We start from the raw sequence: 71,311 nt of genomic DNA, 5'->3' as shown, positions 1-71,311 counted from the left end.
CCATCACATTATGATTCACACTGATTTTACTAGACTGTGTTCCGTATAAAATTTGCCATCACATTATGATTTACACTGATTTTACTAGACTGTGTTCTGTCACTATAAAATGTGCCATCACATTATGGTTTACACTGATTTTACTAGACTGTGTTCTGTTACTATAAAACATGCCATCACATTATGGTTTACACTGATTTTACTAGACTGTTCTGTCGCTATAAAATGTGCCATCACATTATGGTTTACACTGATTTTACTAGACTGTGTTCTGTCACTATAAAATGTGCCATCACAGGCCAGAAATGGATGGCTGCCTCCATGTGTCCTTGGGAAAGGCACTCAATTCCCATTCCTCATTATGATACAGCCATTGTGTTTAAAGTGCTGTTAAAACCAATTAATTTTTTTTATCTTTGTTATCCTTATTCCCATGGTGCCATGGGTGGCATTCACTTGGTTCCAAGGTAGGAAAGTCATTACAGGCTGTGAACCTATTTCATCCCCTTCAGCAGGGGCAGATAAAGATGAGAGGGCCATCAATCTCCTAGACATTCTCATTCTCCTAGAAAGTCAATTAGTGAAGCCGGTAACACCACCTCCCCCAATGAAGGACTTAAAAATTAGGTAAACTTCATCTCCAAGTAACCCTCAGTAGTGGGAACAGTATCATGATGTTGTTTCTATATTGGAGGGCTCACCAAAGGACCAGGTGTTGGAGAAGGATGAAGTCTTAGATGTTTGACAAGGTGCTAAAATGAAGTTTATTGTTCTCTTCCTTGTATCCTAAACCTTTGGGCACTGAGGACATAAAATTCTGTCTAGTCTGTAGAGACTGTCTCGAGTTAGTATTACATCCTGACCATCTGCTACTAGTGCATTCTGCTAAGGCCAGGTAGCTCACACAGAAGTTTTTCAGGGAGTGCAAGTTTGCCAGGCAGAAGAAGGAGCTCTGTCCCCTATTTTAATCTAAGTGTCAACAAATGGTTTTCACATCCAGCTATAATGTTCAATTGACTGCTTCGCCCCTTTAGCCACATGCATACACACTGGACATGGGGCATCCTAAGTGCTGATACTGGTGGGGACTTGGGCATACCTCCCAGTTAAGATCTTTAAGACTTTGGAGCTAATAGCTCACCCTCTTCTAGCATGCCAACCTCTTTTCAGTGACCTCCTTCATTCAGTGAGGAGTGATGAATCTGCAAGAGGTGATGATAAAAACCTCAAGGCATGCCCTTGGCATTGTCAGGGACACTGCTTTCAAGGCATGCCCTTTCTATGCCCTAGGCATTGTCAGTGGAGTTCTCCACCTTGTCAAGGAGGTATGTTTCTCTATCCCACCAGTGTCAAAAAACTTTGTTAAAAAATGTCTCAGTGAACTTGATACCAAGAAAGCTACAGGACTTGATCAGATTGGTCCACGACTCATTAAATCTTCTGCCTTTGCTATTGTAGATAGCATAACATTCATAATTAATTTAAGTATTGCAACCTCATCTGTCCCCAAAATATGGAAAACTGCAAAAATAACTCCTATTCACAAATCTGGTTCTAAGGATGATGCTGATAACTACCGACCAATTTCAATACTACCAAACTTGTCAAAATTGATTGAAAAACATGTCCATGACTCATTCATGTCATATTTAACCAAACACTTGCTGTTACACCCTAATCAATCAGGCTTTAGACAGAACCATTCCTGTGAGACTGCCTTGATCTCCCTAACTGATAAATGGCTTCAAGCACTTGACCAAGGTAGAATAATAGGAACTGTATTTGTAGATTTCAGGAAAGCTTTTGACATGGTGGATCATGAAATCCTTTTGAAGAAACTGAAAATCTACCAGTGTGATGAAAGAACAATTAGATGGTTTACTTTATACTTAAATGCGAGAACACAACATGTTTACATAAATAATGTTCTGTCTGAACCTGAAACAATTAGATATGGAGTACCACAAGGCTCAATTCTAGGTCCACTACTATTCATTTTATTTATTAATGACCTACCACTTTTACTAAGAGACTCAATATCATCTACAGATCTCTATGCAGATGACACAACATTGTCAGACATCCAAAACACAAAGCATGAGCTCGAAATTTCTTTACAGAATGCACTAAACAAACTTGAAAACTGGTGCACATGTAATGGCATGGTGGTAAATACTGGTAAAACTAAAATATTACTTATCTCAACACGGCAAAGAAGGACAAATCTTGATAGTGATGAACTATGTCTGACATGGAAGGATACAAATCTGCAAATAGTCTGTCATGATAGGCTACTTGGTGTTCTGGTAGATAATAACCTATCATGGACTGAACATATCAAACATACCAGTAAAAAAGTCAATTCAAGTTTATGGCTTCTCAGTAGGATAAGACATTTTCTCCCTGAAAGGCACAGGAAACTATTTTATAACAGTTACATACAACCCTATTTGGACTACTGTAGTACAGTATGGGGTAATTCAAATGATAAAAACATAGCAAAGCTGGCACATCTTCAAAAAAGAGCATTTGGGCTAATATCAATCCAGAAAGAAAGCAAGGAAAGTTTAGCTGGTAGGTTAAAAATATTACCTATTAAAGACCGATTCTGTGTGAGAAAAGCCAAATTAATGTACAGGATATCTCAGAATAGTGCTCCTGAATATTTACAATCACTATTCCAGTATAGGCTACCTGGTAATACTCCCCACCTGCGATCCATGTCTACCAAACAGTATAAAATTCCCAAACCAAATAAGGAGTTATTTAAAAAAAAGTTTCCAATACTGTGGAACTCTGCTCTGGAATAGTATTCCAGCTGAGATTAGAAATGCCCACTCTATTTCCTTCTTCCAAACCCAATATATCCAGTGGCTTCAGAGATGCAGCTTAAATAAATAAATTCCTTTGTATGAGGGCCTCAAGGTAGATTAGTTTTTAGCTAATTGTGTTACCCTCTTTAAATAAGGTCATTATTATTATTTATTAAGGACACTGTAAGAGGTGATGATAAAAACGTCAAGGCATGCCCTTTCTATGATGTTGGCACTGTCAGTGGAGTTCCTCCACCTTGTCAGGGACACTGCTTTAGATATGTCAAAGATCTTGCTGGATAATAGCAAGAAACTTCATAGGTCTGCTCCTTATGAGGTGGTGACACTCTTTGGAGTTCTCAACCCCTCCATGGCCTCACAGGATTTGAGGGACAAAGAACATTGGTTGAGGAGCAGTGCCTGGTCTGTTGATTGCCCTGTAGGACATTCTTTCAAAGTTTTTAAGCAGGCACAGCCCCAACAGTCACATAAGCAGCCTCCTATCAAAGCTTGCTCTCAGCCATCTTTTGATAGATATTATAGCTGGTGGGGTCAAGAGAGACTCTTTTCACCATCCCAAATGAAAGAAGTAGGGAATTGCCCCTTTCCTGTGGCGTTTCCCTCTTCAAGGGTTTTGTCAGGCGTGATAAACAAAGTCTGGGTCCATTCCACCTTATATGATGGCTACTGACTTCATTTCCAGGAACATCCTCTACAATCACAGACCTCACCTTTCACAAGTCCAAATTGGTTCAATTAAGGGGAATGGTCCACACACATGCAGAAGTGGAAAATGACCAGTCTCCAGTTTCATATCTTGGATTTTTCTGGTATTACAAGTCTATGCTCTTAAAATATGTAACAGAATAGAGTGAAAATAACAAGCTTTGTAAAATTTAACAAATAATTTATTTCCCAAGAAAATGAAGTGAAAATTTAAAAAATAAAGGAACTTAACAGTATTGTGAATTAAATCTCAAAATAATCCTAGAATTACAGACACAAATCCTAATAATAAAGGTTCTGAATAAACTTTAGTGGAAAATTATGTACAGTGCTGAAAGTATTGATGTGCCTGTGATGACCTGTATAATGCTGATGTGCCAACAGTCTTTTGCTGGATCGCAGTAATACAGTCCAAGAATACATCCATATTTTAAATTTCAGTATAAATTCAAGTCATTGTTTCCAAGAATGTTATCAGAGCATTTTTCTATTTCCTTGGAAGAAATAATCTGAATAATTCGAAATCAAATACTGTGCACAACAATAACTTGATTTTGCTTGGATGTTAAAACTGAATGAATAATTTTTTCAGTGAGAAGATTATGTAAACCTCTACTTGACCTCGGGTCACAATTAGCATTTTCTAAAAATCACTATTACCTAATTGTAACAAGATAACTGGGTGGGATTTTGGATTTACAAAAGAACAATTTTGATGGTGATACAAATATTATGTTTAATGACGAATGACTTGAATGAAAAAGAATTATGATTAATACGTGCGTATAATATCCAAATATTGGATCAATTAACATAATCTGCACGAACTAAATAATGAAAAAACAAATAAATGACCTTACACAGTATAAGGACAAGGGTGAATGATTCACAGTGATTTCACAACGAAAGACTGATGTGTTTTACTCAAATAGTAAAACTCTGGTATTTTACTCATATAGTAAAAATGTATTCACTCAGATAGTGAAAATGATGAAAACAAAGGGACAGATGTACAAAATATCTTTACAGTACAAAAAATGCACTGGATATTACAAACCCCAAAGATTAGCCCATGGCTAAAAAGATTACATGTATGGAGTTACACACTCCGTCACCAGCACACTTGGCTACCAGTCACACTGGTCAATCAATCAGTCAGTATTCCAGGCTGGTCAATCAAGCAATCAGCACCCACCAATCTCAGTCAACAATGTCTGATCACCTACTACTCGACCAGCAACACTGTTTACTCAGCTCTACGGCTGCTATGGTTCAGCTTCACAGCTGCTATGGTCAACTTCTGTGGTTAGTTCTGCAGCTGGTACCACGTTGACTCTGATCACTCTGGTCAGCTGAAAATACATCTAACACTGTGTACTATGCATGACATGGGCATATACGATAAAATGTAATGATGGCTAATATAAATCTCTTGCTAAGTCACAAACAAGAATAGAAAATAATTGCATGATACTACGTGAACCGAAGCTACATAGAAAATATACAAAAAAAAACGTGGTAGTACAATAGTTATAACTTATACACAAGAAATTAATAACTCACATACCTCTACAGCTGAAGGTGTGCAAGTCCTTAAAGTAGACCGCTCACTGACAAGACGTTTCGTAAAGATTTGACCTACGGTAAGGTATTTATACACAGACAATGCCGCAGTACATCATCTGTGTGCTATAAGTATTCGGTTCTTCCCATCAAAAGCATTTCACACATGCGCCGTAGGATGAACTGAAATTCCAATAACTGGACCCAAATAAATGTGTACTTCTATTATTAATGATCCTGATATTAAACCCATGCTCACAGAGAATATTTCAGCTATCTCTTAGTTATTTACAGAATAAAAACAATAAATAATTCAAGTCAAGTAGAGAATAAACTTGATTTTGGACGTAGTCCAACATATTACAATAGTATATAATGAATTTATATTTAAAAAAAACAAACAAGCAATGCATTTTGGCTCATAATTAATGTTTCCACCTTAAATAGATTCCTTGAGGAAACTGCTCAAGATAGAGACATCCATCTTGGTCAGGAATGCCATAATGTCTAGTGACTAGGTGGTCTCCATTAATCTTGAACCTGTACCTTCACATCCCAATCTTCCTTACACACAGAAAATACCTGCAGTTTCATCCCAAGCAGGAGGTATTTCACTTTTGAGGTCTTCCATTCAGTCTGGCATCCATTTACAGAGATTTTATTATGGTGCTGAGGGTAGTTGCTGCTCATTTATGAGGACTTTAGGGATATCCATTCTATTTTGACAACTGCTTTATGCATAACATGGTCAAAGATTCTCTTTTGAAGGACTTGTCCCTCTTCTGATCCACATGGATCCATCTGTTTTATTCCAAACCTGGAGAAGTTGGACCTCATCCCTTCTCAAGACTTTGTATACATGGCGATGCAGTTCCTCACCAGCCACTGGGGAGTACATGTTCCTCTGGATAGGATCAACAAAATCATGTGCCTTATATCATCTCTTCTAGCAAAGACCTCATTGTTGGCTCACCTTAAACTTTCTCTGCTGGGGATCCTGAACTTGGCATCAAACTTAGTTCCCCCAGGAAGACTTTACTTATGTCTCTCCAGTTCCTGCTTCTAGCAAACTGGAGACCATAGAAGGATCAAATATATATTAGCCTGGATCTACCTGGTAATTGAGATCAGAATTTTTGCCACCACTTGAGCTGGTAGATGGAGCATGGGAATGGTTTATGACTAGAGTCCCAATTCATACCCCCATGACCCCACTCCCTTATTTGCAGCAATACATCTAATTCAGGTTGGGGCACTCACCAAGTCAGAGGGCTTAGTTCTTTACAGATCTCGGTCTTATGAAAAAGCATTCAGATAAACAATTTGGAAATATGGACAGTGTTTCTGACCTACATGGTTTTGTAAATCTCATAAGGTGCCATTGAGTGATGGCTACCTCAGATATTGTAAACCTCATAAGGTGCCATTGAGTGATGGCTACCTCAGATATTGTAAACCTCATTAGGTGCCATTGAGTGATGGCTACCTCAGATATTGTAAACCTCATTAGGTGCCATTGAGTGATGGCTACCTCAGATATTGTAAACCTCATTAGGTGCCATTGAGAGATGGCTACCTCAGATATTGTAAACCTCATTAGGTGCCACTGAGTGATGGCTACCTCAGATATTGTAAACCTCAAGGTGCCATTGAGTGATGGCTACCTCAGATATTGTAAACCTCATTAGGTGCCATTGAGTGATGGCTACCTCAGATATTGTAAACCTCATAAGGTGCCATTGAGTGATGGCTACCTCAGATATTGTAAACCTCATTAGGTGCCATTGAGTGATGGCTACCTCAGATATTGTAAACCTCATAAGGTGCCATTGAGTGATGGCTACCTCAGATATTGTAAACCTCATAAGGTGCCATTGAGTGATGGCTACCTCAGATATTGTAAACCTCATAAGGTGCCATTGAGTGATGGCTACCTCAGATAACACATCATCAGTAACATACCTCAGGCATTAGGGAGATGCACATGCTCCTTTTCTTTCTTGCATGGAACCTCCTGAGATGGGCAGCATACACTGGACAACAAATTTTTACAAAAGTCATGTTACTGAAATAAAATTAGTCAATTCTTATCAATTTTTATGTGCTGAACACGAATATGACAGTCAAATTGCAAAATTGGCTCTAGTTTTTTTGTAATCTGCAAGAAATTAATGTTTACATAACGAAATGCATTCCAATAGTAAAAGGTCAACTGTAATAGCCTACCTATAAAAAATCAAGTCATTGACTACATCTTAGATTTCTTCGCCTGTTTCTTGTACAGCTGTTCGGGAGCATCTCTGAGGAGTGTCCAGCAGTAGTCAGCCAGCATTGTAGTGGACCATTTTCCCTGGTATCTTTGTTCCATTGTTGCGATATCTTGATGAAAACGTTCGCCGTGTTCATCACTAACAATACCACAGTTGCTAGGAAAGAAATCCAAATGGGAATGAAGGAAGTGAATCTTTAGAGACATATTGCAGCCAAGTTTCTTATACTTCATCAACATGTCTTCTACTAGTTCCTTATAGTTTTCTGCCCTAACATTTCCGAGGAAGTTTGTAGAAACTAGGCGAAAAGCATTCCATGCTTGTTTCGCGTCACCTTCCAGCAAGTTGTTGAACCGGTCATCTTTGAAAAGCTCTCGAATCTGAGGACCCACAAAAACTCCCTCTTTAATCTTTGCTTCGCTGAGTCGAGGGAATTTTTCATGCAGGTATCGGAATGCTGGCAAAGTCCGGTCAATGGCTTTCACGAAGTTCTTCATCAAACCTAGTTTGATGTGAAGGGGTGGTAGCAAGATTTTCTGAGCCTCAACCAGAGCTGGGTGTTGGATATTCTTCTCTCCAATGGCTACATTCTGCCTGTGAGTCCATTCCTTCCTCATGTAGTGCATTTCCCTTGCTCGGCTATCCCACTCGCATAAGAAACACATGTATTTTGTATATCCTTGCTGCAGTCCCATTAAAAGGGCAACTACCTTCAAATCACCACAGAGGTGCCAGCTGTACTTGTTATACTCAATGGAATTCAGTAGCTGCCTTAAGTTATCGTATGTCTCTTTCATGTGGACAGCATACGCTACTGGAATAGATGGAAGAATGTTTCCATTGTGCAAAAGCACAGCCTTGATACTCAGTTTCGAAGAGTTCACAAATAGTCTCCATTCTTGTGGGTCATGAGTGATTTTTAAAGCATTCATGAGGCCCTCAATATCGGAACAGAATATCAGATTACTTTCCTTTCTGAAGAAAGGCTCCAATTGCTGGTGGCGCTTTCGATATGCAGTAATTGTGACATCTTCTTCTAGAAGATTCCATTGTTGGAGTCTTGATCCTAGCAATTCTGCCTTGTTCTTTGATAAGTCCAAATCACGAATCAGGTCATTTAGTTCTTCCTGTGTTATTCTGTGTGGGGTTGATGATGCACCACAGTGAAAATCTGGATCACTGCATGCTGATGGACCAGGAGAAGAACAGGTTGACTCACCTTTGTCTTCGTCAGATGAATCAAGAGAATATTCTGCTGGAGGTTCTGGAATAGGAAGTCCCTCACCATGTGGAACTGGTCTCAATGCAGACGGAATGTTTGGGTAGACTATTCTCGACTTCTTTCGCTTCGTTATTCCGCCGGAAAGAGGAGGAACCAAGCAGAAGTAACAGTCATTTAGGTGGTTGCTTGGCTCTCTCCACACCATTGGGACTGCAAACGGCATTGATGACCTTTTGCAATTCAACCACTGTGAAAGCTGTGTTGTACATGTAGCACAGCATATATGCGGAGCCCAAGGCTTGTCTTGGTCACCAACCTTGCATCCGAAGTAAAGATGATATGCCTTCTTCACTTGAGAATTGATACTTTTCTTCTGGTTGGCAAATGTCACTTCCCCACAAATATAGCAAAAATTGTCCGCGGTATTAACACACTTTCGAGGCATTACTGTTCTTTATTGTACGTAAATGGATAAAATAATAAGTTTTATGTAACAGTAGCTTGAACTGTCTCGCACAACGTCTAAAATATTTTAAATGCTGAACCTATCTGATTGGGCTTTATATAGTACACTGCTTACGTCAGCTTCAGCAGCCGCCTGGCATTAGTATAATAGGCCTACACATGTATAGTACACTGCTGATGTCAACTTACTTCAGCAGCCGCATGGCATTAGTATTGCATTGCATCAGAAAATGATGCAATCAACTGTGGATGATGTGAGCATGATGGTATTATGCAATGTTACATCATTATTCCGGATGTTGCTGCAGTCCTACTGGAGAAATTTACACAGTGAAACATAGAAAATGAGGTATATGAATATCTTCAAAACGAGAGCCAATACAAATTTTTCACAGTTATATTCATGTTCGGCACACCAAAATACTACAGATTAGGGCCTTTTCAAGTCAGTAATGATTTCACTGTTGACCAGTGATATTTGCCTGTCTCAGCAGTTAATTCAAAAATATTGTTATTGTTAAAAAATATCAAATATAGTTTCGACCTAAGTAGTTAAAATGGTTTTAATAATTCTTGAATTTCTGGAACCTCTTTTCAGTTTGTAGGGGACTACTTCCTTTGAGGGACTTTTGCTGCTAAATAAAAAATTAGATATGAAACACACATGCCAAATAGAATGTGATACTTATTTGCACAGAGGCAGACTGGTTTCACATGTTCAGAAATCACTGACATTTTCTACATAAGAAAATCCTCTTCCCAGAGAAATATCCCCTTTCACTGTTTCTCTATATACAGACTCCTGTCCATTGCCCTTGTGCAAATAAAGTATGTCATGATCACAATTCCCTTCTTTATTTGAAATTAGTGAGTTCAGGCATATTTTGTTCATAAATTGCCAAGATATTCCAACTTGAGTCTTTACATAGTTTTCAAGCATCCAAGTGACCATGATTTGGGCATTTCCTTTACCTTTAAGTTTGTACTAATGGCACTAATTGGGGTATGAACTAATTTGCTTTACAGGGCACATAACAGGATATTGCCTTCGTTTGAATAGTACAATGAAGTCACCATTTTCATCCATTATGAATAATTGATAATGCATTAACCATGTGTCAGATGAGTTGTTCGATAGCAAGATACTTAATGGGACTAGCCATATTTGTACAGAAAATAATGTATAAAACAAAATTACAAAGACACCACCAGCCTAAATAGCAACAATAACAAAGAGCAAACTTTAAATTACAATAATTTTGCACCAGTTAAAAAAATTTAAAAGCCTGACATTTCTTAATGATGGCAAGGAAAGGTTTGGACTGTTGAATGTGCCATTGTAAGGATGAACAAAAATTAAATTAGGGACAAACAGCTATTATTTATGGTATTCCCTGAATATGAATGTCCCAAAACTATCAAGAATTATTGTCTCATGTACAATCAAGGCTCAGTAAAAATTGTCTAATTCACACAATTATCATTATCATTCACATCACTGTGGAGTGTGTATATTGCCCTATCAATGATGCTCTGTGTGATTGTGGTAGAAGCATTAAACATTAATGGAATAAATGTATAAAATAGTTTAGAAGAGATTGCAATGTTCCATCACATGAACACTAATGTTTTTCAGAAAATTATTCTTTTGTATGCCTATTAAAAGATAAATTCTTCATAAAAGCATATCGATCACAGAAACACCATTCCTAAACTGAAATTCATTTATTATGAAAGTGAAAAGGAAACCATCCAAGCCTTCCTCTTCAAAACACCAAGGAAACCATACAACCTATATGTATGGTCTATAATAATAGTAATGATAATAATAATAATAATAATAATAATAATAAGAATGCTTTATTTATAGAGGGTGACTCATTAGTCTGAAGGACTATTCTCCCTTGAGGCCCTCTAAGGAGAGTATAACAATGCATATTATATGAAGATAGCAATAATTACTATTTATTTTAACATGTTTAGTATTAAAATACCAAATTCCATTATCTATTAGAAGCACATACATGCTCATGATATCTCTTCTTAAATACTCTATTATTTTCAGTAGATTTTACATGTAGTGGAAGCTTGTTCCACAGAACTGTACCAGAGTATTGGAAGCTCTTTTCAAATTTTTCTTTTCTTGGTTTATTTGGTGGTAGAACGTTTCCATGTGATATTGATCTCAACTGGTATTATGTTGAAAAAGGCCTGAATAAGTCCTGAAGATACTCTGGTGCAGTTCCATGTAGACATTTATATAAAAGAACTGCCTTGTGAAAATCTATCCTGTCATATATTGTGAACCATTTGAGCTCTGTAAATAATGCTTTTGAGGGATGATCAATAGATGCATCTAAATTTACATGTGCTGATTGTTTCTGAAGTTTATAAATCCTGTCAAGCTCAGATTTAGCACAGTTTCCCCATACATTTGCTACTGACTTTGATTTTTGGAAGAATATATGACTTGTAGTATAGATTTCAAGTTTCCATAGGTAAATATTTCTTGATTCTGCTGCGATGGGCAATTTGGGATGTTTTACAAAGACAATCAATATGGTCACTTCATAATAAACTATGGAAATGATGCAAGAGAAACAAATTATCAACACATTAAAACTGCATGTATATCTTTGGTTAAATTAACAACCTTACAAAAGCAATGCTAAATGAATAGAAAGGATAGTGATAGACTTATGGGGAGGGGATGCACCTTATAATTCAATGATTTTTAATGAAAGATTGCCAAATATAAATTTTGGCCGAGTGGTCTAAAGCGCTCTTCGTTACGGATCACTGCCATCTCACCTCTGTCTGCGGCGGTTCGAGTCTAAGATTCAGCCAATGTGGGCATGTGAGAAAGCTTGCCAGTAGCTTCTCGTGGGTCAGTGGTTCTTTCCGGGGTTTTCTGGGTTCTTCCTCCACCATTAATACTGGCCGCCATGTATAGCCTATCGTGCTGAAAAATGGCGTTAAACCCCACAGCAACAACAACAACAACCAAACATAAATTTAAAAAATCCAAACCTTTATCATTTAACAGAATAATCAAGACTGAGGTTATAATAATGAAGTTTTATGATCTAAACTAGTGTTTGTGTTTGTGTGTCTCAAAAATGATGCCAGAAATATACACTAATAAACTATCTAAAGCTGTAGAAATATCTGCAAGATACAGGAAGTCTAAAAAACTAGAATTAAGGGACAAATAAAACATGGGCAAATCAATGTGTGTGTGTGTGTGTGTGTGTGTGCATAAAACTACAATCACACACAGTTAGAAATAAAATGCAAATGGCATATTTAAAATGATCAAAAATATTAAAAAATTAGAATGTTAAAAATCTAAATTAATTCATAATAATCCCTTCATACCAATATGTCTTGATGGTCAAAATAAACAATTGACAAAATAATTTATAATTGTATAATGTAAACTGTATGAATCAGATAAAAATAGTATTTTTACCAACACAATATTAAAAAGTAAATCATATATAGAAAACTAACATATCTAAATGTGAAAATAGATATAATTTTTTAGAAAATTTTAAAAAAATAGCCAACTACAAAAAGAAAACATTGTACATGCATACACTAACATGTTACCATGATAATATTTTGCCCTCATAGAAATATAGTTCTATTGATCATAGACCAGAAAAGCTTATGGGATGGCCTATTGTCCATCATTCAATGTCCATCTGTCCATTTGCTCTAGTTTGTAATAGCTTATCGATATACCTAAACTATATGGAGGTTCGTCATGAAACTTGACACACTTTGGTCCTTAATGATAAAGGTGCTGACCTGACCTACATCTTGAAAATCTTATTAATGCAATTCTTCCTGAATGGGGGGGGCTGAGTGGTCTAAAGCACTCTCCGTTACGGATCACTGCCATCTTACCTCTGTCTGCATCGGTTCAAGTCTCGAAATTCAGCCAATGTGGATATGTGAGAAAGCTTGCCAGTAGCTTCTCGTGGGTCAGTGGTTCTTTCCAGGGTTCTCCCAGGTTCTTCCTCCACCATTAATACTGGCCGCCATGTATAGTGTATCATGTGCTGAGAAATGGCGTTAAACCCCACAACAACAACAACAACAACAACTTCCTGAATAGAGAATCATATCTACATGGGGTTTCACCAAAAATGTATTACCGGTATGATGTCTAATTGGTTCTAAATTAATATGGTGCTGCTTGGATACCCAGTAGGGTCACCACAGCATCCATCTTGAAAATCTTTCACTGTTCTACCTGAATAAATGATCACATCAACATGGTGTTTCATTAAGATTTCTTATGATGTCTAGCTGGGTTAAATGAAAATAGTGCCAATTTGACATACAATATGGCCACAGTGGCAGCCATTTTGAAAATCTTGACATTAATATTTCTCAGTGGAAAGTCATTTTGACATGGATTCATAATCTGAAGACTTCTTAGGATGTCTTGATTGTTCTAAATTAAAATTATTCCATGGACATCCAACACTGAAATCTCATTAAACTACAACTTGGTGTATGGTCATATCAACAAAGGGTTTTTACTTAAGGACTTTTTATGTCTGATTAGTCATAAATGAAAATGGTGTGAATCAGACATCCACAATAGCTGTGATGGCATCCATGTTGAAAATGTTATTTTGGCTAATCCTCCAGAATGGAGAGGCTTTTCACCAGAACACTTCTAATGATGTCATGTTTGTGAAAAATGAAATGGCACTGCTTGGACATCCAATATGGCCATCTTGAACATTTTATCACTAATCCACCTGAATGGATGACCATAGTAACACGGATTTTTTGCTAATAGATTTATTATGATATCTAATTTGTCCTAAATGAACGTTACCCCAATCTGAAGTCTGGTATAGCCACCATGGCAGTCATTTTGAAAATATTGTTTACATCTAATGATGTTTATTTGATTCAGACAAGAAGCATGGCTACTACAGCAGCCATATTTTAAAATCTTGTTTATGCTATTCCTAATAAATAAAAAGACACATCGACAAGGGTTTCTTACATGAAGATTTATCATCATGGCATACTTGGTTATAAATCAAAATGGTCCCAAAGTGATCTTGTAATTGCTACTTCTCTTAATTAGTTGGTCTTAAGATAAAATGTGCTAATCTTACATTCAGTAGAGTTGCCATTACATCCATCTTGACCATCTTGATATCACTGCTGCAAGTGAATGATGTGAATCATGATGGCTGAGAGGTTGCAAGTGAATGATGTGAATCATGATGGCTCAGAGGTTGCAAGTGAATGATGTGATGGCTGAGAGGTTGCAAGTGAATGATGTGAGCCATGATGGCTCAGAGGTTGCAAGTGAATGATGTGATGGCTGAGAGGTTGCAAGTGAATGATGTGAGCCATGATGGCTCAGAGGTTGCAAGTGAATGATGTGATGGCTGAGAGGTTGCAAGTGAATGATGTGATGGCTGAGAGGTTGCAGGTGAATGATGTGAGCCATGATGGCTCAGAGGTTGCAAGTGAATGATGTGAATCATGATGGCTCAGAGGTTGCAAGTGAATGAAAGTGAATGATGTGAATCATAATGGTTGAGAGGTTGCAAGTGAATGATGTGAATCATGATGGCTCAGAGGTTGCAAGTGAATGATGTGATGGCTGAGAGGTTGCAAGTGAATGATGTGAGCCATGATGGCTGAGAGATTGCAAGTGAATGATGTGAATCATGATGGCTCAGAGGTTGCAAGTGAATGATGTAAGCCATGATAGCTCAGAGGTTGCAAGTGAATGATGTGAATCATGATGGCTCAGAGGTTGCAAGTGAATGATGTGATGGCTGAGAGGTTGCAAGTGAATGATGTGAGCCATGATGGCTCAGAGGTTGCAAGTGAATGATGTGAATCATGATGGCTCAGAGGTTGCAAGTGAATGATGTGAATGATGTGAATCATGATGGTTCAGAGGTTGCAAGTGAATGATGTGAATCATGATGGCTCAGAGGTTGCAAGTGAATGATGTGAATCATGATGGCTCAGAGGTTGCAAGTGAATGATGTGAGTCATGATGGCTCAAGTTGCAAATGAATGATGTGAGTCATGATGGCTCAAGTTGCAAGTGAATGATGTGAACCATGATGGCTTGGACTAGACTGAATCTGCTGCTGTTGCATATTTTCCTCATCACTAAACAACCTACTTCTGTTGTGTTCCAGTAAAACACTAAGCCAAGCCAAAATCTAAATCGATGGCCATATTGGTATGTGGTTTTCACTCAATAATATCACAGATCATTTCAACACTCAGCAGTTAAAACAAAGCAACAATCTTATCTTGAATTCCAGTAAATTCTTTTCAGCCAGTATTTATCAGTTGTTTCAAAGAATCTTTGTTTAAATATGTATACAGGTGTAAGAACAATGAACATAAGAAAAATGGTGAAGAGCAGTTATTGGAGTCTGAGGCCACGGAGTGCTAATATGGGTGTTGGAACAGGTCACTCACCCCCACAGGGAGAAATTATAACTTTTGTAGTCACTTCTAGACTTTCCTACCTTGAGCTTCTGATTTCATGATTAAGACTGTAGGCTGTATGGTGGCTTAGTGAATATAGACATCACATCATTGAATATGCAAATATATGAACAAGTGTGAAGCAGAGAGCACCAACAAGACAGAAGTACAAGATAGATGACAGAAATGCAACAAATACAACCCTGAAAATATTTTCAAAATTGTTGAGACTGGCTCCTTGTACTGACTTGGTCCAAAACTACTCTCACTACACAAAATAGTTCATGGTACCCAGAAGTCAAGGGACTGAATCACCATGGCACTGACAGTTAATGTAGGACTCACGGTACTAATTCCACTCCAATGGTAAACATATGGAAACACTATCATATTCAAAATTCAATAACTTAAAATTTATGGGTGCTGATAATGACACCTATAATTTTTCATGCACATCTAACCTTGGTGCAAGCTTATGTGTGGAGAACACCATATGACCCACGGCAATTTGTTTACATACATGTGCATGAAACATGTGTTATTGATTCTGCACCAAATGAATCAGGTGCTACTTTCAGTATTGAGTACTCCTGAGTCAAGCCTGTGAAAATGCTAAAATTGCATCAGTAAAAATTTGTCAATATTTTTTTTACATTACATATAGGATAAGCTCTCAAAAGATATTTTTCCTAAAATTTTAATTTTCATTATTAACCAATTATGGACCACCAAACCTGTAAATACTCTATTATTTCTTCACCCATTTCTAGACTGGTTCACAGTTCTTCCGTATAATTAGTACCGTGTGTCCTATAACCAGACTTAATTTTTTTTGAAAAAGTTGTATTTTACTCCTTGATATTAGAGCATAATTGTAAGAAAGAATTGGCCATGCTTGTGCATGGATAATAGTGCAATAGCATTTTATGTGATACCAATATCTGTAGTTAAATTGCATCCACATTACATGTTGCTGTGTTGTATTGTACTTATTAATGGCTTATTCTTGTTATTAAAATAATTGTTTTCTGCCTTTGTATCTTCATGTTATCTTTCTATGGCATGCATGCTACACAAAAGAAACACAAGCATGCTGACATCAGCAAGTATGACATCACAGGGTATCAAATTACATGACGCATTGTATTTTCATCTCTCACTGGCTATAAGACAAGTTTTAAATGTTTTAAATTTCAAAATTGCATTTCTTTTCTTGCTGACTCTCACAGAAATAACATACAGTGCATCCCTATTCACATCAATCAAACAAAACAAATAAGTGTGCCACATGACAGGTCAAAATGATACGAGGCCATTGCCCTTTTGTGACTAAAACAAATACACACACCCATGAAGCATCAAGAGATGCTGATATTCCAAACTTATTTAAACTATCATCACATGTGATTCATGACCCCCAAATGTTAATAAAAAGGTATAAAAGCCAAGGAAGAGTTCCATAAGCTGTATTATACTGAATAATTAAATAACATAGTGCTACTTTTTAGTATAAAACTATGGGGAAGGGTGAATAAGCAAAGAATAGACGGAGTAATTTCTTCAAGCCTGGTAATGTTCCCCACAACAAAGGGGGTGGGGTGGGGGAATGTGTATCAACCCAAATAACACATCAACATGAGGTATGTTACATAAGGACATCAAGAGACAAATTTGAAAAAGCTATCCAAAGTTCCTATAATACTGACATTGATGTTGGAGACAGAAAGTGTATGCACAAACTGTTATGACTCAAGCTGTTAAGTATGCTGGAGGTGGAGAAATGTGTGAAAAACTTTGCTATGCCAAGACAAGTTCATGTCTCTATGCAATATGCAGACACTGATAAAAATTGTCACTGAATACACTACTTGTTAAATTTAAGTAATAGAATTGAATTGCTTATTGAAGTTGTCTAATACATAAACATATACCTACATTTACCCAAAGCTCAAAAAAGTTAAGAAAAAGTCTAAAAATCATTACTGTGGCTGCTTTCCACTATAAGCAGTGTTAAATTACTTACTTTTTAATATAAAGCTGAAAAAATGCATACATTATTGAACAAAAGAGAAACAAAGCAAACATTGCAATCACTCAATTACAGTCAAAGGGGAGGTAATACACCTTGATTTGGCAAACCAAATAGCAAGCTCTAATTTACAGCTAAATGATTCCTTACTATTACTTGATGGTAAGAACAGAGCAATGTAGGTTTTATAAATAGCTTTTGTTTCAAATATGAAACCATATTTCTGACATGAAGCTTGTTTTCATTTATTCACAACAACATATATGGTGAACAAAACACATATCGCTTAGTGCACGCAGTAATCAAATGCTGAGATTTGGAATAATGTGTTCTGAGACCACAAGTTGCAACACCCTGAGTATGAAGGTTTTCTATCATGGGACTTGGTACATGAAGAAAAAAGAGATCTGGTTTGGTGGGAGAGAGCAGTATGTTCACCATGCAGTTATACATCAAGAATGTTTCAACTGTATGAAGAGAGGTTGGGGAAGAAAAACTGCCTGTGTAAAGAATGCAATACAGATAGGACTTTTGCAGAGTTATATTTGGAATGAAGGGTTGAAAACTATTATTTTAAGTGAAAATATCCCTCCCTGCTCCCTCAACAAAAGGAATGCAGAAAAGTTCCAATACTGTTTACCCAAAAATGTAATGTACCAATATGAGAAACATGCTGAACATAGAATAGGTGTCAAGGAGTTTAATTCTAGGATAAGAAATAAGACCGGTATAATTGATATTCAATGTGACTCGACATATAATAATTCAATTTACAGGTTGAGCAGCATGTGCAGTTTTGTGCACAGTCCTTATTTTTACAATGTTCTCTGCTTTGATCTGCTGAGTGTGTCTCTAAAGTTAAATGATCAGTACTGATACATAAGTGATTGTGACATAAGTGGCTTACATATAAAATCTCCCCCACCCCCACCCAGTCATAAAATCACATCACTGTGACAGAGAAAAACACTGATTTTATACTTTGAACAAATATCTACTTAGCAATGATAGGAATACAATAAAGAAGCACTTGACAACCAATGGATGATTTCCAGAATAGACTGTCCTTTCAGCTAAACAAAGCTGGCAGTCAAGGAATCTTGACTTACGCAAATAAAGACAGTTACTGTTAATGAAAGATGTAATTACATGGACATAATATTATATTTGTAGTTTTAATATTTAATGACTTTAAATGCAGAAATAAAGACACACAATTTTATTTGTGTTGTTGTTTATTAGCTATATATGAAATTATACATCTTTCACTACATGATTGATATACTTCACATTACCAAAAAGAACAGAGTTCCATCATGTATTGGAGAAATTTGGTAATCTGAAAAAATAGTAATTCCAGAAATATATCTTGATAAATGAGGTTTCACTGTACATGTTTATATTCTCACTGCATGCTAATCATTCTTTCTTCCTATTAGTCCTATTCAATAGTTTGGAGTGGGCTTCATGGCATATTCCTCAGTGGAGTGGGCCAAGGGGGGGGGGGGGTGATTTTGAACTTTCAAATACATTTTTTGTTCTTTGGCTATAATTTGTATTTAGCTCATACTCAAACAGAAGCTTTTTGGCACCCTTTATTTATTTTGTTACACAGCAATCATGCAGTTTGGTGAGGGGATATATGATAATGAGTACTAGACCCCAAAAATAGGTCACTGTGACCCACATTTTATTATGTCATGGACTTTGGTTATAATTTGTTCATGATGGTGAAATGAAAATCTGATAGTACAACACTTTTGCAAGAAAACAAGGTCATTGTGACTAATATTTACAACCAAAAAAGGTCAATGTGACCTGCATTTTATGCTTTACTAACATAGTTTAAGTATTCATGACCACAGAATGTTTTATGAGTGTAATGCATGCATTTCCTGTGAAGCTTCATCCTGTAGTGGTCAATCAAGATGGTTGATACATGAACTATGCCAGTGATAGTCACATTGGTTGTAACTTCAAAGCTTCTCAAAGCATGCAACTTCCAGAGTCAAATCTGGCTTTATGGGTTGGTCAATGACAATAGTTTCTGAAGTAGATTTTATCATGCAAATCTAAGTGTATGATTTGGATTTTTAATGTAGCTTTGATAATTTTTCAGTCATATCACTACGATGTCTGCAGTGTGACAATTTATACTGATGTCTGGCACTGGGGCATCATGCCGCAGATATGTAGCATCACATCTCACCCAGACACATTATCCTGATGCTAGGATGACCAGTCCTAACACTAACCTCTTAATGATGAGTGCCAAACAAGGCAGCTGCTAGTACCATTTTGTATGTCTTTTGTATGACTCAACCAGGGTTCAAACCTGCGACCTCCCGCATCCAACACAGATGCTCTAACCACTTAGGCCACCAGAGCAGTTATCATGCAATTTAAAGAAAAAAAATGAAAGAAAAAAAATTACCCTAAAGTTTATATCAATTCATTATGGTACAGCAGAACCTCTCTTGAAAGACCACCCCTTCTGCTAAAAAGTATGGTCTCTCCAGACAGGTGGTCTCTCAAAACAGGACAAACCACTATATAATCAATCAATCTGTGTATTGAGAATATGGTCTTTCAAGACAGGTGGTGTCACATAGTAGTGGTCTTTCAAGACAGGTTTTACTGTACTTCCACTTTGGTATCATAAAGGACGTCTTGTTATTGTTTAATGTCTTTTATAGCCTGTCACAGGGGTCGGCATTTCATAGGTAAAGATCACTTGAGGCTGAATTTATTTACTGTATAATAATGTTTAAACGGACTACTGGATATGACAGAAACTTTCATACTGTGTAATTGGTTATTACATTCTTGGTTTAATCATCTAATCAGCATTGTAAGTAATATTTACAAGCCACATCTTAATATATAGCATTTACATTTAACTATCACCTGCTCTTTAAGAAAATCCCACAGGTGGTGATATATGTCTTACTATTCTGTCATTAATTCTGAGTAAGCATTAGAAACTGTAATCTGTTCAGAAAGCAACCCTCCAGGTGTGAAAAAGCTCAGCATCTTAAACCATATAGTTGATATTCAAATATGTACACCTGAACTCTTGTAAAATAAGCAAGGGTTTCTTTCATTAGGATATATACTTGCTTTTAGACGAGTCCAATGCCAAACTGCACAGACCTGGATCCACCAGTACATAATGCAGTTTACATACTTTGTTAGGTTAATCAGTAGAACAAACAACATAAACCCTGATTGTCAGACACATCTGGCTATGGCAGATCCGGCTCTTTATTGCTCGTACTTTGACTTGACTTATAAGCGAGTATATTTTGTACATAGGCTTACATTTAGGTGATACATAAATCATCCCCATAAAATCATCCAAATCAAGATCTCCAAAATAACAGATCTGATGGGCACAGATGCAAGATCATATTCTTTTTTCCATCTACTTCATTAATAAAATTATAACTTTTACAATTATTAAACATCATTCAGATCATGTTTCTTCTATTGTTATGAAATGCAACCTCTTACCTGATGGTTCAATAATAAAAAAAGTGCACTGTACCCCTAATTAACCCCACAGGCCTTTATTCTATGGGGAGACCCGCCCCCATATGTATTCATATATCTTGTTGAACTTCATCTCCATATTAACCCCCGAGGCCTTTATTCTATGGGGAGGAATTTTTTTAATATAAATTAACCCCTGTGGCCTTTATTCTATGGGGAGGAATTTTTTTAATATAAATTAACCCCTGAGGCCCTTATTCTAAGGGGAGGAATTTTTTTAATATAAATTAACCCCTGGGGAGGAAATTTTCATATATATCTTGTTGGTCTTATTTTTCCAAATATTATAAACATTGGCTGTCTAGGTTGATAAGGAAATGTTGTCTCATGGGCTGTGATATCTGGATATTTGATTGATAAACAAAGTAACAACAGTGATAAATTATTTAAAAACTCAACACTTTATTTAGCAGAAAAGCAATTTATATCCATTAAACAGCAGAGTTGAATAACAAACAGAATATACAAATATAAGAAAAACCAAGTAGGACTACTGGTAACTGTTTCCTTTACATGTCTGAACAAATATATAACTATCCCTCTTAACAAAAACACCAAGGCAGCTGTAGCCATGATTATGCTCATGTTGAGCTCCGAATTACATTTCTTTTAAGAAGATAAAGTACCCGGTAGCTCTAATATAAAGTTTAGGACAATAAATACATTAATACCACCATTTCTTCATCTTACTAGTCAAGTGAGTTAACATGAGTGATATCACATTTACCAGGGTGTCATTTGGTGAAAGTGTCATGGAGACATTTTGCCTTGAAAAGCCCATAACATACTGGTGGTGTTCAGCTCTCAAATGCACAATGAGATGAAAGACAAAGCAATAACACATTTTTTTATTGTTTCTAATTAAATTTGCAAAATTCAAGAGCTAAGATCTGTTGAATTGAATAAAGGTACATGGTTTCCATTTGTAAAGACCATGTTTTTTTTAATAAAGATAACTAATTTTCTCAATCACAAACACTTCTTTATACAAACACCAGAATCCTCCAGGGAGTTAGTTAAATTGTTATATTTTATCTCAAATAATATTTAACTTTGGACTGGAGAATTTGTTATAGCAGAGAATTATGATTCTTCTTTACCATGAATATTACATTTAAATGATTCAGGCATTACTGTCAAATGAGCAACACAAAAAAATATCTGGAACATTTTAAGATTATTAAAACTTTACAGAAATATTGAAAGCAGCAATCATGTAGCCTCTTCTGACAAAACGTTTTGATGTAATAAATATTTTCAAAATTTCTAAATTTTGCTTCCAATTCATTTTCCTGTTTTTGTGTGTTTTCCCATTGTTTTCCGCTACACTTATCATTGGCCTCATACGAACATTCTAGGCACATTTAGCTATACTTATCACTGGCCTCATACGAACATTCTAGGCACATTTAGCTATACTTCATTGGCCTCATACGAACATTCTAGGCACATTTAGCGATACTTCATTGGCCTCATACGAACATTCTAGGCACATTTAGCTATACTTCATTGGCCTCGTACGAACATTCTAGGCACATTTAGCTATACTTCATTGGCCTCATACGAACATTCTAGGCACATTTAGCTATACTTCATTGGCCTCATACGAACATTCTAGGCACATTTAGCAATACTTCATTGGCCTCATACGAACATTCTAGGCACATTTAGCTATACTTATCACTGGCCTCATACGAACATTCTAGGCACATTTAGCTATACTTATCACTGGCCTCATACAAACATTCTAGGCACATTTAGCTATACTTCATTTTCAACTGAGGATAAATAGTTCTTATGAATTACTGAGCAGCAGCAGAATCATTATACACTGTAGTATAAATTAACATTAAAGATATAGATATTGGTTTTTGTTTATGGACAAAATATTAACAATCCATATTTTATATATACCATATGTACTTGCTTATAAGTCCAACTCCAAACTGCACAGACCCAGATCTGCCATCGCAAAATGTGTCAGCAGATCTGGGTCTGTACAGTTTGTTAGGAGCAATCATTAGAACAAACAACATAGACCCTGATCTGCAGGTGCATTATTCTGGATCTTTGTTGCTTGCAGTTTGACTCGACTTATAAGTATGTATATGGTAAGTTGGCTGACTATACAAAGAAAAATGGTCAGAAAATACATATTATTGGTGTTGACTTTAAGACAGTAACAGATCCAACTTTGGATAAGCATGAGGGACAACATGAACACAAGGCCAAATATGAAAGATATTCTGCATTAGTTTACAGAAAAATATGGTCTTATTGATATAGGGCAAAATCTACATCCAGAAGACACATCCATTCATCCAATCACTTAAATATTCTTTAGACTTCATCACTTTCAAGTAGCCATCAGAAATTGAGAATTTGGTACACATCATATAAAATGTGCATTTATGCACTTTCAAATGACAGTTTTACCAATTTTTGTGATTTCCTCTCCTCCTCAGTCAAAATAAAACCAAGACAGTAACTTGGTTAATAACCAAAGTTTTCTCCGATACCTGCAATATGTGTGACATTGCCAAAACCTGTATAACATTCAACAGTTCTTCTAAGCGACAGTGATTTCATTTATACTACCACCAGTGCCATGTTTTCTGTAAAATGTAGTAATACATCACATGGTTGGCAATGTTACATGCACAAGTTCAGCAACAATTTGACTTTCAATATTGGAAAATACTAAGTAATTTTATTACGGAAGGCAAATGGGATTTGACTTAAAGAATATAGCAAATAGAGGATAAAGATATGTATTCCTTTAGAGAAACAGACCTTTTAATTTCAATTAAATCTGCAATCATTACTCAATTGATGTATCAAATTTCTAAAGATCATCATGCACTGGATTCTTGTATTTCAAATTATTGGAATCTCCATTAAAAATGAGTCAAAAATTAATTTACGTGAGCAAGCATATCTAATGAACAATTTCATCAAGAGTAAAATTAAATTCCCAAAGCTCATATGACATTTAGGAAGATACATTTTAAAAAACTATCTTGACTGGAGGCTCATAAAACCATTTAAATATACTATGGATAAAAAACAATGAACATTTATTACAAGATTTTCACGTGTATTGTATTGACCAAATCATTTTTACATAAAGGTAAATCCGAAGTAAATCAACGTGTAATTTTTGTGCAATGAATGAAGACGACGTATTCAACTTAATTTAGGAATATTCCATGATTTTTTTAAAGAAAAAATATAAACTTTGATGTCAACATCTCTAATGCACTCTTAGACTTGCAATAAAGGATGATGAATGGCAGAGTGCCATGTTCATTTATGAGTGCAAATTTGCCAAAGAATATTTTCTTTCCACCGAAGCTCTCACTCTACTCTCATGTGATCAATACATCAAGAAAATCATGTTTCATAAGATAAAGTGACAGCCTCTCAAACCTACTTCATCCTTGTAAAATTTATTGTCCTTGATACTAGTTGCAATTTTATCTGGCGTTTCATGCATGTGTGTAAATTATATTATAGTATAACTATTTACATATATCTCTCTCCATTTGGCTGTAAACAATGAGAAGTACTGAAATGTCAGTGTAATACCATAAAATGTTTGCCTACCTCTGTCTATAATACTGCACCTTTTCTTGGGAAAAATTTAAACTATATATATATATATAAATATATATATATATATATATATATATATATATATATATATATATATATATATATAAAATTTATTCCTACTCAAACATCTTGTAACCTGAAAATAATTACTTTATGATTATTATTATTATCATTATCTTTTCTGCCTTTGGCTTTATGACACACACCTAGCGAGTCACTATACAAGTGCTATACTTCTGTGCCCTCTTTAAAGTATGTTTTGGCACAACATTTAAACCCATTTTTATTTTACTCTTTTCACCCACTTTTGTGTAAAAAAACAAACTGTACTTCAATGTCAAAGGAGTATAAGTAATGCAAAAGACAAAATGTCCATCCAAATTTCCCAAGAATTGTGACTAATCTGGTCCTCTGTATATGGTAATGAGTGACCTCAAGGAGTAATTTGTTAACATACCAGTGTTCATGGTAACAGTAATCATATTATTAAAAAGGAGTCTTTAACCATCCTAATTTACAAAACAAAAGCCCATAGATGCTCACCAGGCAAAAAGAATTTCCAGGAATTGAAGATAAGACCATTTCTTATTTTTGCCTGCTGAGTGTTGAAACCATCTGATATTATTCAGTGATAACATGATTTTCAAATTAGCTGCTGTGGTGAACATATTGGATGCCAACTTTGTTTCTATTTTCATTTAGGACAGACATCATTAGAAGTCTTTGGGTGAAGATCCTATGTCATAATGATCATCCATTCTGGAAAGTAGTGACATCATTTATAAGACAGGAGTCATGTAAAAATTATGGATGTATGACTGGCACCATTTTCATTACCAACCAACTTGGGTATCAAAAGGAGTCCATTGGTACAAATTCCACGTTGGTATAGACAGCCATTTGAAAGAAAGAGAGGCAACAACATTTTCAAGACAGCAACAATGGTGGCCATATTGAGGGTTAGTCATTTTTACTAAGGCAAGCTGGACACTATATGAACTCTTCTGATGACCCCCCCTTGTCAAAATGATAAGTAGCAAAATCAAGATTTACAAGATGGCCATATATTGGACTTTAGATCAAAACCATTTTTAGCAAGGATCAACAAAACATCTTTTAATGAAATTCCCATGCTGATATGAGCATTTGCTCAGATGAAGCAGTCATAACGTTTTCCAGATGACCACTGTGGTAGCCATATTAGACATCAAATCATCTACAGCAAAATAAAATAACCCAATGGATTTAGGATTGATAATGTATGGACTTTGAGAAGTATAGACAAACTACAGCAAAATAAAATAACCCATTCTGCAACTGCAGTTGGACAGGGAGGAGCAGAATGTTACGTTAAGATCTCCTGAAGCTCATCTTTAACATTGAATCAGTGGTCTCAAGGGAAGAAATTATTTTTTTAAATAGTTTTTTTAATAAAAAGACAAAAGTATTAAGGCATACTTATATCCCAGTTCTGCAACTGCACTTTTATTGAGTATTCACTTAACAAGTTTCCCCCAATGGAACTTATGCTCTACTGGTTGAAATAATTTATAGGACTTTATGACAAGTCCAGTTCTTCTGTCTTCTTTTTAACTGCTGAGTATTAAACCATTTCTGATATTCTTGAGAAACTACAACATACCAAATTTTGGTAATAAAAATATTTTCTTACATACCTGATGATATAGTCATGCTAATGGCAGACAATGACAAAATAAAGCTAAGAATCATTCACTGAAATCAAGCATTTATGATTATCAAACAAACATTTTTTTAAAAATTGCATCTCAGAATAACACTTATTTTCACTTTAATTCAATTAAAAACATTTGGATTTGCCAAAAATATACAAGTCATATAAACATAAACAAAGTGATTGCCTAGCAACACATTAAAATGAAGCCAATCAAATTCACAGAAAGCCATATATCTACAGTACAATAAGCTGCCAAGTATGAATTCAGAACTGCATAAAAAGTGCAGTAATTAATGGAAAACACAATGTGTAGTACTTATACAATCTAATAGTTAAGTCAGACTCGAAACTTTTATAGGTACAAGTTAGGTATTGGTATTTAAAACCTAGACACAAGTGTACATATGTTTCTACAGTAACCCAACTGTATGTGTATACCTGCAACAAATTAATCTCTCTATATTTTAACAAAGTAGCTATGATGAGTTATTACAATCTTTTTTAAACCATAAACCATCCCTAATATTTTTTATAATGACATTCATACTCACGTTTATGTAATTTCTTATTTCTTTCAACAAATCCAAGAAATTCTAAAAAATATGTGGCTTATTCGCCACAAACTCCTACTTGAACAATAGGCAGTTCAAATCTATTTTTAGTAACAGCATCTTGACCTTAAAGGTACACTGCCATCCCCACCCTTAAATCACAATGGTTCGATTTTTGTACAAAGGAAAACACCATTACAAAATTTCACATAAATGTTTTATGTAATACTTAAGTTAGTGGCTAGAAATAAAATGCAATGCCCAAAGCTATTTCCAGTAACAGCGGACAATGTACTACTGATCCATGAATTGATACAGTTCTTAATGTGGAGATGAAAAGCAAATGTATTACTTCAATAAATTCTCTTATCTAGAACTTAAAATATCCTCTGGAAATGAAATGCAAAGGCAAAATCTATATAATGTCAAACACATGCCATTATCTAATATATATTTTATATGGATGGTTCATTGTATCAATATTGCATTGAATTCTGTTTAATAGAATTTAACAATACTTGGATATCAAATGCATAGCAAAAACCTATTTTTAAAAGAATTATCTCACCTTGAAACTACTGTCAACACAATTTATTGGGTCATTCCTTGGACTGAGGGAACACAGGTACTAAGCTTGATTAAAAATTATTTGTTCACTAGAACTTTTAATTTAACATTAAGATATGAAATCCAGAGGCAAATTCTATTTTTAACAACTGGTCTCATAATTTTGAGCTTTTTCTTGGGCTAAGGGGAACACCTGCAGTAAGCTGTGTTGAAAGCTGTTCACAAGTTATCTTCTGAATATGCAATGTATACATAACATTTATTTTTAGAAACTGACCATGACCATGGAAGCTTAAAAACCCCAAACTTATCAAGTTCTTCCTTGGATTGAGGTAAAATATGTACCAAGTTGAATTAAAATCAATTCACTAGGACTTAAATTATCATGCAGATATCACAACTGATGCCTGATTGGATGAATGATGGCAAACTATAATACCATGCAACCATAGGACTTAAATTATCATGCAGATATCACAACTGATGCCTGATTGGATGAATGATGGCAAACTATAATACCATGCAACCATAGGACTTAAATTATCATGCAGATATCACAACTGATGCCTGATTGGATGAATGATGGCAAACTATAATACCATGCAACCATAGGACTTAAATTATCATGCAGATATCACAACTGATGCCTGATTGGATGAATGATGGCAAACTATAATATCTTGCAACCATAGGACTTAAATTATCATGCAGATATCACAACTGATGCCTGATTGGATGAATGATGGCAAACTATAATACCATGCAACCATAGGACTTAAATTATCATGCAGATATCACAACTGATGCCTGATTGGATGAATGATGGCAAACTATAATACCATGCAACCATCACCTTTTGGGTATAAAACATACTTGAAGTGCTCACCTATTTTAAGGGTGTAAGAAACGCCAGCACATACAAGCATAACTACTTACAATGGAAAAACTGGACCGTACAGGGACAATTAAAATTACTGAATTAGGTCTGCAACCACTGTTACATAAATAAATTCAAATCAAAGTTTGAAAAGGAAGTCTTTCCAAAGTGACATTCATGTTAAACAATATATAAAATACAGAGGATTATGCTTGTTTCTAAAGAGTCTTACCCTACTTTAAGTTAAATAAAATTCCTAAAATGACTAGAAGTAAAACGCAAATATAATGTAATCTAAATCCAAAAATTAAAAGAATAATCCCACTGATCAACCAAAGGTATTACAAATGTTAACATACTTTTACCTCAAATGAACTTGACCTGCAATGATTTGATGTGATTTCAGTATGCATAAACCAAGCCAAATTCTTGACTCCAGTCACCTTTGTGCTGCTTGAACATTTAACCCTCCAAGTGCTTAGTGCTGCGTGAACATTTAACCCTCCATGAAATAGAAGTGCTTAGTGCTGCTTGAACATTTAACCCTCCATGAAATAGAAGTGCTTAGTGCTGCGTGAACATTTAACCCTCCATGAAATAGAAGTGCTTAGTGCTGCTTGAACATTTAACCCTCCATGAAATAGAAGTGCTTAGTGCTGCTTGAACATTTAACCCTCCATGAAATAGAAGTGCTTAGTGCTGCGTGAACATTTAACCCTCCATGAAATAGAAGTGCTTAGTGCTGCTTGAACATTTAACCCTCCATGAAATAGAAGTGCTTAGTGCTGCGTGAACATTTAACCCTCCATGAAATAGAAGTGCTTAGTGCTGCTTGAACATTTAACCCTCCATGAAATAGAAGTGCTTAGTGCTGCGTGAACATTTAACCCTCCATGAAATAGAAGTGCTTAGTGCTGCTTGAACATTTAACCCTCCATGAAATAGAAGTGCTTAGTGCTGCGTGAACATTTAACCCTCCATGAAATAGAAGTGCTTAGTGCTGCTTGAACATTTAACCCTCCATGAAATAGAAGTGCTTAGTGCTGCGTGAACATTTAACCCTCCATGAAATAGAAGTGCTTAGTGCTGCTTGAACATTTAACCCTCCATGAAATAGAAGTGCTTAGTGCTGCTTCACTTGAGGTACATATGTAAGATAAAAAAGTTGCAATTTCAGTGCCAGAAATCTTGACCTATAAAACCATATATCTGATAGTTTTTGACTGAAAATGCAGTGTGCTTGCTTAGTCCCATTTGCAATACACACATTCTCTGTTGCACATATACATGACAATCAAGCTAAGTTCAATAGACCTGGCAGTGCTAACATGGTTAGAAAATAGCAAACCTTTTGCACTGGAAAAGTTAAGAAACTACAGACTGATTTTGCATAAAAGTGGGTGAGGTGTAAATACAGTTGCATTTTGCAAATATAACAAAATGAATTCTAATTAACATAACTTAGCTTCGTATTTTCCTTCTAAGATTTATAAAAATTAGGTAAAAACACTCTCCTTATCATGCAAAATGAAAATCACATTTTCATCTCAAGTAACCTTGACTTAGGACCTAGCAACACCAAAATCAATAGGCATGGATAAGGCAAATGAGATATATTGCAGAAATCACTTCACCTATAGTCAGACATAAATGACATTTCTGGTGAAAGGCTAAAAAAAAAAACAGATTAATACATTAGAGGAATTCTGTATATCCCAGAAAGGGCAAGTTTCAGTTAAAACACATTAAAGACTCATTAAGCTATATAAAAAAGGATCTAATTTTTTGATGTTTTTCTTTGGGTTTAAAAGGCAGAAATACAAGAACATTCCATGCTAACAGTTAAAACAAACTATCTAAAAGTTATTTATTTAGTCCTGATTCAACATGTCCAGATTTCTTTGCTTCTCTGCATGAAATCATAAAATGTTGCAAATTATTTTTTTATATCAGTTTGAAACCTTTCTTAAGATTTCTGAATAAATACCATCTTATCAGCTCAGAATGACATCTGGTCAAAAGAAAGTGAAAAAAAAAAGCATATTAGCTGGCGTGGCTTTCTCACATACATTATGAAATGTACTTAAAAGCATACCAAACTAAAACCAGTTGATGACATAACACACTCAATTCCTTCGTAAACACCGATCATCTTGTGTGATAATTACAAATTTCTAATGATGGAACAAACTGCTGCAAAAGGTGCATCCGATAGTCTCAGCTTAAGAGCAAAAGTGAAAATAATTCGATTAAACAAATGGAGAGAGAAAGTCCTTTGATCACTATTGAAAAATATCATGTCATAAAGATTCAAATAAACATCATCAACACGCATTCCACCGCAATGATAACATGGAATCGACAGACTATACTAGTTACAGCCAGACTTTTGTACCCTTATTTTACTAACAAGTTGGTTTTTCCACCATGTCTGATTATTATTCATAATTATTCTAAATAACACTGATATAGATTTATCACATTGATTCCATAACATTCTTTTAATTTTCAAATGAAAATATTAAATAAAAATATTAAATATTAAATGAAAATATTAAATATCCAAGGATTCTGAAAAATTTTAATCTACGATTTTTACTACTATATTGATTTTCTTACTGTCTGTGGTTTCTTCACATTCTATAATAATAATCTACATTCTGAAATTAAACCTTTTGTTTGTGAAGCCATACAACATAATTATTTTCTTACTGTCTGTGGTTTCTTCACATTCTATAATAATAATCTACATTCTGAAATTAAACCTTTTGTTTGTGAAGCCATACAACATAATTATTTTCTTACTGTCTGTGGTTTCTTCACATTCTATAATAATAATCTACATTCTGAAATTAAACCTTTTGTTTGTGAAGCCATACAACATAATTCTACATCTTCTTCCCCTTACTCTTCCTTCCCAAGTGTTTGTAATTCAGAATTACATCTGGTATAAGTATATTAGATGGACTCCAATCAATAGCTAATCACCTTACAGTTCTTACAATAGGCTGTTTCTACCAAGGGTTACCATCAGTTAAAATCCCCTTCCCGTTGCAAGATAATAAATTGGAATATAATGACTAGACTAGTCCATAATTAAACATTAATTTTCACAATTCATTTTCCATTCCTGGAACAATGTACAGCTGACTACAACTTGTTAATGATTATGCAGGTCAGTGAAGAGATGTTTTTAATTTTCTCCAGTTAAGTGAGCTGGCCATAACTCAACAAAGACTAATTATTTTAAGATTAAATAATAAATAATGTAGTTGTGGGATAATTATCATGATTTCTTTATCCTTCTGATAATAACAAAGACATGGTTGGCTACCATTTGCCATAGCATATATGCATCAAGACAAAACAGACCATGACACAATTGATTTAGCAGATCCGATATTTATTTTTATTAGTATTCTTATTATGATGAATATGATTAAAATGTGTCAAGAGAGTTTCTATCCTAGGAGGTTCAATTATTAAGTAATATCTCAAAAATCATCCCCAAACAATGAACTGAATACATTACAAGCCTGTCATTACTCATTTATTTAATCCCTTCTATATCTGGAAAATTCCCCCCTTGAAAATTTATGGGGGAATTATCCCCTTTATCTCAATTCAGTTTAGAACAGAACCCCCTACCTGGATAAACCTATTAGCATCAACATATTAATGTACATTTATTATACAGATATTTGGTGCAAAATCAATGTATCATACACTCGGAATAGGGCATACATAGGCACTACTTGCTACCTTAACCCAATTCTAAAATTTGAACATTAAATTTGGTGTATTAAAGAATCAGAAGCATCACACATGCTTTCTGTATGTTCTGGATTGCAAGAAAAAACTGAAATAAATCCAGGTACAAAATCTGTACTAACATGAATAAAAAATCTGCCTCATCTTGAAGTCATGTTGTCCCTGTATGATGTATTTTCTGAGTCTGCTCACCATCAGTGATTTTTTATTTGCCGTGGATAAAATTAGGTGTATTTAGACACTATATAAATGCACATCTATAATGTACTGTGACAGTTATATTTGGATTTAAAACAAGCACATACAATAAAAACTAGGTCTTTTAAGGTAACATGGTAGTAATTTGGTCTGCAGGTACATCCAGCAACTAAATCTCACACAAGTTGTAATAATGTTTGCAGATGGGCTGTGCTACAAGCTAAAACATAGTACACTGTCACAATACAATTGTCAGCAATCACATTTTAATATTTTTCTTCTCTCCTTGGCTCTAGTTGGGATGATTTGGGGGCTGTTTATCCAAAATTGTCCATTCACTGATGAAATTTTTAGGACTGGATTTTGATAGAGAATTTTCCAGGTGTATGACTGATGTATGCAGAGGTGTAGATGTCAGCATAAGCCACAGCTGCAATATAGAGTTCAGAGTTCATCATTTGGTCTAGAACTGAAAAAGACAAGAATACTTAACAATCAATCTCTATTCTGTAAAAAAGGTAGACTGCATAAACATGTCATCATATATGTAAATATCTCAGCATTTTAAAAGCTACAATCAAAGGTTGAATTTTTTTACAACATCACATTTTTCGATAAGATGAATTGTGACATTTGCATTCCTGGAAAACTTGGCTTTCATCATGAGGAAAATAGGGCCAAGTTTTAAATTTCTGTCAACATGGGTACAGTGTGCAACAAATTATATGTCCAACCCATATTTAATAGTCCTGCACAAAGGAGCTAGTAGTGCATGGTGTTTTTGATCAAGGTATTTATCCCTAAATTTAAGTTTCTGTGCAGAAACCGTGATTGTCTTATTAGACTTAATATGATCATGACCTCTTACTTTTAGACCCTAGAATCTATTTATTTATTAATTTTTATTTATTAATTACCCTACGTGCCAGCAATGGTTTTCAAAAGTTATAACCATAGGGCCAAATTCCTGGTGGTAGGGTAGGGCCCTAGGATAAATATTAATTGTATGCATACATTTAAAATGTCTTGTCGTATCTAAGATAATGCTTACCTGACCACATTACATTAGGATAACGTTCTCTGCTACCTCTGAATCCAGCCCAGACCCCAACCCGAAAGATGAAAAACATTTTTGTCTAATATATTTTATATCCATGGGGAAGCAACTCTTAAAGGTTAATGCCCCTTGATACTACCTACTAGGTGGCCACTGTTACACCAGGATGGTGTCTCCTCAGAGTGAAACATCCAAGGAGGCTTGCACTGAATGGAAGGATGGGATGGATTATTTGTAATGTGATCATGTAGGCATTATTAGAACAAGATAATTTACTAAAATAATAGCTTTCTTTGTCAAATACATTACCTGATCATACTACATAGTAAAACAGGTAAGAGGAGGAGGAAATGCTGAGCATCCAACTTCTACCTGTATAACTCAGAAGGATCATGACCAATCTACTTAATGGAAAAACTTCTGATATTAATTCAGCACAATAAGTGATAATTGTTTATACATGCAGAGGGAGAACCTTGTGGGATTCCACAATTGATTATTTTCTCACCATCAAAAGTTTCCCAGGTGAATCCACTTTAAAGTAGCAAATTCATATCTGGGACAAAGGATGTGCTTTCATGGATGTGCAGCTACCACTAACCCAATGAGATTCAGTTCTCTCCTTAGCAAGACCATGTCACACAAATGGAAGCCAGAGAACACTGACTGGGTGTGCCTGTCACTTGACTCCACTATATCCCAAACTGAGACATTTGTTCAAGGCCAGGTGGATGTAGGACATTTATATTCCACAAGTTAAAATCTTCATTAGTGTGCCTCATGCTGTGAGTTATACTGATTAAATAACTCCCTTTAACCAAGTGGCCAGCGTATGTCGGGTTATGTCTTGCATTCCTGCCTCCAGCTGTAGTAATAGTCTTTAACAGTTCATGCATATATTCTGGTAGCAGCTAACATCCAAGGGTATTACAGTGTCTTGCAGCTTTCTCTCTCAGCAGATCAATCAAGCAGAAGGAACAAATATTTATTGTTGGTCAATATATAACAGCAACCTGTTCTTTGTAAGGAACCAGGTTGTGTCATTAGAAAGAGTGAAGCATCAGAACTGAACTGCATGCAGTTCATATCAAAGGATCTCATATGTAACTTACTCTGTATGTCAATTTACCATTATTATAAATTGCAAATTATTATAATAGCTACTTCAGTTTCCAGTGTGTGGGAGATGGTGGATCAAATCTTGATTGAGTCTGGCCATGTAAAAAACCTGGAGAAATTCTGTTTGAGAATAATGTGACTAAGCGTGGTCAGGATATTAGCTTATTAGTCTGTGATTAGCTTGTTGCAGCCAAAATCATCTCCTCCTTTAAGTCTGAATGTGTCTGGAAAAGTGTCCCTTGATTCTCACAGGGGTTAACATCTCTTCAAAGAGAAGGAACAGATCAGGCATTTGCCTTTGAAGAATGGATGCTGAAATGGGTGTGACATCACTGATATGAACGATTTCCCATTGTATATCCTCAAGTGGATGATGTTCAGCTGTTGCAATCCTCTCTACAAATCCAGCTCCAAAATCCTTTCAATCAGGACATCCCTAAAAGGAACCTGGAGTGAAGGAAGAGTTACTATGGACATGCATGGAGTGGTGGTGATATAAACTGCTTGAGTAGAGTGGAGGTTGCTGACTTGTCTGGGTCTATGTGTCACTAAATTGACTTAATTGTTGATCATCTATGTGGGATAATTGGAGATATTGCAGTCTAAATCCTTCATTTCTTAATTATCTTCATAAAGAAAACTGATGGAGGGAGTGTATTCCCACATTGTCTCCCTGTCAATTAAATGAGCATGTATGGCCCAAGGTAAAATAAAATAGAATCTCAATTATCTGTCAGTCCCAAAGGGCACAGACCTGATGAATGGTTCCTGGATGGGCAACTCTGTATGAAGCAGTTGTTCTTCATTCATGATAATAATAATGAATCAGTCAGGACATTGAGCCAGCCAGGATTGTGTCGGACTTAATATTACCCGATACTGGGAGTACCTACCATGAGGCATAGGTCTGGTAATTGTTGCCCTCTTGCAGAGGTAAATCACAACTGAATTGTCCAACATTATCAGGACGGTGTTTCTACGGATATGTTCCACCCACATGTGGTCAGCATTGAGAATGGTTTTCATTTCCTAGAGGTTGATAGAAAGAGCATTCACTTGATACACCCACATGCCACTTACTCTCACAGATCCATTAGGAACTGCATTGTCCATCCCTCATTAAGTAGGCTAAGGAGCTGCAAGAAACTTACTAAAACATTTTCTTGTTTGATGCTTTCTCTGACACAAGAGCTTCAATTCTGATGCATTTAGGAGAAAGATGCCAAGTTAATATGTGTTAAGAATTCCATATCTAGATGGAGAAAATGTTGAGCAGGATAAAGTCCAACTTCTCTACTCTGATTATCCCCCTGAACTACAAATGAGGAATGTAAGGTTAACCATGTCATGTCCCAAAAACCATAGTTACTGAATCATTTTGTAGTACATCATCCAGGAATGCCACTTTTGCTGTGGAGAGTGTCCTGAATCGGGATAAGACTGGGTCTAACATCTTACTGAAGATCCAACATCTTAGTTAATGTCTTCTCAGAAGCCAAAAATTTTTCTTTCAGTGCATTCAGGAAGAAGATGCCAATTTGATGGTGTTAAGGGTTCCATACCTAGATGGACCAAACATTGAGAAGGGACAAGGTTCAACTTCTCTGCGGTGATTATCATGGGCATGGTCCTATTTGTTTGTGAGCCCTCAGACCTCAATGGCAGGGTTCAAAGCTTATCCCCAGTGGGATTACAATATATAAATGTCATTTCAACTTGTATATATATTGACAACAAAGCCTTTTGGGTCATACTGATTTTTATGTGATTCCAAGGCATGAATTCTACTGTATTCACAGATACAGTATGTTTTGGTGCTGTTTCTGCATCTTCATGAATGGTTGTGAGGGCATATCAATATCACCTACAAGATTAATCAACGCCTCTATTATATTAATGGATACAGTATGTTCTGGCACTGTTCCTGCAGCTGCAGGGGGTGGGGGTGGTTGTTGTTGTTGTGGGGTTTAACGCCATTTTTCAGCATGGGCAGAATCCGAGACTCGAACCCACACAGACAGAGGCGAGATGGCAGTGATCCATAACGGAGAGCGCTTTAGACCACTAGGCCACTCAGGGCCCCCGGGGTGGGGGGAGGAGAGTGCATTCTGACACCATCGTGGGACTAAACAACAGTTCGGACATGAGGTAAATGTTAGTTAAAAGTCTTGCTACGATGTACAGGATCATGTTCATTTTTGCCACCCTTGAGCTGCTTTTTCTAAATGCTGGACCAAGTAACTGTATGCATAGATACATCTTGTGCCTATCCCCAATAAGCAGTTGTATGCTTAGACATGTCTCATGTCCATCCTCTTCAACCTAAAATCGTTTATACATTTTGCACTTAGTTATCAACTGACAAATGAAGAAAATAAGTGTATTCAAAAAAGATTTCAAAACTTAATGTTAACTGCATTATCAAAATTATTTAGAAGTGTAATAGTTGATTAGTACAGGGCCAGACAATTTTTCTGGTGAAACTGAATGTCACCAATCAAACTTATATGTGACAAAAACAAACAGTAAAATAACTGCAAAAATATTAATAAATTCACTCGAATTCACAAATATATTGGATGCACCACATAAAAAACATTTTGATTTACTATACTACTGAAAATAAAAGATGGACAATTTAAAATTTCAGTATAACATTAAATGGATTCAACAGCATGACAGTGGAAGTGCAAGTAAAACTGGTACATCTGAGTATAATGGTGGCCAGCCAGAGGGTAGAAGGGGATTGACCTGTAAGAGTTGCACCCCTTTGTCTATATATTGAATAGACACAAAGACATTTTTTTTATCTTTCTGGCAGGACTGGATTCAAAGGTAGCAGGGAGAGTTATCCTAATATAATGTGATTAAGTAATGTATTTGACAGAGAAACATGGTACAGTGATTAGACTAGTTGTACAGATCAGCCTTCTCCTATTCAAATTCCTTTAGTTTCAATATTTTTACATGTTATTCTTTCCATGATATACCCTTTACCTATTCGTAATTCTTCAGTTTCAAGCTTTTCAGTGTTTTTCATATCTTTATCCATCCATCTATTATCCTCACTTTTGTTTCCTGGGAAAAATTCTGAAACCATTCAAGATGTCTCCATACACTTTGGTATACATATCAGACTACTGGTGAAGACATACTATTTGCTATTCTCAATTCTTCAGTTTCAATATTCTTAACATTTTCTTTGTCTGTTTAACCATCCCTGCAGTATTCACATTTTCCATGCGCAAAACTCAAAAAGTGTTCAAGATTTCTCTGAATCCTAATACACATATTAGACGAGTGGCCAGATTTGTCTTTTGCTATTCACAGTTCTTAGTTTCAACAGTTTGAATGGTCAGGTACATTATTCACACTCTCTGGTGCACACACTACAGTGATGTACATGTACCTTCTTTAGCTTTTCACAATTCATATATTTTTATATTCTATTCACTGGAGAACTCATCACCAAGCCACCATTCAGTCAACACTTTCATGTCTGAATCCCATCACTTTCCTGTATATGTTTTTAAACAAAAACATCCCATGTCTGAAATTTTTGACAATCATTCCATCTCTACCTGTCTCAGGTTCAGCTAACGTGGGTACGTGAGAAAGCCTGCCAGTAGCTACTCGTGGGTCGGTGGTTCTTCCTGGGGATTTCCAGGGTTCTTCCTCCACCAATTATACTGGCCGCCATGTATAGCCTATCTTGTGCTGAAAAATGGCGTTAAACCCTACAACAACTACAATCTCCACCTTGAGTCTTCTGTATCCCACCGAGCATACATAAGCCAGTAATTATTCTATATGCCTCAAGTTGGAGTTTTTCTAGCTCATCTGTACCAAACGTCACTGAGGCACAGGTTAATCTTTAACATCTTATAGCTTCTTAAATTCAAACAGCAGATGTAGTGACATCAATTACATTCTTTATATTGCCATCGTGAACCGTTGTCTAAAATGGTGAAATCAAGAATTAATCAAGTTCATTGGAAATGCATAAGGACATAAAGCTAGATCAGTACAACAGATAGATCGAGTCAAAGGAGCAGTGATACATTTAAAGGGAAGCAAGAGAGGTGATGAAAATTATTTCTGATACCTAAAAAACCTCTTAGTAAAATAGTGCTTTAATGCACATTTTTGGAATGGTAATGAGGATCCTCAGAGTATAAAAAAGGGTAAAAGAAGATGTAAAGTTGGATACAATACAAATAAACTTGCACAAGCAGTCACCACAAGAACAATAAAATTCAAGCCACAAACCAGCAAAGAGCAAGATAGTTTGACTAACGAAGGCCTATTCTCAAACAAAGTTGAAGTAGACCAACCCTCAACATAATAACAATGAATTGCCGGGACAAGGCTGAATAATGATATGAATTTACATAAAAAACTATTAAATAATTTTTTTACTTCAAAGGAAATAAGTTTCTCTAAGGTAATATGTACTGATTGGTATTAATAACTGGATTTACTTACATGTGGCTAGTCAGTTTGAAAGATGCTATGGAATAGTTTACAACCCTTACAAAATATATCCTTGCTAGGCAAATGAATGAAGTGAAAGCCAAGATATATGCTTGCTAGGCAAATGAATAAAGTGAAAGCCAAAATATATATTGCTAGGCAAATGAACAAAGTGTAAGGCCAAAATATATCCTTGCTAGTGCAAATGAAAAAATTGTAAGCCAAAATATATCTGTGCTAGGCAAATGAACAAAGTCTAAGCTAAAATATATCCTTGCTAGGCAAATGAATGTAAGCCAAAATATATCATTGCTAGGCAAATGAACAAAGTGTAAGCCAAAATATATCCTTACAAGGCAAATGAACAAAGTGTATGCCAAAATAGATATTGCTAGTGCAATGAACTGTGAGCTGAAAAAGAGTACTGTCAATACTGCTTAGTTGCCTGACATGGGTACTTTTTTATAAGAACTGATCCAATTTAAAACTTACATTACCTGATTAAACAGACAGCAGACATTGTGAAACAAAGTTAAATTTTCGGTCAAGTAGCCAAAACATCTATTCTTAGAGTGCCAATATTTCCGTAAGTCATACAGGAGCAGGACTGAATCAGATGCAGGGGTGAAGTAAACAATATTGATTGGCAGCAGGGTGTGCTTACTTGGTTTCACTTTCATGCTCTGGTATAATGTAAAGTAACTGACTTATCAAAGTGAATAAGATACTGTGATAGCAGAAACATAGTTTAAGGTCCTCTGGAGAAAGCAGCATATCAGGGGATCTCAATGCAAATACCACTTTTTAAATGCCATTATTTAATAATGACTTGTTAACTGCTTCATACACAGTTTCACTAAGCTGTTTAAAATGCAGCAGTAGCTAGAGGTATGTGGACACAGTAAGCACCTTGCTTATCCAGCATACAACAGAAGAATAGATTTGGCAATTATTTCCACCTGGGCAACTGTTTGTCTTTACTGGTCAGCGGGACATAGATTACACCCATCAGATTCCTCTTTGTGACTGAGCCATCAGGTAATTTGTCTATCTGTTGCAGCATCTGATTTTCTCCTTGTCCACCGACCGGAATGATCAAGCGACCACCTGGCTTGAGTTGATCTATGAGCTGAAAAAGAAAAGACTTGGTAAGATCCTCTGTCGGACTGTTAACTGCCTCAATATGCATCTACTAGGTTTCATGATTCTAGGTAGAACAGTCTGCATACGTAACATGCCAAGGTATCATATGCTAAATGAAAAACTTAAAGCCAATGAATGATGAATATAGGTTATGGTAAGTAATGGTTTGGTAAGTCAATGAATGATGAATATAGGTTATGGTAAGTAATGGTTTGGTAAGAACAGAGAAGCATCAACAATTTCATGACTATAGCATGAATATTGTCTCAGAAATGAACATCAAATGAAATACAAAATTTAACCTTAGTCAGTGAAGCATAAAATATGGGACATTATGACCCATTACTGAGTGGTGGTGGTGGTGTTTAATGCCATTTTTCAGCACACGATAGGCTATACATGGCGGCCAGTATTAATAATGGAGCAAGAACCCGGAAAAACCTCGGCAAGAACCACCGACCCACGAGAAGCTACTGGCAAGCTTTCTCACATGCCACATTAGCTGAACCTGAGACAGACAGAGGTGAAATGGCAGTGATCTGTAACAGAAAGCGCTTTAGACCACTTGGCCACTCGGGGGCCCTGACCTACTACTGAAATGAGGGACTAGTGCTCATCAAGATGCATCCCCAAGTTTAATGATTCTAGATAGGACAGCATGCACACAGCATGCCAAATATATATATATGGTCAGGAGCTAAATGCAAAACCTTAACCCAAACCAGTATAATGTGAAATATAGAGCACAGTGACCTTTTTGGTATGGGTATAGCACTAAAGAGATGCATACAATCATTTGTTATTAAAGCATCAATAGTAGAAACATCAAATTGAAGCAAATTCAGTCGAATGAAAAATATAGGTCATAGTGAACAACATTTGATGTGGATGTAGTACCCATCAAAATGTAATCTCTTGCTAAGTTTCATTGTTCCAGGTATAATAGTTATCATAGAGGAGATTAAACAACCAATGTGGGCTAGAACTAACTGCAAAACCCAAACACACCAGTCAAATGTGAAATGTAGGCCTCCATGAGCTATTGTTGCAAGGGTGTGGTAGTTAAATGGAGATGCATCTAATATTCGATGATTCTGGAATGAACCGTGCTTCAGAATGAACCCAAGTCAATGAAGCATAAAAACATGGGCCATAGTGTCTGACATTTGTATTATTAGTGTTGTACTAGTCATCAAGACAATACCATCAGCAAGTTTCATTAACCTTGGTATAAAATTATGCATATAAAGTGCAAAAAAATATATTTTTAAGAACTGATGTGCACACAAAAATGAGGGAAAAAGTTGAGTTTGCTTACCAGCTTCATTAGGTTTACAAGATAAAGTTGCAAAAGATTAGTAATCATGGACACACAGAAAGCTCAAAGGTTTATATTGTTTGTTGATCTGATGTGAAAACCTGCAGAATGATGATAACACCAAATGAGAGATCTTTACACCGTGTTTTCTTCTTATTAAGTTATTTGCTTTTACCATATGAATGTAATTATTGTAAAGGTCTGTATTCTTTGTTGCTTGATTGATTTTACCATTATTAAAAAATGCACACGAGGTCAAACATGCACTGATCAAAGATCTTGTCATCTGCTCAATTGATCACACCTGTTACCAATTGTTTATTGATTTTATCCACTATTTATTTCACATTGGGTGACTTTGTTTAGACTTTTCACTTAATTTTAATGACTGGACATACAACAGCATGAAGAGAAACAGCCAAATGCATAAACCAAACATCTGTGGTGCATGGGAAGTTAGGGTACTGTGACCTACTTTTAAACATTGGTAACTAGTACACTCCGAGATGATTATAACCATGAAGTTTCAAGATTGTACATACAACATTGTCAGAGAAACTGAGATTAATGCAAAAGCGTAATATATTTACTGGAACATGAAAAGTTGGTCAATACAACCTGCTTTTGCCAATGGTAAATGTGTTCTATGATGAAGTACAATGAAACCAATGATAGTACATATTTTATTACAGGCAGTAAATTAACTGCCATTTAGTTAAAAAGATTTAATCGGCGTTTTGTATTGGATTATCTGTGATGTGTTGGTCTATAATATTGCTACAAAAAGATTATAAGGAGACTGTTAAAAGTATGGCTTTAAACTAAAAGAAAAATGAACTAATAAAATTCTTCTTTGAATGGACAATGCATTTGTTTGTTAATTGTGCATGTTGGTTTATTTGTATTTTTATAATAAAAGCTGAAAATGTACGGGTGAGATGAAACTTTGTCAGTACATTTTTTATCCCCACATTTTTTATTTGATCCCCAGTTCTGACACCAAGGGGGATTTTTTACACACCTGGGGGATACACTGTGGATTTAGCACACAAAATGGCATAAAGACAGTGAAACACAATAGATTATCAGAACATATATTTAAGTGTTTGATGAACATCTGCCTAAATGGAATGAGATCTGAGGATTACAATTTCTTACCCATTCTTAGGACGCAAAGAGACGAGAAAGACAGAAGACTGAAATTTAATAACTAGAGACAGTAGACCTACATGTAATCTTTAGTAATCATTGGTATGCTACAGAAAGTATGTGTATTTTGGGCTTCTTATTACAAAATTCGAGACATCTATCATTATTTTCTTGTCCCTTTGAATTTTTTGTTTCCCCAAATTGTGGGTCAGTATGACACAGTGAACTTTGTTCACAGAATGTCAGGTGCAACACTGAATGCTAACAAGAAATAATAAAAAATGGAAGAATGTGTAATCTCTACCAAGTATTATTAGATTTTTTTTATAACGCTCGTTGCATTAATGACAGTAATGATAATATCAGATAAATCCATGTATAACATGTCAATGCTGAATGAACAAGTCTGATGATTGATTAGTAAGTATACATATTCCTACCAAGAAATTCGCAATACAAGGAGTAAGGAGGGTAGGTGGTCAACATATGAAGCACACTAAATAAATTATCACTGGACTACATATACAAATAGCATATGGTATGGTTTTATTGATATTAAAACAAGATTTCCCAGAGACTCTCTCCATTGCACTAAATAAATCATCACTGGACTCCAGAGATTACTTTTGATAAATACAGACTAAGGAGTAAGAATGAAACATGAATATCAGGTCCTGATAGAGCATAACTCTCACTGTAGGCTTTCTTCAAGAATGAAACATGAATATCAGGTCCTGATATAGCATAACTCTCACTGTAGGCTTTCTGTAAGAATGAAACATGAATATCAGGTCCTGATAGAGTATAACTCTCACTGTAGGTTTTCTGTAAGAATGAAACATGAATATCAGGTCCTGATATAGCATAACTCTCACTGTAGGCTTTCTGTAAGAATGAAACATGAATATCAGGTCCTGATAGAGCATAATTCTCACTGTAGGCTTTCTTCAAGTGACTACTTTTTCCAAGTCTAAGATGTTGTCTGAAAAAAGAATCAGGATGTGCTACTGCACATGGGTTGGTGATGTAGGTCAGACTGGGCCGAAGCATGTGTTCTAGGCATTTCTAGAACAGGTGGATGGTGCATCTAGCATAGACAAGTTTCTTTCCATCACAGAAAAAGCATGTTAAACAAAAGGGGCAGATAACATATTACTGACATTAAAACCCATTTTTCTCTCAGTCACAATATCTTTATCTGTCACCTTTTGGGCCCTCAAATCAATCATACCATAAGTGAAAGGCTTCCACAAATTTTGGTCAAGATACAGAGTCTAGAACTAAAGTTATTATATAAAAAAAACGTTTCTTCTTTAAGTCACAGTAACCTTGACCCTAGACCACAAAATCTGTTGGTTTCTTCCATACCTTAAGAGCCAGTCATGAACAAATTTTGGTCCAGGCCTGTGATGTAGAACTTCTGTTACTGTTTCAGTCAATGACCCTATGGAACCCAAACTTTATCCCAAGTACAAGCCACCCATAAATCCATAAACTTTGGTAAAGGAATGTTATGAAGAACTAATGTTATTGTGCTGAAACCATTTTTCTTCTTTTAGTCACAGTGACCTTAATCTTTGACAATTTTACCTTGAAATATTTATTGGGCTCTTATGTTCCACAAAAGCAAGCCATCTACAAAGTTTGGTAACCGTCATTGAAGGAGAGCTTGAGTTATTGTGCAGAACCCAATTTTCTTCTTTCACTCACAGTTAACTTTGACCTTTTGACCCAAAAATCTAAACCACAAGTGCAAGCAATACAAAGTATGGTAACTCTTGATGGCAGACTCCTTGAGTTATTGTATGGATCTGAAATTGGTCACAGACAGATGAATGGATTGAAGGACAAGTGCATAACACAATTTGCACCACCGTATGATTTTTGTTGTTGTTGTTGTTCTAGGGTTTAACACCATTTTTCAGCACAAGATAGGCTATACATGGCGGCCAGTATAACTGGTGGAGGAAGAACCCTGGAAAACCCAGGGAAGAACCACCAACCCAGGAGAAGCTACTGGCAGGCTTTCCCATGTACCCACGCTAGCCGAGCCTTGGACTCGAACCCACGCAGACAGAGGTGAGATGGCAGTGATCCGGAACAGTGAGCGCTTTAGACCACTCAGTGCCCCTCACCACCTTATGATGGTTATATACAAATTTAACAAGATGTCAGAACATTTTAGAAAAAAATAAAACAGCTCAGGTAGACTATCTAGTCAATGTATTTACTTGAAAAGCAAAATCTATTGGGCAGTAGCAGCATATAAAGTGTACAAGATAAATGGCTGAAAATGAAGTAAGAATGACAAATAAAAGAAAGCTCTTTTCTTCCTTAGAATGCTCAAGCCGAAGCAATAATAACATAATGTGTTGACAAAGATTATACTTAGTGTCAGCAAAGCAAAGTATACAAAATGTTACATACAGTTGCATGATTTTTGTGCAAACCTCCACAGTATTGTACCAAAAACCAGTATAACAAACTTCATCAAAAACCTTAACATTATGCAGTTTATATGTCAAACTTAAAGTTAGTATCATGACATTAAATAAGGCAAATGGCACTTACTGCTTGTGGAAGCTGTGGAGCAGCAGCGCCGACATGTATTGCATCATATGGACCCTCTGGTTCATAGCCCTGTCTGCCATCCCCGCTAACCATTACTATCTGACCAGAGTCTAGTAGGGCCCCAAGGTCTGGATCTTTCCTAATGTTTTTTATGGATTCTTTCACCAACTCATCGATGTGGTCTATTCCAACTGCTTTACCACTAGGTCCTACCTGTAATAATGATAGAAAATAACAATTCATTTTTAAAATCAAACAAATGTAGTAAAGAGCAAAGAACAGACTATGTACATACATGTTCAAATTTCATCTGCCAAAGTTACAAACATTCTTGTCAAAACGTTAGTGACAACTAAGCTTGCTTGTAAGCCTAATTGTAATTGTTACACCAACACTTTTTAAAACAATGGCAGCAATGATGGAATACTATCTTTCAGTCCATGTCTGTGTCATCCGGGGCAGTTTCTTAATGAAGCATAATATTCTGATCAAACAGCATGAAGATGAGATATGTACAACTTAAATTATGTCAAGAAACAAATTTTGAACACTAGGGTAAACATGTTAACAATAAAGCCATTAGGGTAAGAAAAAAGAGCCAGTGTGACCTACTTTCAGCAAACTTGATGTATTCAGAGGGATATAGTTTCAGGGAAACAGCACTGGGATGTGTTAACTTAATTTGTAATAAGTTGCAAGTGTAAAAAATTTATATGCAAAACACTGGGACTAATTTTTACTGGGGTAATTTCCAATTATTTCAGATAGACCTTTTTAATGTTCCATGCATACAACTGGAGTTTTCTGGGAAAGTTTAAATGTAATGCTGGGGTTAACCTCTTGGTTTATGCACTAATGAAATTTAAGTTGCTGTAGATGCTGTAACTGGTTATTTTCCTTTTTGGTGTTTCCCAATGAAACAGTATAATATTTTTGACCATGTTGCATCCAAGTTCTACATAATATTTCAATGAACTGTTACTGTTGAAATTAATTAGCGTTTTAAACATTTGGGCATAGCAAGGTATCAGATAACTCCTTAAAGTACATATATACTTTTTGCAAAAAAACACATGCTTATTTCCAATATAACGAAGCTTGTTTTTGGCACTGACCCCTCTACTGTGAGATATGCTGTTTAACATGAAGCTTAATACCATGGCCATAAATGTACCTACTGATAATTAGGAGTGAAATGATTCACAGATTAAATGATCATTTATACATTTTGATACACACATTGATACTATAGACAGAGTATAGATTCAAAAAGAAAGTAAACATATAAAAGTTATTTTTAATTTCTAAAGGTAATGAATAATTATTGGACATTTGTTCCTGGGATTATTTTTTTCAATTAAACAATTACCCTTGGGGAAAAACATGCTGCGGTTGGCAACGAAAAATGGACAGTTGGCTGACCAGAAACATTTGCCTAAGCATACTGTTATATTGTTTCACCATTACTGATATTATGAAATGGTCAAGGGCACATCAATAATGTGTTCACGGGGAAGCGAGGTATGTCCTTCACACATAATCATTTTATTCACAAATATAGAACTATTTCTTTTTGATATTGTCTTCACATATACAAAATCTGTTACTATGTCTCCTCGGATGACTTGATCTGGCAGTATTTTTTGTATATCGGTAACCTGCAAATTGTGTCATATATTATATATATGTAATTTGAAATAATGCATGACATGATTCTGTGAGTCTCCAAATAAAGAATAATGGATAATAATATGCCAAATCTATGTCGACAACAATGGGTATTTAATATTTAAGAATCATTAAAACAATAATACTGCCAGTATAAGCATAAATCTAACACCCGCCAAGATAAGTCTCTTACAGCATGTTTTCTTCTGAGTGTTCAAGACCAAATGAAGCTGACAAAGCCAACAACACTTGGCTACTGAAGCATATGTACATAGAAATCTTTTACTTATACCATTTTTCAAAAGTTGCTCTATCAATAAAATTTGATGACCAAGGCATTATCACAGTGGCTTATGAGTTGCAAAATTCAAGTTAAGTGGAAATGTCGTCAATCTATATGTGAATCAAACTTGTGACCAACAGTCCATTGCTTAATAAAATCAGCAGGCTGCAGCAATCTTTGTTATGTACAAAACTGCCAAATTGTGAAGCTCACTAAAAGAAAATAGAATCACTCCTTTGTGTATTGATATACTCAACTATTGGCTGTCAACAAACACTACAAAGAAGAAATGAAATAACACATCCATTTACTGTTATGTAAAACTTATCAGAGACCATATGGGAAAAAGGATGACATCACTGGTGAAGACCAAAACACTTGACCAGTAGGCCTTCAAACATTAGCACATGGATAATTGCATCTCATGAGAAAATGTCCTACAAATTAGATCTAATTATCTTTGTCACTGTGACAGATGGGATTATGAAATTCTGCAATTTCTTAATTATTTATGTGACAAATGTTTTTGTTTCCAGGAAACCTGACTGGCAGAATGTTTATTCAGCAGTTCTTGATGGAAAATAAATGAAGTGTGAGCTTTAGAACTGTTCTGTAATTAGTGTATATACATAGTGTTTAATTAGTTCTGTGCTGTAATTAGTGTATATACATAGTGTTTAATTAGTTCTGTGCTGTAATTAGTGTATATACATAGTGTTTAATTAGTTCTGTGCTGTAATTAGTGTATATACATAGTGTTTAATTAGTTCTGTGTTGTAATTAGCAGATAATAAAATAATGATGTCAATAAGCGTTAAAATAAATGCTGTACATCATTTTCAATAACACTTCTACTTAAAAACTTTAAGCACTCTTTCTCTCATTCTTTTTGGTTCTCTCTATCCTTACTGATCTCACTACACACATCGGTTTTGGCAGTGAGCAGAAGTGACAGTTACAGAATACTCCATACATGCATGTGGATTTGAAAATGATGACATCATTGGTGAAATACTTCATAATTACTCAATATACTTTATTAAACAGGGTTAGAATAAAATAAACACAGGTAAAGATAATGTTTACACGTTATGTTTGTATATATTGTGTGTTTAATTTTATCCATGAATGAAGATTGTTAAAGGTCTTTTGTAAACAAAATATAACATAGTTAACTTTTGTCTATGATTGTTGATTATACTTTAAGATAACGCTCATTTATAAGCAACATGTTTACTTGGATTTGATTTCAAGACCTTGGTGTTTGCCTGGGAAATTCTCTGGTCTACCTGATTTTTGTCATGTTGTTTACTAAAATTTAAGTAAACTGACCTTGGTTTAGAATTGGATGGAATCTGGATTTTATAAGGTTCTGATAAACAAAACTATTTATTCCTATTTTATTATCAGTCAAGTGGAATAACTTTTGTTGTGTTCAGTTGTAATTTGCAAGGATTTATTTTAAATTATTCATTGGAATTACAAAATGCTCACTGACATTTTGGACTAAAACACTACTTTGGGATTATCATATTGATGTTAATTCATTCAAAGACATTCTGGATTATATCATTGGGATACATCATGACTAGTGGTACATCAGCTCACTCAAGATCTGGAATTCATTCAAAATATTCTATACTTTTGATTTTTGATAGAACATTTAGTATTACTGTGTTTAATACACAATACTGAAAGTTTCTTTTAAATTTTCACTTTATATTCCAGGGAAATAAATTATTTGTTGAATTTACTAAACTTGTTGGCTTTGCTTTTACTATTGCTTAGTTTAAGACCAAAGAGTCATAATCTTAAAGTACAGAAATGAACCTAAATAACCAAGAGCTGAACTTTTTTAACCCCTAGGAAAAATAAGAACACTGGAGGGGTGCAGGCATGCTTTCTGCATCAGATACACTTCATTGTCATTCAGTATTTAAATTCATGGTTCAAAGCAACCACAACAATTCATCACTACATGTGACACCACAGTAATTTCTTGTAAACAAACTGTTAAAAAGGTCAATATGGCACATGCAACTGCAGACAACTCACTCATAACTAATTTGAGGGTTGACAAAACTAACTGCAGAGCATGTGCTCTCACTGTCCCAGGGCCAACACCTTAAACTATCTCAGAAAGTGCATCAGGACCAGTCAAGACTCAAAATAATCATGGTGTAAATTAACAATCTCAGGAAAGCTTGTCTAATTTTCAAAACCTCCACATAATTGGGTGTAATCAATACTATTTTCAATCTGTAACACTGGAGTAAGAAAAAATAATTCTGAACTGGATAATTGAGTCAATTTGGGTTTTAAGTCAGTCATTTTACATAGTTATGAGCAAAAAAGATTGCTTTTCATGTGAGTTTTAAACTGGAATGCAGCTTAAACTACCAACAAAATGTATTTTTTGGGGGGGATGAGTAAAACAAATTTTAATTATGTAATACTTAACTGTCACTATTATTAAGCTTTATCTATCCACAATGGAAACACCTCATCCATGCTTGATGCACCAATTCTCTGTTCCAGATATTTCTTAGAACATGAGTATATACCTAGTCTGACCTGCGTCATCAGCTCATGCACTACAGCTTGCCCTCATTCATGCAGGGTTTACAAATTGCAAACAGAAGAGGGTGTAAATTAAGTCTCCCTAGGGATACCAGGTATGCCATGAAATCCTAGATTCTCAAACTCAAAAGAGAGAGGTACAGATGAGCGGGCAACAAAATCTTGGTCTGTTACATCCTTCAAAGTTCCAGAATTCTGTGTATCCACTCTGTGGGGAAATGAGCCTGGCCCAGAGAGGTAAGGAAAACTATTCTTATGTACACGAAAACCTGAGAGGAATGAGATCGGAATTCTCAAGGTTTGAAATCAGTTCTAACTGAGCCATAAGGACTAACAGCAAGTCTTGTGACTTCATGAGGACTGGGTTGATGCATGCATTTTAAGAAATCTCTAAAACAGGGAGCTGATGCATCTATCATGAAGGAGCTATTTTCACTGCAGAAAGGTAAAGCTTAATAATAATTACCAGTAAGTTATTACTGACACTAAAACTAAACAATTTTACACAAAAAAAACGAGAAAATGTATATCCACACCAATCAATGAATTCACAGTGTTAATATTATTTAAATATATGCTTTCCTCTAGTTTCAGTAGCAAGTAATACATGCATGATTCTTGTTCACTCACTCACTGAAATGGAGACAGATTAATTTTATCAGGGACTCATACAACTGTGTGCCCTGAAGTAAACGGTGCTGTCACACTTGACTAATGAGACAATACAGAAACTGATGCATTACCTTATTACTGGTTGAATTTTAACATGAGCTGCAAACTTACTGTACTTACCAAAAGTGCCATGCAAGCCGTAAGATACCCGCTACCTGATCCCACATCTAAAGCTCGACTCCCTTCTACCAGCTGGTCCTTCAGCAGTTCAAGGGCATGAGAATGCTACAATCAAATCGTTCGTAATGTAGCTATCAGAAAAGAGTGTATAAAATATGGGAAATGAATACTATTCAATGGTGATACAAATCTGGTACTAAATAATGCTTTAGGCATCCAATAGTTTGATGATACCAGCCTATTTACCAGGTTTAATTAAAATAATGTCACAAAAGTGTTGACAAGTTCAGACAAAAAGTCTAGATCACTTCATCACTTCATTAATACTGTATACATAATACATATGCACCTTTATCATAATTATTCTTCTGAGATCTTGAAAGTTTCAAGACTGCATTTATTAATGAATTTTAATCTAAACTTGCTCTGAGTGATAATAAGTCCAGCCAATCAGATTCAAAATAACCTTATAAATATATGTGGATCTCAATAATTCATGCAAATCAGATGCAAGATCACCCCACGAATATGCATGGCTCATGCTTTAATTAATGAACTACTCATGTTTTGTTAATGTAAGCCCACATTCCAACTATGATCAATGTCAGATAGAAAATTTGGCTTGTAGAGAGGTAAAAAGCTCAGCCTACCAGACACAACTCACCTCACCAATATGCATAAATCTGACTCATTGTTGAACTTATCACACATCTTTATGATACAAGTCCATATTCCAAGACTGATCAAAATCAGATCAGAAATATGATCTCCTGAGTGGTTAACAAACTCATGCCAAACAAATGCAAGATCACCTCATTAATATAGGCAGATCGCACCCATTATTGAACTATGTGAGATCTTGAACATAAAAGTTAATATTTTAGGTCTGACCAAAACTGGAACAGAAATAAGATCTCCAGTGTGGTTGAAAGCTCAGCCAATGAAATGCATGATCATCTCATTAATATAAGTAGATCTTACTCATTAACAAAACTCATCCAAGATCCTGATGATATAAGCATACATTCCAAGTTTGATCAAAGTCAGATCAGAAAAATTGCCTTATGATTGGTAGCAAGTTCAGTCAATCTGAGGCCATATCATATCATTCATATAAATGGAGCTCTGTCACTCAGGGAAAAACTAATGCAGACAACTAACAATCATGGTCAGGCAAATAAACTTACATGTCAGTAGCCCAATTTTGCACTGAAAAATGAAGATCAATTTGAATTGAATGACCATTTTGCCACAATCATCTTGCCTGACAAGTAGACATTGGAATTTCTGCCATCTCTCATTATCAAACCTTTTCAAAGATCTTCATGATACAAGTCTATCTTCATGGCCCAAGGGGGCGGAGTGGTCTAAAGCACTCACCTTTACCAATCACTGCCATGTCACTTCTGTCCACACGGGTTTAAGCCTCATGCTCAGCCTATGTGAGAAGGATTGCCAGTAGATTACCTTGGGTTGGTGGTGTTTATCATGGTTTTCCCTGGTTCTTCCTCTACCAGCTAAACTGACCACCAAGTATAGCCTATTGTGTGCTAAAAAATGGTGTTAAACCCACACCAATTACAAATATAAGTCCATATTCCAAGTTGGATCAAAATCTGATCAGAAATATGTTCCGTATGGTGGTAACAAGCTAATCAAATTTCATACATGATAACCTCACTAAAGTGTATGGATCTCAGTCATTATAAAACGTTTCCAAATTCCTGATGATGTAAGCCTATCCTCAAAATTGTATAACAAGCCCTTCAATGGGACTAACACTACTGGGCAAACAAATTTCCAAAAGAACTAGCCCTTCAATGGGACTGACACTACTGGGCAAACAAATTTCCAAAATAACAACCCCTTCAATGGGACTGACCCTACTGGGCAAACAAATTTCCAAAAGAACAAGATAAGGCTTCTTTTTAACTACTGAGTACTGAAACCATATATGATATTCTTGAGAAACTGGAAGACTGGTGACTGAGTTAACATGTTCACATGATACCTGTAAATGGAGGACCAAATCCTTTGTCATTGCCATTTACCTTGAACCTGATTTTATGGACAGAAAGTCATTCAACTTATCCCAAAAAATATAAAGATTTATCCATGTGCTAAGGTTGGTTAAATCAACAATTAATATATATTTTTAAACAAAACCAGTGGCATCATTCCAGGTATCAGACATATCAATAAAACTGATTTGATCAAAACCCATTCATACTTGTTGATCACTAGCTGTACAGCAAAACAAAAACAAGGCTTTTCAGCTTAAATTTTCAATGGCAAAGTGCTAACAACTTGTTAAATGGAATGCAACTAAATACAAAATCTGGTCAAAATTCACTGGTACAAGTCACTAAGTTAATAGGCTCAATGAAGTTAAAAATGAATATGACTGAAAAGTCAACAAGGTCTAGCTTTCAAAATTTATCACCAGCTACCCATTAAAATACATTTTTGCTGAAAATCCATGATGACATGACCATCCATTCAGGATCAACAGCAAAATGTTCACGATGACCACAGTGGTTGCCATACTGAATGTAAGACTGGCACCATAATTATTGCGAGACCAATAAGCATTTGGTGAAAATAACATGCTGATGTGATCACCGAATAAAAAGTAACAGTAATAAGATTTTCAAGATGGCCATTGTGGTAGCTATATTGGATGTAACATCAGTACCATTTTCATTTAGGACAACTAGACATAATAGAAGATTTTTGACGAAAGTCTCATATTGATATTACCACCCATCTTTGAGTAGTGACACCATCATTGTCAACATGATGTGACCCACACTGTCGTAAAGTGTATCAATTCCATTCTATAAGACTTGAATTTTATTTTGCCAAATTGATGATGTTCTGATAGAAAAAAATGCTGTTAACATAAATATTCATCCTTTTTTCACAGACTCTATACTCTTTCTACCATTTATTTTCTTTTATATACTTTTTAAAGAACTTCTACATCTTTACCATTTTTCTTGTATGGCAAAATATTCACTTTCATTTGAAAGGATTTATCTTCCTGAATATTTTAGTAATTTTCAGTCTTTACATTTTTACAAAGTTCTTAAGATCTTTGCCTTTTATATTCAAGTACTAAAGATTAACACTGGCTCAAAATTACTGTAGTATTTAGTTTCCAACTAACCCACAGGATCACCATACAAACATTGTTTATTATGGTTATCCTGTGAAAATTTCACAGTCCTGTTAAAATCAAACTGAAGCTAGTTGTCCTAATTCAACATGCATTATTTTTTAGCATCAACTCAAAACAATAGCAACTGCATTTCACCAACAATTCTCATGAAAATTTGATGTTCAAACTTATTCAGGATACGCTGGTTTAAAGATGCCACAATTTGCTCTGCTTCAGAGGAACCCTCATTCTGTTTTGATTTCATGCGTCCCTCTGACATTATGTGTTGGGAGCATGATTTGTGTTATTCCAGATTCCAGGAATGATTTATGTGATTCCAGTAATGATTTATGTGATTCCAGGAATGATTTATGAAAGTTTTATGCCTATCAATTAATGAAATACAGGGTGCACTTTTGTATTTCTCCAAACACTCAGTGCAAAAAAGTGCACATCTGTATTGTACTTAAGCCATTGGTATTCATTTGCCCAGCATTTCTGACAATTCTTATTCTTTTCTCTTGATCATCTTTGCAATCATACTATCTCTTGCCATCATCTAATTTCTGCCATTTCAGTGGTGGCCTACTTTGACATGTTTACAGTTGTCAATGCACCATGTATTGAATCATTATTAAAGCACACTGTTTGGTATAATTCTAGATTATTCATCATGCTGATGAATGCAAATGGTCAATACTAGCCTTAGACCCTATTAATTGGTTATTCAAGTAACGAGATCAGTGCTGAGGAGCAGTACACCAGGCTAGTTCCATGTCAGCAAAGACTAATTTGACAATAACCACACTAATTACTTGACAAGTGGATCAGCAGTTTAAAACTTGTCCATCTGCACCATGAGAATTTATTATACCTTGTAAATTGCATGATACTGGTAGGTACTCAGTCAACACAATAAATAGATCAATTAATCATTAGCAGGAATGCACACTCACAACCACTTCTTAAGTTCTTAACTGTTATAATAGGTGGCCGGCAGTAATTTTCACTGCCACAATGGATTAATGATTGCTGGATTTTACTGATATACTGGCAAATCACTAACCACTACAGGATAGCATTAACATCAAGTCTTATATTAACATTTATCTGGATTGTTTAATCTTCTTAAAGTTTTGCAATTTTTCCTTGTCATCTTTTGTAGACATTTGAAAGGCCATCATGCTGGTATGCTTTTCTTGCCAAGTTTGATCAAACAGGCCTAGTGCTTTGTTTTTTTGCAATTTTTTTTAAAAATATGCTGAAAATAACAACTGCTGAAGGATGTACAAAGAATAACATATGACATACAAGGAATACAAGGCAATACCTTAAGCTCTTTTTGGAATTACTGTAAGATGAGCTAAAAACTGTAAACATTGACCGTAATGTAGGGTGTTGATAGGCATGCACACGGATGCCAAAGTGATCGCTATGTCATGATTTCAACAAGGTGGGTTCAGCAATAAAGCTGAATGAAAAATATGGTTAAGATCAAAGAATGCTTGTAAAGCTCTGACGCAAAAACCTAAGTTAAGGAGGCAAGGAAGCTGGAGTCACAAGTACTCTAAATGATGGCAGAGAGTGGCATCCAAGAGGGAACATTTTCCCTCCTGCAAATGCTGCAGAAGTCATGATGCTGCACCTTAAACAGTTCATAAATGACACAGAAAGGACCTGTTGCACCATGGCTATAGGTCCCACCAGATCGAGTTTAGCCCTTTGGGACAAAAGATTTCAGTGGTAAAAACTGGAGAATGTTGATTCTGATCTCCATCCCAAGGCATGGACAATGTCAGTTAGAGAACTGTTCCGGTCAAAGGCTATGATTGTGGCAACTATTCTAACCTCACGAGCTGAAATGCATAAAAAAATCTTTGAGCTAGAGTTAATTCTCAACATGCAGAGTGAATAATCAACTTAATCCAAGATGAAAGGATCCGTGCGGTTACATCGTCCTGTCACGTTTTGAGAGGTAAAAATAAACATTATCACACAAGACACAACAGCTCTGTTATTTTAAGATACCATTTCAAAACTCGTACCTGGTGTCAGAGCTGTAGACTTGGCAGGCATGCAGAAAAACAAGTCATCCAAGGGAATCTGAATACTTGTTTAAATTTCTACGGATTGAAGTAGACAAGTCAACATCTGCTAAACTACCTGTAAAGTAACTTGAGAAGAATGTTGATGATGGTGGCCACTACACTTGCAGCACATGTGAGTCAGATCCCATTACTTTTACCACGTCACTAAGTAATGTCTTTTGAGTGTCAGAAGCTTAAAGGCGAGTGAAGAGAGATCCCTTAAAAACAGAGGCCCCAAGATGGATATGATATGTTGAAGTGTCTGAGGTACTATTGTGGATAAGATTGATCCATGAAGGTGTCTATATAAACTGTATATATTCCACAGGAAGTGCCTAGCAGCACTATGTGGTTAGATTGATCCACGTCAGTGACTGTATAGACTGGGTGTTGTCCACAGGAAGTGCCTAGCAGCACTATGTGGTTAGATTGATCCATGACAGTGACTGTATAGACTGGGTGTTTTCCACAGGAAGTGACTAGCAGCACTATGTGGTTAGATTGATCCCCGACAGTGACTGTATAAACTGGGTGTTGTCCACAGGAAGTGACTAGCAGCGCTATGTGGTTAGATTGATCCACGAGAGTGACTGTATAGACTGGGTGTTGTCCACAGGAAGTGCCTAGCAGCACTATGTGGTTAGATTGATTCATGAGAGTGACTGTATAGACTGGGTGTTGTCCACAGGAAGTGCCTAGCAGCACTATATAGGTTAGATTAACCCATGTATAAGTGGTTTCATGAAGTGGGTTTGTTGGTATAATGGTGCTAAACTAGGCATCATAACCAGAAAGAGATTGGCAGCACTAAACAAGTCATGGAAATGGAAAGTGTTATTTTGGTAGCTGATATGCTTGTTGCTGCTTTTACATCTTGCTGCCCAGGAATGATATGATGTGAACCCTTGGGTGCAAGCAATGTTTGTTCCTCAAGCTGCCCAGGAATGATATGGTGTGAACCCTTGGGTGCAAGCAATGTTTGTTCCTCAAGCTGACCAGGAATGATATGGTATGAACCCTTGGGTGCAAGCAATGTTTGTCCTCAAGCTACAACTGACTTACATATGCTGAGTGGTTATCAGACAGGTCTCACCCATGGTCTAAATCTGTAAGACAAAACAGAGCAGACCCTATATGCATTTAGTGAAGTAAGTGTCCTGCTTTGAACTTGAAAGAACTCATGCAGGATTACCCACTATGACAAACACATATTGAGGGGTGCACTTGACCTGTAGAGGTGGAAAAATATTATCAGTATTAATAATTAGAAGTGGACACTAAATAAACAGTCTGAGTTGCAAATGACCTGTAGGCATGTGAATTTGACTGCATGTCCATGCTGAAGCACTGGAGCATCACATTTAGTACTTACACAGACTAACTGGAAAGCAAAAGATCAATTCCAATAACCACTTATCCATAGGAAGGCCAGTTGTTTAGATGCCTATACAGATTTTAAAAAATCACTCAAGCATTGCTTATACTAGCACTGCATGAGCTGGATACTACTGAGTAAACCAAGTATAGAAAACTGACCTGTACTTATCTGACCAGAGAAGAATCTGTACAGCAATATAAACTGAAGCACCATACACTGTAGGTGCTACAATATCCATAATGAGATAATTTATCTGTAGAAATAGGCTCATGACATTATATACAGGTGAAATTAATAAAGTGCTGGCAGATGGCCTAATGAAGGCAATGAAGCATCAATATATCATATCAATTTACAATACCTCCTGGAAGGTTCTTAATGATGAACTGTACAGGAAAATTCAGTGAAGCTTGGCACCCTGCCACTAAATGCACTGGTATAGAAAACTTAACTGTATGTATCCAGTCACAGTGAAAATTATACACACGTTAAAAGTTTTCTATAACCCACTATAGACTTACACATACATATAAATTTAAACTATAACCAGAACTATTGTGAAGTCGCATAGGCTACCAGTGCAAGTACATAAATATCAGCAAGTGATGGCAAAGCACTTTAATTTAAAGGCAGCCATGATAGAAAGAAATAAAAGTTGGAAATATATAATGAGTACACTTCCCTTTGAGGTTTGGACTCCTCCAGCTTGTGAGGATTTTTGTGAGGTCCCTCTTAACAAGAGTGTGCTATTTGGCACAAGCGGAAGTTGTAACTGATATATTCTGGGGAGATCACTTGGCTGACCCACCACCTAGGTGAGCAGATAACTTTTAGCTTTTTACCTAAAAGTTTTTAACTTGGGGGAAAAACCTGGATTTGTGAGGTTCTCCTAAGATATTATGATCGGGTAACATATTTAAAGAAGAAACTGTGTGTAGGACATGAGAACAATGTCATGTGCCAGAGCTGTAATATTAGGATTCTGTCAGGCATTGCTCATTTGTGGTAAATTACCACTGACTGCATATCTGCCAACTTTGCTGTTATGGAATACTGCATGAACTACCGTTCCTAACTGACTCTATACTGGAGGGGAAACAAGCTACTTCTGTCATCCACTCAAACTATAAAGATTTGTCATACTTTAAATAACCTTGCATCATGTGCTGTCCAATTTACAGAGTCCCTGATGCCATGTAACTTGTGCACAAGATTCTGCATGACAAAGGACAGCAATTACCACAACAAATGGGTATACAGTCTGTGAAAAATTTCTCATTAACAACTGGCCACTGATCTACAATTTCCAGCCGTACCATTTACATTTACTAAATGGCTAATTCAAGAGATAAACAAGAAGGCTAATGTCTTTATCATTTTTTAAACAATTTTACTGGAATAGCATGTCTGGTTTATATTGTCAGTGGGATGACATATCTCAGGACACTATCCATGTTGCGCAACTCAATGTATTATGCTTTATTCAATATATACTGGGGTTTTGAGTGTTTTCCAAGGAGTGTCTAAAGATGATGTGATGTGACTGAAAACATTGCCATTACTGTTTGATTGTGATGATATTTATGGCTGTGTTTCAAAATTCTGTCATATTCTATGGATGAGATTCAGGGATCTTAACAAACATGTAATAGTGGTACAGTATGTAGGATCTTCAATGTCCAACTACCACTAGAAAGGCAGGATTCTGGAATCTAGTCTCATCCTCATCTGATTTGTTGTTTCAGTTCAGTCCATGTATGTATGTATTTAGGAGCATTTTATGGCACCACAGCGTAGAAGTGGTTACATGGTGTGAACTAAAGATATTGTTTGGAAAATGTAAATTGAATTGCATTAAAGTTTAAGAAGACAAACCCTTCCAAATAAATGTAAATATAATGTTCTAAAAGACAAAATATAAAATGTAAAGATCTTCAAATTCTGTTGTATATAAGAAAAGAAAAGGTAGCACAAGCATAATCTTTCCTTGGTACATCATCATATTGTTTCTTCATGCAGTTAACATTAAAATACTTCTGCCTCATTGTGTGGAAGTCAATACACTCGACAAGAATGTGTTTGCTTTTCAAAGAATATTGATTGACAGGTGCCACTTGGGAAACATCTAGGCGATTCACACATGGCTTGCTTTAGGACTGGTTAGTGGTGCCAAAGATCACTGATAAGCAGTTATTGAGAGTAGCAGGTATGTCAATATGTATAGAATGCCAAATACATGACTGAATAACTAACAATATGAATTCACACCAAATTTTACTAGAATGGCAATGAAATGATACATGTGAAGCCATTCATTCTTAAGTTCTAAAAAAATGTCCAACTGCACATTTAGGGCCACCAGTCTGATGCAAATCTCAGCCTTTAATACAATTTTACAATTAGAATATTTCAGTCTACAAAAAAGTAAATATGAAAAAAAATGATTTAGTTCCAACATCTAATTGTTTGCCTCTGTTTAACACTGATTTAGTTTAAACACCAAAGTACTTGCCTCTACTTAAAGTAAATTTATATGGATAAAACTGAAGAAAAAACACAACCTAAAAGACAGAGACACTCTTTCTGAAAACAAAATATGTTGTGGGTTTTCACACATGTATGGGGGAGGAATAATTCTAATTATGAAGTACTTACATCTCACTATTGTGTAGTTTTAACTTTTTTCAATTGTTTAATATAAATACATCCTCCCCAAAGAGTAGAGAATTGTCAATAAGACATGGTCCATTCATGCAACTTGCATGCCCATGAGCACAAGAGTAATTTTTTCATAATGATTATGACATTACAACAAGCTGGGAGGAGGGCATTTGGCAGTAACAATGGATAAGTGCTGCATAATTAAACCCACTTTTACCCCACAACCCTCCAATTTTAATAGCAGTAATAACTTACCCATCACTATCGCATAGCTCAGTTTGTCAGTTAGGAGGAAAGGTTGATGCGTTAAACTGATCGGAATCAGAGAAAAATATAGAATATGCTCGCTATTATAGGGAGAGGTCAACTGATAGAATATTGGTGTTTCTCTGAACTACATGTTGTGCCAGAGGAAAAATTCTTTGGTTGGTTGTGCTAACCAGCAGAGGAAGGAGATGAAGGTGGATTGGGTTGCCAAAATGCTGCCTTCATGACATCCTCCAAAGATGAATAGTTTAGATAGGACCATGAGGCAGCAACAGCTTGAACTTCATGGGCTTTTAGTTTCATAAAAAAATGGTCAGTAAGGGACTGATACGATATTTTGATTGTGGTGACAAACCATCATCAGATAGTGGAAGCTGAGATATGAAGAGAACATTTGTGAGGAAATGATGCTTTTACCCTTATTTTTGAGGTATTAAGATAGAAACACATTACTCCAAGTGGGCATAAAAGTCTGTCTTGATCATCTCCAGCACAGATCTGCCTGGGAATGGAGCTAGCAAACATAACTGATTTTTTGGGAAATAATCCTGGGAGACAAAGGAGAGAATTCATAATTGCCATTAAAAAGACAATGCATAAATCTCGCTGCATCTTCTCACAGATGCCAAAGTGAGTAAAAGTCTTGGGGGTGAGGTCCTGAAACGAAGCCTCACTTGATGGTTCACAGGGTGTTTTGGGCAAAGACTATAAAATACAAGATGGATTCCATCAGACCATAAGACAGCATGAGATAGGTCTCTCTAATACTTATTTATATCAGCAAGTTGCAAATCTGAACTGATCAGCAACAAGTCACAGAGGGACAACTATGATCAAGTGTTTCCTAGGCTACTGCACCAATCACAGAAGATTCTGCACCTGGCATCACAGGCACTGGATAGTATGAATGATGCAACTGGCAACCTGACCTGAAAATTTGTTCTGGCAGATCATCTGATATAAGCCAAGCATGGAGGTGGACAACGAGGACTGTTTTGTAGGGAGGAGCCCCTGTGTTGTGACAAAAGATGCTTCGTGTGATGAAGAGACCTTGGTTGATCTATCAAGAGGTCTAGAAGACTGCTGAACCACATGTGAATGGGCTACAGTGGGGCTGTGAGAATAATGTGAGCATTGGAAGTGACTTATTGTAGAACTTAAAGAAGCAGTCAGAACAGTGGAAAGGCACATGTAAACAAACAATCCCACTGGAAGCTGAATGCATCAACTGCCCATGCTATCTGGACTAGGACTGGAGAAGCATAGAAGGGAATTGTGTTGTTGAGCCTGGTTGCAAACAAGACAACCAGAGGCTTTCCCCACAGGAAAAAAAAAGAAGGGGACTGTTATGGAGTGGCCAAGAGACCATTCTGTTAAGACTGTTCTGCCTGCTAATATGTTTCCCCCACCCCATTCTCACATATGGCCAACTCGGAGGGTGATGTTCTCCAAGGTTATCCAGTGGAGGAGATTCTAAACTTCCACCTTAAGAGAAGTAACATATGTGCCTGAACTATGATGGATATCTTGTTGGAGGAGACCATAACACATTAATCCATTACTCTGTTGATGCAACCTTACAAAGCCAGAAATAGTTTTTATTTCTAGATTGTTGATGTGGAGGGATGATTCATCCCAAGTCCAATAACCTTGGAGAATTATGCCCTGTGGTTCTAAAAAAGCAACCCAACCAGAATCTGACACATCTGCAAACAGACTGGAGTGGGGATCAGGTGCTTGCATGGGGACCCCAGTCTTGAATCTGTCCAGATTCATCCATTAGCACAAATGGTGATGAAACTCTGGTGCCTGAGGAATCACAGCTGACAGAAAATCTGTATTGTTTCCACCTAAGGGTACCAACACAGCAAGAGTACCAACATGGCAGTGGAATTCAAGGATCTATTTTTGCTCACAGAATCTCTATGAGTGCCAGGATGTGATTCTTTGGGACCTGAACTAATTTCTAGTTCATGAGGAAGCTCATTCCCATGTAAATGAAGTCCTGAGAATAAATGAGTTCTGACTTTTTGAGGTTGAGTAAGTGGTCAAACCAATTTGTGTGGACCAACATCAGAATTTATCCTGAACCTAAACAGTGTGGATTAGCTAGCTGTCAAATACTGTAGAATCAGACTTCCCAATAATGTGAGGTAAGAGTGATGTCTACCACAAAAGGCAGAACGAAAGGCAGCCTTGGAAGATCCTCAAAGTACAAAGTTCTAAAGAGGAAGAAAAAGGCTACTATATGGTTCTTTTAGAATGAAAGAACAGTTGTAACACCAAGAACATTAACACCAAGGAAGGAGATCTCTAATTTAAGGACATCATAGTTATTGACAGGCATAGTTTTTCTGGTGACTTTGCAAATGTCTGCACAGTATGGTATCCTTGAAAAAGAATGACACATGATACCTTCCTTCTGTGCCAGACCATGCGACATACACAGTGGTGTGCAACAGGTCAAAAGGTCATAATGACTATTCTCCACTTGGTGAGAGGATGTTGTTGTTGTTGTTGTTGTAGGGTTTAATGCCATTTTTCAGCATACGATAGGCTATACATGGCAGCCAGTATTAACGGTGGAGGAAGAACCCAGGAAAACCCCAGAAAGAACCACAGACCCACGAGAAGCTACTGGCAAGCTTTCTCACATACCCACATTGGCCAAATCCGAGACTCAAACCCACACAGACAGAGGTGAGATGGCAGTTATCCGTAACAGAGAGCGCTTCAGACCAATCGGGACCTCCCCCCATGAGAGGATGTATTCACACTAAACAGACGGTATATTTTCATTAAGAAAATAGATCAGCTAAACAATAGCAACAGAATAAGTAAATGCAGTTCTATGGTGTATGAAAGACAGACTGGGAAAGTTTCCGTTCTGAACTTAATTCAACCAAGACTTGCCACCAAAACACTTTGTAAACAGATATTACAGATAATGATGAAACAAAGTGGTAGATTTTAAAATAGTTCCAGAATTAGTCACAAAACCCCCTTCCTCCTGTTCTAATAGAGAAATCTTTACTCAAACACTAACACCTCCCACTGAATAACATAAACAATGCATGAAATAGTTCTTCCTTTTCTTCAAAATAGATGAGACTAAATAACTGAAAACATCAACATCATCAACAAAAAGGTCCAAATCATCTGATCTCAAATTACATAATAGCTGTGAACTATTCAAAGGTTCTGCAGTAACAGTGCAGCTTTATCTTTGATTACTTTTCATTTGGTAATACCATAAATTCTTCAATATCAGCAAGAATATTTTTGACAACACAATTTGAAATTTTCATTTTCAAATGATATCCCCTTCTTTGTGGCAGGCATAGTTACCATATGTGGAGCACTGATTGTGACAGCATATCCAATGGACTGAGGAGAATCAGCATATGGGTTGAACTTGCAGAAGTTACCTCTGTCCACTCGTTTCATTGCATCAATAATTCTTTGGGTCTTCAAAATGCCATTTTCTGTGACCAAATGGACAAATTATTAAATTCTGAATTTAACAATGTAAAACTAGCATCAAGTATAAAAAGGTTTAATAGCTAATTATTCAAAATAATTATATTACTATGTCAGGTAACTAATGAATGACTAATTATGCCCAAGTTTCCTATAAATTCATTTCTGCTTGTTTATAAAAACCTAGACATTGCTCAAGTGGCTTACAGGACAATGAAGTATTTCACCAGACAGGTTTATGTAGAAATGTCAGAACACATCAAATATAAACAATAGATCAAATTTATGGCTTCAAGAGTGGTAACAACATAAGTTAATCTGATGCAAGATCACCACAATAATATGCATGAATCCCAAATATATTTGAAACTGCCCAAGATCTTCATGATACAAGATGTTAAATTCGTGTCTAATGAAAATTTCATCATAAATCTGGCTTCCAGAGTGAGAACAAGTTCAGACAACCAGATCCAAGATTTACATCATTAATTTTTATGTGTGGATCTTGCTCATTATCAAACTCATCCACAATCTTGATGATATAATTCATATTACAAGTTTGATCAATAATCCACATTACAAGTTTGATCAATAATCCATATTACAAGTTTGATCAATAATCCATATTACAAGTTTGATCAATAATCCATATTACAAGTTTGATCAATATCCATATTACAAGTTTGACCAATAATCCATAATACAAGTTTGATTAAAAAAAAAACAAGAAAATGAATGAATGTGATATTCGCAATGTCAACAACAAACATGTAAGACATAGTAATTGAAAATACCATTCTGACCAATTAAACAGTTATTCAGGATAAATATTTTCGCAATCAGAATGGTTCAGACTTTGACCAGTGCTCTCTAGGGTCTATAAAAACAGTATAGAAAAGTATACTGAAGCCAAAAGCTATTGTGGATCTATCACAGATGTATCATTTTTCAGGCTAGCGATACAAATCAAACAGAACATAGATGGGTCCCTCCAGCTGCTAATATTCAAGTAGCAGGACATAAACATGTCTCCTTTAGCTAGTAATAAGAATAGAGATAAATATACTTACATTTTGCATCTTGAATTTCTCCACAATGTACTTTCTTAGTTTTGCAAATCCGAATAACATGACCCATGTCATAAAAAACCCAATACTTAATGAAACTGTTCTGTAATTTTGACTACATTTCCAACTGATATCACATTCTCTTGACTGCACTGAACTGACTAAAAAAAGACCCAGCCATTCATAAGCAGAAAAGCAGAAATGAGTTGGATCAAAAGATTCATCCATTCCAGAAAATCTGTAATTCATTCAAAATATGACTCTAAATTTCAATTTTAAGGATTCCAAAACAAGAATTTTTGTAAAAACTAATGTTGAGTGCACAATGAAGTTCAAAGGTCGATGGGCATTTCTGCGTGTGCAATAATATTGCTACTGTGTATTGATGAATCTATGGCTGGGTATTTATTTTGAAATACAGCACAAGTTCAATTTGTTTCTTGTAGTGTATTCCTTAATTATTAAGCCTTAGGTAGGTAAACAAATTGAGTATATAATAAAATGGTTACTGCACTTGTACAGGGAAAATACAAACTAGTTTTTTCTGACTAATACTGCACTACTAAGGTTATGCAGTATTACTCAGAATAAAATGTGTTCATATTTTCCCATACAAATACAGTAACCTACAATTCAGTGTATCCCCTAGGGGTGCAAGACTTAGAGTCAAAAATCACCTTGGTGTCAAAACTGGGGGTCAGACTGAGTTAAAAACAAACTTTGGTATCAAAACTGGGGGTCAAATTAAAAATTTGGGGGGTCTCTGAAGCGCAAATGAGGGTAAAGGGAAACACTGAACTACAATGTATTCTAAGTTTCATCAAAATTGGATGAGAAATGTGGCCTCCAGAGGGGTAATGAGTTGCATGACACCACATTTCTATGTGTGGATCTCACACATTATCACACTCATTAAAGAACTTAATGATACAAGCATATAACCTAAATTTGATATAAATGAATCAGAAATATAGCCTCCAGAATGATAATTATTCATTATTAAACATGTCCGACATTTTGATGATATAAACCCATTTCCAAGTTTGATGGAAACTGGACCAGAAACATGAACTATAAAATAGTAACAATTGTTGATGGCCTGATGCATGTTGAACAATAAATGCATGGTCATATGGCCGTAGTCAGGTGAACTAATAATGGGGTGATGTGTTTGTATGTCAACTGAAACCATCACACACACACACACGCACAATATTATCGAAAATGAATGAGACTGCACTGTGGGTCAAATGATGCAGCCTATCCCAGAAAATCTTAAGATAGAGGTAGTCCTTACAGTATTTGTAGATGTATAGTCATTTGAAGTAATACATTTTTAGTTAGATTAGCAGTCTGTAAATAAGTTAAGTGAATCACACAACTTTGAGATGATAAGATTTACATTTTTAACTCAGCATTACCAATGTTGCATTGAGTTCAGAAAAGTATATTCCATTCATATAATATTTTTCAACATAAGGTCAATACTGTACTTACTCTGCAGATTATCCACAAGGTTTGCATTGTTACTGCCACTTGATCTCCATGCCATAATGAATCTACACTGACGAAGCAACAATCCACAAAGCAATAAAAGTCTAAGAGAAGAACAGTGACCAGAAAACCCTCTATTTGAAACCTGAATCCAGGGCATCACCTTCAAGGGAAGCACTTAACATATCACGGCTGGAAAATACAAATGTCTAGTTTTTAAAAAATCAAATTTATGAAAATATTTTTCTGCTTAGTTATCAAAACAGAAAACTGTATAATTCTTAAATTCTGATGTTTAGAAAATAATTTTCCATATTATATAAGGTCAATGATAAAACAAGATGGACAACCAGGGACTCCCTCCCATATTGTAACTTAACTTGACAACCAGGGACTCCCTCCCATATTGTAACTTAACTTGACAATCAGGGACTCCCTCCCATATTGTAACTTAACTGCCCATTGAGCCTGTCAAAAAACTGTCTTATCAAATTTACCTAAAAAAATGTTAAGACCACTGATGAAATGTGCAATTTTCGTCTAAGTCTGTGAAAGAATGAGAAAAAATCATTAAACACTGAGTGCCATGCTGGGGCTCTGCATATACATACAGGACCCTCCACCTAATGAAGATATGCTTAACTGTATTGAAAGATGTAAACTTTGTGTACAAAGCAAAGCAAGTGACATATGAATGGGTAACAGTACTATTCTCTAATTGTGGCATGTTCACATGAAATGACTATAAAACTTGAAACTAGTTAATTGAAATTTAAAAAAAGGCCAATGCTTCCCCAACTTCATTTCCATGTTCAATTTTGATCAAGAAACATGCAGATGTTTGTAGTGTTCAGAAAATAAAGCTACTCCTAGGCCCCCAAATAATCATCCATACATATCATGATAAAATGCAGATTGTACATCAGCCTGAGGGCAAAGCAAGGTCATACAGTAAGAGACCACAAGACCAAATGTGTATGCCACTATTATTCAGAATCCAACACCTGAAAATGCAGAAATTTTGAAATGGTTGTAAAATCTTATTAGCCCCTCAACAGCACAAGGGCTGTCTCATAAAAATATGACAAGTATAAGGGACCAACCATTTAATTTCTGGGGAGGGAGTGGGTGTTTTAAAGTATTGAGAAAAAAACGTCCTTGTTGGGACTGAATATGAAATGAAATTCTTTGATCACAAGAGATACTTTTTGTATTCAAGTCATCAGACAGATGATAAGACAATTACGGAATAAGATCACAAGTATTAAGTTCCTATTTAACTAGTGTATTGCTGCTACAAAGTCACCATGATACTTACTCTAATGATATTAGTTTGCATTTCACTACAAATAAAAATGATTTAATTTCTAATGTGAAAAAGAAAAAAAATTATGTCATAGGTAAATGCACTGAACATTAGCATCGTGATAAATAACAAAGTCGCAGGAGGTTACATTTTCAATTTATTATTGTTCTAACCATTATCAAAGAAATTATCAAGATTGTATTAAAGTATGATTGAAAATTATGAAATATTTTGTAAAAGGATGTTTCTTGTAAATTTGCACAAATAATAACAACAACAAACTACCTCTGGATACCTATTATGGCAAAAAGTAATGCACTGAAAGAATAGTTAGCAATTAATTTTTATGAGAACTTACTGACCGGAAAAAATTTTTTGAAATTATTTGTTAGTCCATGGTCCATGTGTATGACTCTATGTAAACAAATGTTGGTGGTGGAAATGTCACTGAGAGACACATTCTCTTCAGAACCTGGAGTTTAGGACTCTATGTTGAATTTCAGACGAGTGTGGGAAGAAATATTTTCCAGTGTCAGGTGATTCTGCGCAATGATATGTCATTTCTGTAAAAATTTGATTCTGTGTTGTTTTTGGTCGAAAATTCAATTTTTATCAAGAAAGAACAAGTGTTCTTTAATTAAATAGTGATATTCATAAAGTGTACAAAAACATCCTACATTTCTATTCTAAATGCATGAAAATGGGGTTTCGAAATGTCAACATGAAGACCTACTCCAAGACCTTCTTGAACTTGTAACCCAGAAAAACCAATTTAATATTTCTTTTAGAATATTACAGATAAATACATTATTTAAAAGGTAGAAATGTTCAACTTAGAACAATAATGCATCCTAATCCAAATTTATAATTTTTCAAGAAGTTGTCCCACACCTACTTTATCGTCTGCTGTTCAAGCTGCCATTCTAATGGATACTCAATGCATTCCCTCTTTATAGTCTGTTTCTAAATTCTGTAGTAATTTTTTTCCCATACACGAGACTTTGTGGACACATTGCATCCTATTCATTGCTGTTTCTCTTTAGGATAATAGCTTATTGTTTTATAAAATGTTGAACTTCTACGAATTTGCTTACAAGATCAGTTTAGTTTGCTTAATACCTCTCCTTGCCATTCATTAGTATTACTGAACTGAATTTTGTAAAACCAGCTATAAATCTGACTTAGCTCCTGGGCTGAAATTCTAACAGAAAGAGTCCATAGGAACTGGTTTCATTTCCATAACCCAGTGCATTTTCATCTTTTCAAAGTCATGCGCAGAATACGCCGACATATCGAGAGTCATGAAAACACAAGGGTAGTATCCCGTGTGTCCAAATTTAATTTTATTTTAACATAATGTTCTGGTGACAACTGCCGCTTTTCCAATGATAAGGATTACAGTAATTTATTTTCGTCAATCTGTCAAATTAGTTATGCGTTTTGAGCCAATATTGGTGACGGAAACCTTAGATGGACAGAAAACCCAGACAGGGTTGTATGCAGGCTAAACTCTTTCGTTTGGTGTGTCCTGTAAGGCCAACTGTAACAGGACTGCATGCAGAATTGTGTTACATGCTGAAACCGCCCCGCTCCTAGTCGCTAAACGCGACGATGCTGTTACGTTGTCACTGCAAAGAGAGTACCTCGAATCATGCATGTGCATTCGTTTCTGCTTGCAATCTTGACAACTGTAATAAAAATGCATTGACTTTGCATGCAATAAGTAACATGAAAGCAATATGTGTCTTTGTTATGAAATGCATTAAAAAATAATTACTTGAAACACTATATACTTTAGAGGGATTACGAAATATCCAAAGTCTCGCGTTTTGCGTATGCCTTTTAGATCAAGACAGAAAGCGTCCTTGAACCAGGATTATTTACTTTCGTTCGGATTGTGTGGATCTGCCGAAAAACACCACCAAACTCCGAATACACAAGTTCTTTTCCGGTCTGGTATTTTAGGGGGCGCTCACCAGTTTTTATGTACTATAGAGAGAGTGACGTATGTAAGGTGAAGTTCTTTGCATTTGGAAACATGCACAGTGGAGAGAATGTTGAAATATATCCATGCTTCATTGATTTAATGTGGCTGACATTTCTTTGGATTTTGTACTTATGGAAATTGTACATGATCTAAGCACACTGCTCACTAAAATTACTGCTCCCTCATGCTAAAAAGACTCTGCTAAAAAGAATCAGCTTGAATTAGTCCAAAGTACGCTATCTTTAGCACCTATTAAAAGCGAAAAAAGAATTTAGTCCAACTAGGCAATGCCCGCTTTTGAAAGTGCAATGGATTAATTACTACATGCATAAAATGTATTTTTTTTTTAAGTCATAGGCTCTTTTGTTCTTCTTTTTAATTATACAATTGACCTCTTAAGTCCAGGAAGTGAAACTGACCAAGCGGCGGAGTTAGCAGTTTTTGGAAGATGCACATCTAGAGTAAGGCCAAGCTGTATATTCTATAACTCAAATTATACCCATCAATCATACACCAAAATAAAGGGCTTTAAAGGTTATTTTAACAAGACCTAAGATATACAAGGTCTTTTTAAATAGCCAGTATAACCAGTGAGGAAATCCTGGGGAAATTCTTTTTCTTTAAAATTCTAACCATGCAAACTTTAGAGCGCCACATTATCTGCAGGTAGTATTGCATTCAGGAAAGGGCGTTCAGCCTTGCTTATCAGCCTTGTTTAATTTATCTCAAATAATCCATTGAATACGACAACTAGTATGTAAAAGTGACGTCAGTAAGTCAGTTGAATATATAACCACAAAGCTTACATAGGGGCTGGGAATCAGGGTAATTTAAAGGACGCACTATGGATCATTAGTCCGAGTTTCCTCTGACCCTTGCCACCCCATTTTTTGATATTTGGACATTTATGTTGGGGTGTAGGGTCAGAGCGCATTCCCTATTGAAAAGTTGGAATTCGCCGACACCATTTGGTGTCGGCATGGGGTAGCCGCTTTCTAGCCGACCCAGCACACTTTAACGACCTTTCATCGAGATATACCTGCATGAAATCGATAGGAATATGATTTATTTTCTCAAAAATCGTGAGCATAGCATTCGTCATGTTTTTAATCCGCTGACAGACTAGTCGAAAGTACGTCGTTGCTGAAATTTGACCTGGATCTGGTCATTTGCATTCCGAGTCACATGACTATACAAATCTCGGAACCTACATGTCAATGACATCAGAGGTCATATAGTCACGTGATATCGAAATAAACAAATTTCCCAAGTTGTTGTACATAGAATTTGGACATATTATATAGAAGTCACTTAATATTTGTAAATAAATATAATGCACACTTAATTCTCAACATATTTATTCTGAGAGCAACGAACAGAAACCTGTCGGTATCGCAGCAGGGTGGAGAAAACCGTTTTCAAGAAGTACCCAACACGTGTCAGCGATGTTTTTGTCGGTGTCACGTGACTATCACATTGACACGTGCTCTTCATAGTGAATCTGGTTTTCTTCAAAATTTATGCAACATTTACAGATTTTCGTCGTTGTTTTCACAATAAATATTTTGAGAAGTTTATGCTTTTTAATTTTTCTATAAAAATTACATTACTTTTATTTATATGTTCGATTTGTTTTCCTACAGCAACACTAGAAAAGATCTGTTGCTGATATCACGTGACTGATGACCTCTGCTGTCATTCAGATGGAATTACATCACAATTAATACTTCCAGTTCACTACCCACGAATGTAGTTCTAGTCTATTTTTAGAACATTTTTTCCTCTCTCATTCTGATGGTGATAGAAGAGTTTTATTTATGCAGTTTTGGTAGGGATTTAAAGGTAACTGTTTATTCTTGAT

The 71,311-nt window shown here is 35.8% G+C and overlaps 1 protein-coding gene across 6 annotated transcripts; it reads right to left on the bottom strand.

Moving 5' to 3' along the window:
• Positions 1 to 21,513: 21,513 nt before the first annotated feature.
• On the bottom strand, positions 21,514 to 69,345 carry LOC149804288 (protein-L-isoaspartate(D-aspartate) O-methyltransferase-like). Of its 6 annotated transcripts, none has more exons than XM_089938507.1 (7): positions 69,241 to 69,345; positions 66,161 to 66,349; positions 63,465 to 63,601; positions 50,564 to 50,668; positions 45,241 to 45,453; positions 39,969 to 40,188; positions 21,514 to 32,879 (listed from the first exon to the last, which is right to left on the bottom strand). In XM_089938507.1, the coding sequence occupies exons 2-6, from the start codon at positions 66,315 to 66,317 to the stop codon at positions 40,009 to 40,011; spliced, it is 792 nt and encodes a 263-aa protein (XP_089794633.1). In that variant the 5' UTR covers positions 66,318 to 66,349; positions 69,241 to 69,345; the 3' UTR covers positions 21,514 to 32,879; positions 39,969 to 40,008. The 6 variants fall into 6 exon arrangements, with proteins under 6 accessions (XP_089794633.1, XP_089794638.1, XP_089794607.1 ...); XM_089938512.1 differs by having other exon boundaries at positions 21,514 to 32,840; XM_089938481.1 differs by having other exon boundaries at positions 40,019 to 40,188.
• Positions 69,346 to 71,311: the final 1,966 nt, after the last annotated feature.

The sequence above is a fragment of the Sinohyriopsis cumingii genome, chromosome 2 (genome assembly GCF_028554795.1).
Source record: "Sinohyriopsis cumingii isolate HCF-2022 chromosome 2, ASM2855479v2, whole genome shotgun sequence".
NCBI lineage: Eukaryota > Metazoa > Mollusca > Bivalvia > Unionida > Unionidae > Sinohyriopsis > Sinohyriopsis cumingii.
This window is presented reverse-complemented; position numbering and strand designations above follow the sequence as displayed.

What these genes read in the sequence shown, in the direction of transcription:
- LOC149804288 (XM_089938481.1), bottom strand. Translation starts at nt 66,317, where the DNA reads ATGCCCTGGATTCAGGTTTCAAATAGAGGGTTTTCTGGTCACTGTTCT. An exon ending in CAATCAGTGCTCCACATATG is followed by an intron (nt 50,669 to 63,464) that starts GTAACTATGCCT and finishes ATTTGATTGTAG; the next exon opens with CATTCTCATGCCCTTGAACT. An exon ending in CTCCACAGCTTCCACAAGCA is followed by an intron (nt 40,189 to 45,240) that starts GTAAGTGCCATT and finishes TTTCTTTTTCAG; the next exon opens with CTCATAGATCAACTCAAGCC.